The 70679-nt window shown below is 43.0% G+C and overlaps 5 protein-coding genes across 9 annotated transcripts in view; 3 read left to right on the top strand and 2 right to left on the bottom strand.

Moving 5' to 3' along the window:
• The first annotated feature begins 19578 nt into the window (after positions 1-19578).
• On the top strand, positions 19579-21870 carry LOC117808192 (transcription elongation factor A N-terminal and central domain-containing protein). The gene is made up of 2 exons (XM_034677766.1): positions 19579-19980; positions 20105-21870. The coding sequence occupies exon 2, from the start codon at positions 20110-20112 to the stop codon at positions 21049-21051; it is 942 nt and encodes a 313-aa protein (XP_034533657.1). The 5' UTR covers positions 19579-19980; positions 20105-20109; the 3' UTR covers positions 21052-21870.
• A 1174-nt stretch (positions 21871-23044) lies between these two features.
• LOC117808196 (ras-related protein Rab-9A-like) lies at positions 23045-27575 on the top strand. Of its 3 annotated transcripts, none has more exons than XM_034677773.1 (3): positions 23045-23221; positions 25350-25469; positions 25832-27575. In XM_034677773.1, exon 3 carries the CDS (start codon positions 25900-25902, stop codon positions 26503-26505), a length of 606 nt encoding a protein of 201 aa, XP_034533664.1. In that variant the 5' UTR covers positions 23045-23221; positions 25350-25469; positions 25832-25899; the 3' UTR covers positions 26506-27575. The 3 variants fall into 3 exon arrangements, with proteins under 3 accessions (XP_034533664.1, XP_034533663.1, XP_034533665.1); XM_034677772.1 differs by having other exon boundaries at positions 23046-23221; positions 25350-25384; XM_034677774.1 differs by lacking the exon at positions 23045-23221 and adding an exon at positions 23263-23350 and having other exon boundaries at positions 25350-25384.
• A 662-nt stretch (positions 27576-28237) lies between these two features.
• Positions 28238-62980, bottom strand: LOC117808193 (neuronal membrane glycoprotein M6-b-like). Of its 2 annotated transcripts, none has more exons than XM_034677767.1 (7): positions 50981-51176; positions 35202-35388; positions 34917-35076; positions 34268-34436; positions 32282-32355; positions 32133-32198; positions 28238-31094 (listed from the first exon to the last, which is right to left on the bottom strand). In XM_034677767.1, exons 1-7 carry the CDS (start codon positions 51048-51050, stop codon positions 30942-30944), a joined length of 879 nt encoding a protein of 292 aa, XP_034533658.1. In that variant the 5' UTR covers positions 51051-51176; the 3' UTR covers positions 28238-30941. The 2 variants fall into 2 exon arrangements, with proteins under 2 accessions (XP_034533658.1, XP_034533659.1); XM_034677768.1 differs by lacking the exon at positions 50981-51176 and adding an exon at positions 62894-62980 and having other exon boundaries at positions 28830-31094.
• A 760-nt stretch (positions 62981-63740) lies between these two features.
• gemin8 (gem (nuclear organelle) associated protein 8) lies at positions 63741-65959 on the bottom strand. 2 transcript variants are annotated; one of them, XM_034677775.1, is made up of 4 exons: positions 65852-65959; positions 65498-65563; positions 64678-65008; positions 63741-64564 (listed from the first exon to the last, which is right to left on the bottom strand). In XM_034677775.1, the coding sequence occupies exons 2-4, from the start codon at positions 65498-65500 to the stop codon at positions 64305-64307; spliced, it is 594 nt and encodes a 197-aa protein (XP_034533666.1). In that variant the 5' UTR covers positions 65501-65563; positions 65852-65959; the 3' UTR covers positions 63741-64304. The 2 variants fall into 2 exon arrangements, with proteins under 2 accessions (XP_034533666.1, XP_034533667.1); XM_034677776.1 differs by having other exon boundaries at positions 65802-65928.
• Positions 65960-69316: 3357 nt separating this feature from the next.
• LOC117808483 (OX-2 membrane glycoprotein-like) overlaps positions 69317-70679 on the top strand; it is a gene marked incomplete at its 5' end in the record, with an annotated part of 18442 nt that continues 17079 nt past the window's right edge. The window contains one exon of the mRNA XM_034678238.1: positions 69317-69383. Coding sequence (XP_034534129.1) covers positions 69317-69383 — 67 coding nt within the window. The remainder of the gene's footprint in view (positions 69384-70679) is intronic.

The raw sequence follows: 70679 nt of genomic DNA, 5'->3' as shown, positions 1-70679 counted from the left end.
TACTGTGCTTGCTGCTTGTGGTTGCAGAGTTTTAGAGTTTGTGTGGCATGACATTTGAAAGTGCAAGGAGAAGAGTTTCGCCTTCGTTTTTTAAAATGTCACAGGATTGTCATAGCTTTGAGAAAAGTGGGAAGAATCTTGTTTAAAAGAATGTCTTTGAAGCTGATGGGAGGAGGGAAGTTGAAGTGTCTTAATGGTGTTGCAAAAATCTCCATTGCTGCAATTAAAAAGAGTCAGTTAATGTGAATAACTCTTAAACTTGGTGTAGAATTTGGTTTATTATGCATGGTCCAGTTTGAACCTGCATTTGACGATGCAGTGACTTCCACTACAGAGTCATCTCCGTTTTAACCCAGTAACGAATTTCCCCTTGTCCCCTTTGTACAGAGCTTGCCATCTATCTTAAATATACAGCCTGCTGATTACATTGGCTTGCAATTATTACTTGGAAAGATTTAGTTGTCTGTCGGTGCAATGGTGCCATTTATTGGTGCTCAAACCCAGGCAAAAAAGGAAACTTCTCAGACAGTGACTCAGTGATAGTGTGTGAGCAATCAGGGTCAACACCCCGTCAATAAAGATAACAAGACCAGATTAAGCTCTGGTGTACATTGTAATCTCAATCATAAAAGTAAGTCTGAGACTGTTATCAAAGCTGGCTATCACTGGGGATTAGAAATGTTTGTGTGTACGTGAGGGACCAAATAAACCATGCTGTGGTTTATGTTTCTGAAGAGAACCAGAGCAGTTTCAGTTGCTAATTTTGGAGTTCTGTGCAGAGATGCCAGCACTCAAAAGCTCAAAACAAGACTCGCTGGACTGGTTCGCCTCCCGCTGCTGCACAAGGAAGTCAAGGAGCTGATTGCTCTTCCTGTTTTTTGGTGCAAGTGTGTTTCCTCTCTGCCAAGTTTCCTCCATCTGAGTACCAAAGGTGACTCTGTGTTGTTGCAAGGTCGGGATTAATGAATTATAGATGTTTCATAGAGGTAGATTGTTCCCAAGAAAACAACCCGAAGAGGTTACACAAGACAAAAGAGGAAGACGCAGTTATTCATGAGGATGCTAACACATGCTGATGTTTAATGCACTCATGCTAATGCTGCTTTTACTGTAACTCAGAAAATAGGACTTTCCGCCAGCTGCCGTGATTCCCCAAACCGCTCGCTCTGAGGTTTTGAGCCGTTGCTGGGTGAATAGAATCCCAGATGCCGGAGCGCCCCTCCGTCTTTGCAAAGAGAAACAGCCGGTCCCTGTGTCTTTTTGTCCGTTGAGGCCCCCCTCCTTACATAAAGGCTTTAGTCAGACGTGTGCCTACATTCTATCGCCCCCCCACCTCCAATCACCCAATCCAACTTCGACTGGACCCCTGCCCAGATGAGCACCAACTCGCCCGCTTTGTCTGCAGAACTGGCACATGACCTGCTGCTGGCAAACTGGCACGGTTAGGCCGAGCTCCAGTCGCCACCCACGCCCCCCCATTGTTCCCCATGCCCCTGTTTTGCCCCCTAAAAAAGTCCCCGCGCCCCAGCGTAGGCAGGGCGCCAAAATGGGCAAGACAACAATGATGGCGTCAGTGCTTATTTGTGGGGAGTTTGGAGTGACTGCTTCATTGGAGGAGCACTCTTTGGGACGTTGTGGAGAACTCAGCGTGGTGGAAGTAAGAGTGATTATCATGTTTTGACACAAGCAGCATTCAAATCATCATCAGGTCTTTATTTTTGTTTTATTTGGACCAGAACAGGGACCATGTGGTGCTTAGAGGCTTCATGTTTACATTGCCTACGTCAGCACTGAAAAGCTTGAGGAGTTAGTGCTACTAGGGAGTGATTGAGCTCTTTAAGTCTTGCATCTTTTAACAAGTTTGTTGTAATCTTTGCAAACGGGCAGATTTTGATTAGTTCCAACAGGCTCTCTTCACACTTAGTTGACTGAGCAGGACATACCCAAAACTACTTGATCCAAAGATAGATCCAAAAAAAATCCCTGACACAAGTCCCTTTTAATAACACCTGATGAACCCTCTTAATCCGCTTGTGCAACATTTTGCCACTTTCTGATGTAAGCAATCAACTGTTAGTGCGACAGATGAACTGAAGCGGTGTTCAATATAAAGGTATGAACCACATCTAAGAGGAGGTGAGAAACATTGATTCGTGCTTCATCTCATCAGCATGTAAATGTTTGTGTTGGCATGAGGTAAACTGAGGTTTCACCCCATCTGTTACACAAGAGATTAGCATTCCGATGTGGTTCAGACGTTGATGGTTGTAGGCGGGAATAACTGATGTGGGAGAGGAGGGAATGTCGGCCATCTTGCAGTAAACATATTTATGAATTTAAGAGGTCAGCACTGTATTTAAAGTCCTTTCAGACAGGCTGATTGAGAGACGTTTCTCCCATAGTTCAACTAAAATAAGCATGAAAAACACTGAAGGTAACTCAACACCTCCTTTTGTTTTGATGTGATCAAGAGGAGGTGTTATTCTCCACGCCGCAGCTTGTTATGAACATCAGCCGGCCCCTCCGTGCCCAGGAGAAATTTCAGACCAAACAGCCGAGGATTAACTTGACAAACAGAAAGAGAGAGAGAGAAACTCAAGTGGAAGAGAAGGCACAGAGGAAAAAGAAGCTGCCACAATCCCAGAGAATCCTCCTCCTCCTCCTCTTCTTCATCCTCCCTCCCTCGGCTTCTCAGAGGTCAGTGCAGGGTTACTTCCCAGAAACAGGCCCACCCTCGATCGCTCTCTTTCCATAACAAATCTTCCCCCGAACACAAGAGCACTCTCATCCCGAGGAGCTACGAAATACTGCGCCTGACAGAGCTGGATGAGTTTCATACAGCGTCAGACTGATATGTGTCGACTGTACTGCCTGTAGTGTGTCTTACCCTGTGTGTGGTCCCCTTGTCCTTCTGTTATGTTTACCAATACTCACAGGGAGATTTGCTTTCATAACTTGCTGTGGATTAAGAGACAGATAGTGAAGGAAGCAGTCCTGTTATTGCCTTATACTGAAAGACTGCCACTAAACTCCTGGAGCAGCGAGTTAATTCACACCACCACAGGAAATACAGCCAGGTGTGCATGAAGGTGCTTCATTTTCTGCAGACCAGCTAAATTAAGTATGAAACAACATTTAAAGTTGCTCTAGAGGACACTTGAGGAACTGCATTTTTTTAGCACTTCTACTTTGTTCTTTTTAAAAGGTTTAAAGGTCACACTAAACTGAACATTTGTACTGATGGTGAGGTCAAACAAAGTGAACAAGAGCACATAGATATCTTTCTTAGGGTCTACAGTCTTTGCATCTTTAACCTTTCCTGCCTTTGTCCTGCTGTGTGAGTCTCTTGTCTTGGTCTCTCCACTGTAAACAAACCAGCATCACGTTGACCTTGTTTCTCTCTGCACATTGATATGATACAAGTCTTTATAACAAGTCTGCTATCAAAGAATAACACACTACCTCTATGAATTCCTGCTGTGTCATTCCTTTCTTTGCGCTGTCGAGGAAACATAAACTTTGTCAACAAAGTGAAACCGGTTTAAATCTGTCTCATAAACTACATCCAGGACTACGTTGATCCAGGATCATGTTTTTGCTGTACATTGTGATGTAATACAGCAAGGTGCCGTGTTAGCTGGTTACTTTAATGTGTTGTGATAGTCTCACGGTTACAAACACCTGTGGAGTGTTTTGGTGTCTGCTAATCCCTCAAACTGGAGGATCTACTGTGCTACTCAAACAGGATTTCTTGTGGATTGTTTTTCATTGCCCCACCTGCACTTGAAACAACACGTACTTCTGGCGTTGTGTTAAACACAGTATTCAGCGGGCTGTTGCATTCAGGGACTAGAGTTTGTTCCACTGTTACTGTGCTGATGTGAGGGACTTAGACGTGTTCTTCAGATACTGGACGTGTACAGGCGCACATTCTTCAAATCTATCTTCATCTTGATCCGTCTGTGTAATCTGGTGTGGGAAGGCAAAGCAAAACAAGGATTGATTTCACTCTACTTGAAATAATTACCCTCCAAGTTCTCTTAAGTAGTTCATATTCAAACACTTAAACCAAACAAAGTGTCTGTATTAGTACAACCAAGCATGGAAACAATGACTAAGTGAATCCAGAGAGTGCACTGCCTTTGAAGCTGTGAGCTTTTGGCTTAGGAACAATGATAACCAGCTCGGTAAGTGTGTTGACATTGTCCCAGTAAATGGAGACGAATGCAAGATCAGTTTTAAACAGCCTTGAGCTAAAGAGAGTGAAGTGGGGAGGTAAAAACAGCTGGTTTGAATGGATACACAGGCATTTGAACATCACATTTACATTCCACCGAGCTAACTGGGTGATGAGATTAGCTAGCAGTCAAGTCTCCCTACAATGCAGCCTCTATCAGCCTCTTAGCATCAGATGTGGAAACAATAGGCTAATGTAAGGGTCTGGCAGCCTCTTACATTCCTTCATCCCAGCAGACGTATCGCCCTGAAGACGGTCTGAAGATGTTACAGGCCGATCAATTTGCACGGCGTTGCTAAATGGATTCTCTCCTTTGCACATGTATGTCATATCAGGGCTCGGCAGCAGAAGCCAAAGGGGTGAAATGCTTTAGTTGGATTGCAGGACCAATAAATAGGACAACTGGTGCTTCTAGCTAGAGTAAGGATGCATGTCGGGAAGCTTTTTGCTCTGAGACGGCTTACTCTTTTTCTCATTACTTTCAATAGAAGGGACATGATGATGCATGTCGCTGAGAGGGGAAAGCTTAGGAGGCTTTTATGGATAAGAAGATTTCAACTGTAAACTGGGGAGCAAAATGTTTCCATGAAAATGTCTCATTGGCAGCTTAACCTTGCCTTTGAGCTACCTTTGCATCGGTTTGCTATCCAGTGATACCTGGTGCAGGCGAGCTGCTAAATAAAGCAAATCATGCTTGTGTTGTAATTGGCAGTGACTTTCCCACAGAGCAGAGGCTGTCACAGAAAACACAAAAACCCACACACACACTAATCCGCCCCGACAAGATGCTGATCAGACAGAGCAGAGGGATGCCAGATTCTTCAGATAGACGTGCAGGTCCTGTCAGGCTCACGCAGCATCCATGTGTGTGTGTGTGTGTGAGTCCTCAGGCTGCATCTTATATAACACATGACTGACAGAGAGACAGACCGTCTCAGAGATGGAGTTTTCTGAACCCTGCGGTCGTACAATCCGACCTCTCTGCTTCCTGCTGTAGTTGACATAACTTACCTACTTTTCAAACATTTATGTGACACTGTCACTCAAGGAAATGACGGGTTAGCGAGGAGGCAGGTGTCTCAGCAAGGACGCAAAGGAGTGCTCGAGAGGAATGTCCAGTTTGAACAAGCTGCTGAGACGTGGCTGCTGGAGACCAAACATTAAAGGTGCAACCAGCTTACTAAACGTAGTGTTATCAAGACTTGAAGATTCAAAACAAACCAAAAAATGTTCCAGACTTTCAGTTCAGCTCCCTGCAAGTCTTCACAGTAGATCATAGGCGGTTTATTTTAGGAGTTACTGTATTTATTCCTCCTCTTCCTTGTTTTACAGTCTGTAATTAAGGACACATTAAAGTGCTGACACCCCGCTATTAGATCTCCTTATTACTGTTGCAACTTCACCCTGCAGTTCATCCCTGTTGCTCTGATACATCTGTGACGCAGCTCATTTTAATTCTCAGCACAATGTAAAACTAGCCACATATGTTCCAAGTCATGGTACTGTATGTGCTGCTTTGTGTTGGAGATTTAACACCTTGCAAATTCCTTCATTGGGACACTTGTGGAACATCATCATCCAGCTGGATTAAATCTGACTGAAGGGTTCAATTTGTAAATAAAGCAGCCATACAAGACGGGGAGTGAACGCAGGCCCTGAGGAACCGAAAACCTTGTGATTAAAACTGGAATGAAAAGGTCACAGGAAAGAGGATCTCCCTGCAGACAAAGAGAAAGCAACCTGTTTTCATGGGAACTGGAGTAGCAGTGGGGATGTTGTGTTTTGTTTGCTGTGCCTGCGGTGCATTGTCAAAACGAGTGTGTACACTTCCCCTAAATCTGAAATGATACTGTGTGAATCAGGACTAGAGGAGAAGTTGGAACCGAGATGATATTTGTGCTTTTTACTCCTTTAAAATTACAGAAAATCCTTTAATATAACGTCTAGAAATCCAAGGGTCGAGTGTTTTCATTCCACCTTAAGAAATATGTCTTTATATTCCTACAGCAGCGAGTTTCCTCTGTTATGAAAATGTTGATCCAGGATTACAGCTCATCTCAGTCAGGCAGTCTTTTTAATAAACATACAATGAAAGTGGCTGAGATTTAACTTCACCGCTTGAACAGATTGCAGACTTAAATAAGACTCTCCTCCATTTATCAACACTGAGTTGTCATGGAAATGTTCGGTGGGGCCAAAAAAGCGAGCAGATGGCCCCGAGAAATCGATGGCTGAGACTCAAACTAGCTGATCCGCTGATTTGCTTCAGACCCAGGGGGAGAGTGTTTGGACTCGCTCCCTGCTTGTGTTCCTCAGCCCAGTGCATGTGTGTGTGTGCGTGTGTGTGTGTGTGTGTGGAAGATAGGGGACAGCATGCATGCACAGGCCTGCCTCTATCACACAGTGCAAGAGTTGGTTATCTTAAGTCTTCTGGTCCTGACATGCAGAGTAATGTAAAGAATGTGTGTGACCTTCAGTTCAGGTGAGACTTAGAACGTGGAGCTAAACTTAAACACACATTTGTGTCTGGTAAGAAATCAAAGGAGAGACTTCAACAAAGTGCAAAGTGCTCACTAATTTGGAAAATGTCCTTGAATTACAACTTCATTAGTAATCCTGAAGACAGTTTACATATTGATCGGCCCAGGTGGAAGTAGAGGCTTGAAAAGTCAGACCCTGTGTCAGCAAAATCATGTCAGTCCTCTAAAATCATTTTCTAAAGTCTCTCTCTTGTGCTGATCTGAAGAAAACTGTCCCCAGCTGTCGATTACCGGTTAACATTTTTATTTTCTGCTTTCCTTTCCCTCCGTGGGATCCTTATTTTGGAATATGTTGCACACTCATGAGTAACGTCCTTGTTTTTTCCTCTCTGTTTTCCTCTCCCACTGAATTAATATCACTTTTAATATCAATAGAGTGCAGAGAGAAAACAGTCAGGCAGACAGATTGGCAGTCTGCCTTTGATGCAACTATCCAATATTACCCATAATCCACTGGGATGCGTGTGCAGAGCAGTCGAGTTGTCATGCTTTGAAGCAGCCAATCAGACCTCTTCTTATGTAATCCCTGCATCCATCTAGCAGCACATTGAAGGCAGACAAATTGTGGAGGAGCAGTTAGTGTGTGGGAGCACGCACACACACACAAACACAAGCACACACACACACACACACTCACACACATTGTATTTATACACTCAGTCATTTTATCTTTGAACAATCTGGATCCAGACTCTTTGCCATTGTCCCCCTGAGTCACATTTTTCTCCTCCTTTGTCAGACAGCCTTTGGGTGCTTTGACACACACTCTCAAACACACACTCGGTCCACCCAGACCAGCTATAATTGCGAACATTCCTCTTCTCAGAGCCAACGTCTCCTGTCGTGCATTCCTCGGACATTAGATTGAACCACAGCAGCAGCAGCGGATGGAAATTACTGTAACCGCTTCTGTTCCTCTTATGTCATCATCACACACATCCTACGTGAATTAAAGAGTGACGTACGAATCTGTGGATGTTTAGGATGTGCTGATGAGGACTGGTTTGTATCTGTTGGACATATGTGGGAAGTAACACTTCTATTTAATGCAGAGCAGTACAATTATCCTTGAATATGTTAACAAGACATTAGCATAAAGACGGCGGCTGATTTCCCTACCTGTGAAAGCCATTATCATCCAAGCTGTGCCACACTTGAGTGTCATTATGTCATTTATTTATCGTGGTACCACAGGTGTAGTGTTTGTTCAAGTACCAGAGTGCATCTATGATGTGTAGTCGCTCTTTTTGTAGGTTATGTCTTTCAAAAGAGGAAGTGTATGGTAGTTTTTCTTGCTGTGTGCCCAACCCCGAGTTGTGGCTACCCCTTGAAATTCTTTGGGACCTAGTTCAGCCAGAACTTCTAACTTAGATTGATTTTTTTTTGCAGTGTAGCGACTATAAGGCCTCGTAATTTAAAGAAAATTATACATGACATCAGCTAAATCAAGCTAGCTCTTTGAAACATCCTAATGGCACTACATCAGGAAGCAGTCTTTTATAACAGCAATGTGCTTCATGTTATCTAGAGATAGGGAATGTACTGTACTCCTGCTTTCCACTGATAATGTCCCCTAACTGTCTCTTAATGCATTTCTTATATTTTATCTTTTAACGGCGAAGTCGTGCTCTATACATTTTAATTAAGGGAAAGAAAGGTTTCCTCTTGCAGCAGCTGAAGTGGCCCACAAGTTTTCATCCTCCTTTCTGCCCGTTGGTCTCTTCTCTGTCCCTCCCTGTACAGTATTAACACACCGGTGGCGGGAAAAGCCAGGCGTGCCATTGTCTGATTGGGGGGCACCGTTAGCCGTGGACAACAGCCGCCCAATAAGAGGACCCCCTGCTGCGACAGCTGTCATGCTGTTCCACTGATCTGTGGGCATTCCTGCTCATTAGCAGGCTTTGTTGTGCGTTTCTTTGTGCGTGTGTGTGTGTATGCAGACAGAGCTGGGTGATGAATCGACGGTGGCAGGTAAAGTTAGAGGACGGAAATGAATATGTATGAGACCTCCCGGGCAGCATGAAAAGAACGTGAAGGCATGTTTGTGAGTGAAAAGCTGTGTGTGTGTGCAGCAGGTGCACGGAGCAAAGATGTGTCAATGCCTTTATACACTTTAAAGGAGTGTCACTGCTTTCAGACCTCACCTGGGGTCAGAGGTCCACTCTCTTGTTTGCTAACCGTGGGCGTCAGATATTGTGCCTTTTTCCTTTTGGGATGTCCATGTGGAGCACACAGGCACGCTCAAATCTGTCGCTCTTACCTCATTTTTTTTCCTGGTGCCAAGTGCCAGCATGCAGCCTTATTTGGACACAAATGTTCCCGATTTCTGTGTAGGAATTTCCCAAACATGGCCCCTTATCTCTGGTAATCGAAGCGGTGATAGCAGTGGCTCTTTTAAGGAAGAAATGAGTTACACATAAAGACATACTTTCCCTTCATGCAGCTCTCTGAAACTAGAAGGTTTGCCGAAAAGGAGGACATTTATGAAGATTTTGTGCATTCCTGTACTCAAAGCCGGGCTCTATTTATCTTTTACACTTTTTAAGTATGAATTTTATGTCAGATAAGGTCGTCATCTGTTGAAAGAACACATAACTCAGGAAAATACCTTTTAAAGTCAGAAATCTGTGTCAAATTTTTATTTTAGCACCATTTCAAGAGCAAAATGCTCTCAAAGCATGAGGTCACTCCAAAAGAATGTGGGCTGTCCCTTCCTCTGCTACTCTGAAACCAGTCAGATAACCTTCCAAATACAAGGACAATATGTTACCACATCAAGAGGATTTTTTTCTACTCCATCACACGTCCCTGAGCTGAAGAACTGCTGTTTTTGGTACAGAGAGCAGTCATTGTTTCAGGAATGTGGGAGGGTTGGTGTGGTTATTAAGGCGAGGACAGCTTGAAAACTCACCCAGCAGCGCCTAAATTTGGGTTTTTCAAAACTACAAGGCTCAAAAGAGACATTTCCTCTGCACATAAACGCTTCTTTTTCATAAATGCATGTTTCTACTTTCTAATGTAACATGAAAAATGAAGGAAAAACACTCCTACAAATGAGAGCCGTTTTCACAGCTATGTGTCACCTTGTTTGTTGTTGTTGTGTAGGCGCAGTAACAATCCAGACAGTCTCATGCTGCTGTGTTTTGCAGGGTAGCTCAAGGGACAAACACCAACACCAAACACAGTGCTGCTACTGTATAACTGAGGCTGGTGTAATATTATACTGCATGTTGCTCAAGGGGAAGAAGGCGAGGGTACTTACTTCAGATGCATTTTCAGAGTGAAGGTCAGGTTTCGCTCAAAAGAAACTGCTGTAAACCAAGAAACCTGCATTTTATCTGGTGTTCTCACACAGTGGAGGGTCAGATTTGTCTGACAAAGAGGGGAATGCAGCTGCTGCAAGTCGAGTAATGGAGAGAAGTGAGGGTGAATGGGTTTAAGAACTTATTTGACCTTTCTGTAACAACACTATTTATCAGTCAAATGTAGCTGCAGTTATCTTAGCCCTCTTCATGATGAGTTTCTTTGCAGAACGTACCCAGAATCCTTTGCTTTATTTGCAAGTGTTATGTTGTGGTGTCATAATTAATGCATTGCAATTCTCTGTGGTATTGCACCAGATAATAATAATAAAACAGACCTAGAAATGACACCACATAGTAAAAAAACTGAATATAAAACAGTGGAATGGCCCTTTAATCTGGAAAGCTGTTAACAATGAGGAAGACTGAGATGAAGACGCTCAGAAACAGAACTGAGAGTGACCTCTCGCCGATCCAAACAACCTCCACTTCTGCATTCGCTCTCCTCCCGAGGAGGAAGTGGTACCACGCTGACTTCCTGCTGCATGCAGAAGTGGGCGGGGCTTCTGTACGTCCAGCTTTTTTTTACCCAGAATTCTTTGCACAGTCAAAAAAGACAGGAAGTGTGACCCTGGCTTGATAACAGCGGGGGCGGCTATTTCTGAAAAACGGCGTGAGCAGAGCAGACAAGGAGGTGTCTGTTCGGTTTCCTGTTGGTTGTTTTGTCAGATGTGAGCGGCTGAATGTGTCTTTATGTGTCAAAATGAACTGTTTGTGCTCTGCGGCTCGGTGCCGGACAAAGAAACCTCCACATGTGCTCAGAGAGGACACTTGATGTGTTTGTTTTTTAAAGTTTTATCACCAAGGTGTGCTCAACACCTTTGTTTCTTCCCCTGCAGTGCGATAAAAACATCATTAATCTCTAAATCACTCAACCAGAGACTTCAAATGTTTCATTTACTTGGTAGAAAGACTTCAGGCCCCAGGATGGCCGACTTGATATCCTCCAGATATCGTTATTCAGCCCTTGTAGGAGGCGAAGTTTAAAGGCAGCTGCTGCTGACTCCACATCAGTCTTGGTTTGATAAAAACCTGATGTGGAATTTTGGCCGCCTCCTTCCTTCCTTCTTCTTTCCTGAGATGCCAAATAAGGCCGGTTTGCCACATCTGCTGAAACCTGAGGTCTGCATTCAGCGTTTCGGCATCTCGCTCTGGATAAGAGAATGAGAGAAAGAAAGAAAAGACGTTTGTGTTTACCCTGCTGGCTTGATCCCCCTCTCGTACTATGAAATGTATGACATCATCTGGTTTCCCCCCTCCTCCCTCTGTTTCTCTCTCTCTGTCTGTCTCTCTCTCTCTTCTATCTTTCCCCTTTTTTCAGCCATTTTTTTCCCTTCACATGTTCACCGTTATGTAACCACGTCGAGGCAGCCAAGGCGAGTTTGTGAACCTTTGCACCGTGTGGTGAAAACATTTCCCCTTTTTCCTCCACAGCTGCTCTATTTCTCGGACTGTCGGCATCAAAGTAAACACAATTAACCCAAAAGTCTGTGTTCTTATTTTGGTGTGTGAACACAAAGATGCCATGTGGCCTTGAATGGTTATTCACAAAGCTGATGTAATGTTGGCTTTGAAAGGTTAAACCATTAGTTTGTATTTGTTTGATGTTGGAGGGAAGTTTGAATTAAAGAATAAGTCATGCTCAGAACGAGATTACAGACTCTGAATACAATGTCTGTTACTTTTATCAGGTTATTGACATGTTCTCATTACCATCAATAAAATATGACAGCTTAACAAGAATCATTAAGCTTCACAATATGACTCTTGGCGCCACTCTGCTCTTTACAGCTCTCCCAAGTCCAATAGAGTAAAGTTAGCTTGGCGTTCAACCTCTGAACAACTTTTTGTGTGATAGCATAACCTCCTAGGAAAATTCGTGAAAGTACAAGCCATGTAAGTGACTGAAAGACGTTGAGCCAGCTGCTAGCTGTGCCACGAAACAGACATCACGAAGCGGTCGCCGTTCACACATGCAAAGTTAGGACTTAAGTGGCGAATATGATAAACCAGGGTATTCTCTGGTGCTGTATTTTTGTATGTCATGTGACTTATAAAGAAGTCAGCTTCAGCTCTTACTTTTTGTTTGACATCGTCTCCTGGTTGCATTTTTCTGACTTCAATGCCGAATCAAAACAGCCAGAGGTCAGCATCAGACATGTATGTTATTCACCGTCAGCATCAGTGTCGTATTTTGGCGTGGCGTGCGACCTAAGTTGAAAATGTATCAACTTAGGTTTTAAGGGGGCGCTGGTGGCCTAGTGGTCTAAGTGTCCCATGTATAGAGGCTATGGTCCGCGTCGCAGAGGTCGGCGGTTGTCCGACCATTCGCTGCATGTCATCCCCCACTCTCTACTCCCCACATTTCCTGTCTCTCTTCAGCTGCCCAATACAATACAGCATTTAAATAATGCTTAACATTTCAGTCCTGCTTGCAGCTCTTTCAGCTATCAAGCCTCAGCGTCAGACTTCATGACTGTTTACCTCTGTCCTGTTCTGTTACTTCCTCTAGGCTGTGAAGCAGCACATTGTGCTGTTTCTATGCAAAGTTCCTCTTTTTGAATGAGAAGTGCTACATGCCGACTGAAAGCGAGGAAGTGAGACGCAGCGCTGTGGTTTACCTCAGATCAACCGAGTAACAAAGGACTTCAGTTCAAAGCCAAGGGGAATGAAAAGAGCATGACCTGCTCTCAGTCTTCAGATGTCCCCACTGAGAGTGAGCACATGTGTTTCATCATGTTAGACTCGCTGTGGGAGCCGCCGTCGTCATCTGCATAGAGTCTGAGTTGCAGCAGCAGAGAGGACGGAGAACTCAAGAGGCCGACACCTCTGCGTTTGCGTACCACATCACAGATTCCACATGTTCGGCAGTTCAGAGGTTAACTATTTGCAGAAGTAACACAACTGGAGGAGAGACGCAGCCTGCGAAGAGGCAGTCTTCAAAAGTGTGTGATGCTCAGATATAAACAAGAAGTGATTTAAGGGTGTTTGAAGAGGTTTGCTGGACTCCTTCACTGCAGCCTTTAATCCTTTCCTTTTGTATAATTCAACTCGTCACACAGTCGCCCTTAAAAGCCTGCTTTGCTCTTTAACTCTTTGATACTAACGAATGTGCAAACGCAAAAATGCAAAGATGTTTGCATTTCTAATGAGACCAAACAACTGTGGGTGTCATTGCACTCTTTTTGACACCTTATCTATTCACAGCTTTGTTCGTCTCATGGTTCAAACTGAACATTGTTAGTGTGTGTTATTGATTACTTAAAGAGTGGTAGAGAGAGAGGTGGTGACTCTTGCTCTCAGTTGGCTGTTAATATATTTGCCACATGACCAAACAGGAATTTGTGGGAGCGTGTGTGAGTGTGCTAGGGAAACACATGCATACTCTAAACGCGTGTGTGTGTGTGTGTGCATTTCCACAGCTTACCATATCACAGTCTGCAAACACAGCTCATCCCACACTTTTTCTCACATTTTTCTACCTTTGGCTCCTCTCTCTATATATACAGCATTTCAGCTCTGCGGCTAATGTGTGTCCAGTAGACAGAGTCAGGCATCCAGAGGAGGAATGGAGGATGTTAGAGGGAAGGGGGGGATGTGTTTAAGAAAGGAGAAAAACAATAAGAAGAGTCTTGAAGAGGAGAAGAAGGAAGAGAGGGGGGTGAAGGAGGAAAGGAAGAAGGAAAGAAAGAATGAAAGGTGTAAGGGGTTAAGAAGTGTCCTGTTCACACACCGCAGGCTCATGAATCTTAACTGTGGGATATCTGGAATTCAGACTCAATCACCCAACGGAAATTACCAGAGAAGCAGGGGGGGAGAGAAGAGGGGAGATTGCAGCTAAAAATGTAAAAGGACAGTACATGCTGCTTCTGTCCTTTCCGGCTTTGAAAAAAACTTGCACAAGGGCCTCAGTGCTAATATTTAGTAATGCAATGAATCATTATCTCATGCTGGGGGAGCATTTTAGACGATTGATACCAAAGCTAATGAAGAAAACTTCATATTTTGCTGCTTTTATCTTATCTAGGCAAGATATGATTCTCTATGAGGAAGGTCATGTCAGTTTTCAGTCGTTTTTTACACACAGGGCGCTGCTGCCCAGACAAAAGCACATTCAGTTCTTATCTCCATGTTCTTGATCACACCTGTTTGAACCCTGCCATGTAGGTAGATATTTAACTGTGTGTGTGTGTGTGTGTGTGTGTTACTGCTTTTTATGAGATAGGAGGGGTGACTGTATATGGGATGTTCAAGAGAAAGCTGAACAAGTTCAATCTTGTAAATTGAAACTGTTTTTAATATATGTACAACCTTTTTCTACAACTTTTATTCTGAAAATCTCACGTTTTTCCTCCTTTAAATCAGGGGTATTCAAAGTGTGGGTCGGGACACAAATGGGGGGTTCGTGAGATGTCTTCCAGAATGTTTTTTTTTTTTTAATTATCTAAAAATAGTACATTTTACCCATTATTGTAAAGAACATCAACACAAATAGTAGCAAAAAATAGAAAATGTAATGATTTTTCTGCCTTTCTTTTTGCCAGATGACTCCTAAGTTTAGGGTTAGTGAACAGTGAATTATAAAAAGCATCAGTAGCAGTACAGGAAACACAGACACATGCTCATATAGGTAGGTTAATTTTCTGCAGACCAGCTAAATGAAGCCACATTTAATCACTTTGAGGGACAGTGGGGGTTGCGGGGTGAAAAGTTTGGGAACCCCTGCTATAAATGACCCTAATTCTCTGTTGCAGTAAATTATAATCCGTCCAAGTAAAGAAAATAGAAGTTCTCTTAAGATAGCTGAAATAAAATGATGTTAAAAGAAAACCTGAGGGCGCCTCTGCAAATGAAAGTAGCATCTAGTAGATATTGTAAAATCAAAGACTGGTTATTATAAAGATGGATCAAAGGGGAACTCCCCAACTTTACACACGTGAGACAAATATGTATTTAATGAGATTCATAAATCTGTGTAAAGCTGCACCGGCATGTGTGCTTTGGCTTGAATCCACATTCATGTTTGATATTCTCCTCCAGAGGTCACATGACCTCCGTCTGCTCCCTGTAGTAACAGGTGACTATGAGTAATTTGTGTGCTTCAATTTCCTTTTGTTAGATAAACTCTCCAAATACAGCTGCTGGCACCTGTGCACAGTGTACACTCACAGCTTCACGTTACAGTCGTTCCCTTATTACTGTAGATGCTGGACAACTGTGAGCGACATGGGAAGATGCGGTTGTTTGTTACCCCAGGGCCTGCTCGGATGTGGATTTTCCCATAAGGCTAAGCTTCTCCCCAGTTGGTGTGTATGTGGGGGAGGAGGTCCATGGGAAAACAAATGTGGGGAATCAATGTGGATAACTGCACAGCGGGGAGTTGTGTGTGTATTAAAATCAATGCTTGTGTTTTATTTTTGTGTTTCAGGTCACCGCCTGTGGTAAAATATGCTAACAGAGCTTGTTAGTTCAATTAAAATAATGCAAAGCTCACAGTTGTAGCATGCAGCTTCCCTTCAAGCTTTTAGAAAATAAATGTTGCATCACATCACTTCAGGCGTTGCAAAATTGTATTTCTTGCAGCGTCAGATTCCACAATCTATTCCAACCAATGACTGAGGTGAATGTGTCTTTTGTTTCTGTGACTCATTCCTCTGCCGTACTGTAGCACGTCTCTGAAACAAGCTATTACCAGTCGCACTTCCTTCTTCTTTCATCTTTTACAAGAGTTTTATTACAGAAGAACAATGTTTTGGACTAGAAGCACAGACATAACAGCAGCATGTTTTTGCGGTTGCATATCTGAGGGGTCATTTCCTGCCCTGCGGTGGTGCAAGACTGTTAATAAATACAAACTAAACACTGTGACACTTTGTGTTGTTTGAAACCCTTAAAATAGAAAGTACAGAGACCTTTCAGAGTGTCACTCAAAACAGAGAGAACCCTGCGGTAGACAAAGAGAGGAGAGAAAGACAAAGAAAAAAAAAGGAAAACGTCCAATCCAGTCATCTGTGATGAACCCCAAGGTCATGGAGGGTGGGTGTGATGGGTAAGGAGAAGCAAGGCAACCCCCCCGACACACACAAACTGTCTTAACACACACGCATGCCCTGTCAAGTGCATTAGGCACAGACGCAAAATATAGGCTGATTTTACTCTGAAACATGAACCTTTGACGGTCTTGCACTTGTGACTTCCTGCAGCTCCAATGTGTTAACAGAAACTCTCATTAGTATTAAAGCTAACTTAGTGATGGGAAATATAGATAACAAATATTTGAAATATTTTATATCTAGAGTTAGTTAAGAAGATTGAATAAAGTCCTCAAAAGCTCTTTGTGCAAACAGGATACAACAAAGTTGAGTGATGCATCTTGTTTCTACCTTTCTGAGCAAACACCACTCACAGTTTGGGATCATTTAGAAACTTTTATTTGATCATTTTGCAACAAAACGCTGATTTATTCTTCTAATGTGTCAATAAATAAAGGATAATATCTTGCACTGTTCCTTAAAAGCTTCAACAAAGCCACAGAAACTGAGCAAAAGCAAACAAATAACTAAATAACCTCTGACCTTTTCCTCACACACTCCCTCTGTCGTGATTCGTGTCCCAGAGTGAAAATGCACCGACAGATCAAGATTGAGAGACAAAGACCGTCACAATCTGAGTGTTTATCAGCCAAATCTCACGGTTTCATCATTTCTGTGAGCACCTTTTGTTCCTTTGTGTTGCTTGGTGCACACACACACACATCAAAACACACTGCTTGGTATGTTGGGGGGTGTTTTCAGGTGGTGGTGGTGGTGGTGGTGGTGGTGATGCAGGGGGGGCTCGTAGGGACTTACCATGTTGTCATAAATGTCTGCCCATGAAGAAACTGATCACTTTAACAAGATCTCCCTCCCTCCCTCCCTCCCCCAGGATTTCTCAAGCTCAGGGCGGGGTTGAGTGTGTGTGCATGTGTGTGTGTGTGTGCTCATGCGTACACGCCATCAAGTGTGGCGTGGTCCGCACAAAGAGGCGGAGACAACAAAAGCAGGATGTGATACAGCAGGACTCCACTTCCTCATTCAGCTCCAGAGGACTCAGCGCAGTGCAGGGAGCGCCACCTCTTGACCGATGGGCGTCACGACAACAACGTGCTGGTAAAATTCCATTCCCACAGATAAGGAGCGTTCAAGTGCAAACAGGCCGCAGAGAAATTATCCTACAAGATCTGAAGCCGCCTTATGGTGCTTGGTTTTTTGGGGGAATTGAAGTGTGGTTGGAGGAGTAGGGGTCAGGGAGCCGTGTGGTGTGTCGATTGAGAAAGAGGATTCATGTTTTTTGTGTGTGTTCACTGAAGGCCAAACTGGACCCCACCCATTTTTAGACACACATACACACACAGAAGTAACACACACACACAGAGGTAGGGGTCTGCAAAATCCACATTCAAAAAGAGCACACGAAAACTAGAACATCCAGCTCTGCACAAAGGAAACTCCTTCAGCCAGCACTCTTAGAAAGAAAGTTAAACATTAACGCTGCTAAAAGCCTCCTGGAACCTCCTGCTCTCATTCGGGGTTTTAAGAGCTGCCGGTTGAAGACTTAAAAGCCAAGAGGTTTTACGCGAAGAGACAGTGTATCAATTCTCCCTCAGGTCCTCCACTACAGCTGCAGGAACCTTGAAAGCAAATCTTTAATATGAGATTAAGAGGGTGATGTCATGCCTCAGGTTACGTAATGGCCCCATGCTTTTCTATTCAGACGGCACAGAGGTATCTGAGCGTGAATAATAAGGTATATCATTTGGAGGGGAGTGTACTTTAAATTATGGGGCTGCTATTTAATGTGCTCCACTGATTCAGAAGATGATGGGAAAAGTTAAATTCTAGTCAAGTTCATGTCTAATTTATGAGGAGCTGGCTTTGAATCAAAGTCAGGGGGGTCAGCCAAAAGAACGGGTGTGTCACAGGTAATAAACTGAACGCCTGATCACTTTCAGAGATAGCGGTGAATCTTTTAGAACTTTCATGGGCAGACATTTTTGAAACATATGCATCAGTAGCCAGCATGAACTTCCCAATGCTCAGTGTCCAGGCGTCACGTCGTTGTCACAAGTCCCTGTGATGGCAGTGACCCCTCTCTGTGCACTGAAATGCAATACTTGCTCTTGAATTTCACAATTCTGCTAATCTCCATCCAAACACCAAAGTTTTGTTTCCCTTTAGCATCCCCGCCTTCCCTGCACACACACACAAACCGAGCATGAAGGGGCGGGGCCGACACAGACAGGAATCTTTCCCATGCTCTTAGTAATATGAAGCAGAGCTGAGTGCTTCTAAAATGTACAGGAAAAGCAGGTCGGAACTTGTTGTTCAAAATGTTTTTGTTGAAATCAACAACAGGGAAAGTAGCCTGCTGTGGTTAAGGGTGTAGTCGGCTGTTTGTCCGACATGTCTGATAAAGGCACTATAAGGAGTTTTTAACTGATGTGGAATAGTAATTCTAAGCATTAGTAGAAATGCAGTCATCAGTTTGAGGAGTTATGCACTAATTCTACATTTTGAATGTGCATCTGTTGTGAGATTGTTGTTTGAATTAAAGGTAAGCATCTACCTCTCAATGCGATCGCTCTTTCTCCATCATTACTGGTGAATACCGTTATTTTTGAATGGATGACTCATTTAAATAAAGGTGCATAATCATCCCTGTTACTCCCCCCTCCCGCCACAATCATTCTCACACAGTCCCTAACTTGCACCCAGTCATAACTTTGGACTAAAACTTTTACTAAATGAAAACATTTGTAGCATTTCAACCACCCAGGCCTCAGCTTTATTTTCATTCACACACGTCACTCTCAAGTGTGTGATTACATCGACCTGTCTCACTGGCTCTGAGGACATAATTACAACCACAGTACCTGCTAACTGCTCGGTACACTGCCGTGGTTTGACGCACGGAAACTCTTCTTGTCTTCGCTCCACAACCCTGAATTATCCCAAACGCTCACTTATCGTCCCCCCTCACAACATATTATTACACAACAGCCCAAAAGGCCTGCCTCATCTTGTTGTGACATACATTCCACCCCTGAATTCTTCTTCTACTGAAGGGCCTGCATGTTCCTGCGCATGAAGTCCAAACATACACACCTCCTCATCTCTCATGCAAATCCTCTGTTAGCATCCCATTTTCTAAAAAAAAAGGGAGAGCACTGTTATAATCACGCAGATTAATCCATGATCATTTTTAAATCATCTATTTATCGGACACTTTAATCCCTTGGATTGTGGACTACGCCTTTGGATCTTCCTATGCTGTGACATGGATGTTAATCCGGCTTTGTTTGCACAGAAAAGAGCTGTGAAACCAGGTTCCTGCAGACGGGCTAGTCTGCAAAGAAGAAAGCACACACCTACAGTAAACCCTTTAATAAAGAGCTAATCCTCTGAACACACTGCAGAATTAAAGACCTATTGTGAGGCCCTGTTAATGTAGAACAATAACAGATTTACCACAGTGAAGTAGTGTAAGGACGATTACAGGATTCAGGATAACACTCCATTTAATCAGGCCCAAATTTAGTTAGCTGTAACTTCTTAAATGTTTTGTTGAGGTCAAAAACAAACTTAGACAGGAAAACTGAGAGATATTTTCTGTCAATGATTCAGTTCATTCAGTAGAAACTTGTAGCAACCTCAACACTGCTGTGGTCTGGGTGTATGAGACGCCATCACCATCCAGTGGCGAGATATGGCAACTACTTGTTTTTGAAGCAGATCCAAGATGGCGGCCCCCATGTAGACGAATTGAGGAGCTGCTTGGAGATTCAAAACATGACGTTTCACAGGTAAACCAATGAAAACAAGCTATGAATGACACTTAAATTGTACTTCCATGCACATTGCCAAGCTGTATATCAGGAAAACAATGAATGTCTTTGCTGTTTAATTGCCTGAGATTTCTCTTTGCAGCCACCATGGATACAAAAGAAATAGTCCACATTGCCCTACAGATGGAGAAATCCATCAAAGACAGAAGCCATGGGGACTCGCTGACCCTCCTTGCTGACCTCGATAAGGTTCACATCACAGCCCAGCAGCTGGAAACCACAGACCTTGTCAAAGTGCTCTACAGGCTCCTGAAATCCTGCTCTGACAGCAGCGTAAAGAAGGCTGTGAAGGGTTTGTTGGCGAAGTGGAAGAAACAGTATGGACAAGATAGAGAAAGTGTGAAATGTGCAGAGGAGGGAGAGGGGTCTGAACTGTCTTGCAGGGATTCCAGTGATGACGGTGTGTCAGAACAAGACAGAACATCTTTGGAGGGAAAAGACGGCTGCAAGACTCTTTCTTCTACATCAGAAAGCACCTCTTCATCCTGTCCTCCTTCGTCTGTGAGATCTAAATGTGTCCAGCTTCTTTTCGCCGCCCTTTCCAAAGAACAGCCTCAAGAAGAGGCTGCAAACTTAGCTGAAAACATTGAGAAACACATCCATAAACTCCACAAATCCAACACCACCAAATACAAAGCCTGCATAAGAAGCAAGGTGGCAAATCTGAGGAACCCTAAGAACAGTCATTTACTGCAGGGACTTGTGGACGGCTCGCTTTCACCTGAAGTCTTCTCCCGGATGTCCACAGAGGAGATGGCGAGCAAGGAGCTCCAGCAGCTCAGAGAAGAGTATTCATCCCGAGGTGTGAGCGAGAGGCAGCTTCCTCAGGGGATAGAAGGGACGAAAACACAGAAGATCAGGTGTAAAAGGTGTGGGATGTCAGACTGCAGTGTGACACAGGTGTCCAGGGGGGCCCTGTTTCTGCCCGCATGGGTGAGGAGGGGCGGCCCTGATGAGGATGCGATGACTTTTGTGACTTGTAGTGGATGCGGGGAGCAGTGGTACCACAGTGGATGGATCTGCCTCTAGATCCAGATTGACAGTGGTCTAAGAGACGTCGGGAAGAGGCTGAAAATGAAGAAATGAAGAAAACAGAGGTTATAGAATTGATTAGCTCGTAGGGTGCTGATGGAAGTGGAGACAGGAGCAGAACATTCTTACAGTATCTTTAAAATGAGGTGTCAGATTTGGACTTTCAAGACGTAAATCTTAAACTGAAAAGGCCCAAACTGTGGTTTCCTCCAGACTTAAAAGGCTGAGTCACTGTCCATTACTTTTGAAACCACAACTTTTCAAGAAGTAGCTCTCGTCATTCTCTTCCTGCTGATTCATTTCCTCTCTCGTCCACTTCATCGTCTCTTACAGAACCTCTTATATGACGAGTTCCTGCCCGGAGGAAGGATCGAAACCACTACAGCCTCGACCTTTGCTCTCATTCACCTTTAATGTTCTTGATATTGAAGAAGAGAGGGTTCTCCGGGCTCTCTTTGTAAGAAAACACCAGAGAAGAAGACATCACTCCCCCACGCAGCCTCCTCTGACAATATCCCATTCATGTGGGTCAAACTTTCTCAAGCAGATCAGACATGTGACTCTGAGAAAACGGTGAGCATGTGAGTCAGTAAGCTGCCCTCCTGAGCGGCCTCAAGCCCTGGATATCCCATGGTGCTTCAGTCAGCGGACGTGGCACTTACACGTCATTGTGACATCAGGTCGAGGGTGAAGACTTCACAGATCTGTGTAAAGTGCAGGATTAGTCTCTCTGCATTCATCGTTTTGTCTCCATTTTTCCTCCATTTGACCTTTAATGTACAATAAAGTCACTTTTTTAATGAAAACTTTATAAAAACACAAGTTTTCTGTGTCTTTTTGCAAATATAGCTGATTTAAGTGGAATAATTATCTTATCCTGTCATGTTTTAACATATTTCCTGCAAATTTGACAACTTTTCTTCCATCTTCTGCTGTAGGGTCAGTTGTTTTGAAAAGTGCTACCTGAGGATGTCCAAAGATAGAACCCCCTGTAACTGAAATCTCATGCTTGTCAGATATAGAGCTTGCAGTATCTTGTAAGTCAGACACATTAGGAGTGTGGTTGCACTTTGGTATCAGTGGTTCTTCTCTGTGTTGCGTCTCCTGTCAGATGCTCTCCTCTATCTCCTGAGTGTGGTGTTCCAACCTTTCAGTCACGGTGGCATGTCAGATCAATCAGAGCTCTGTGGACGTTTATCTATAGAGAACACTCTGCAGAGAGATAAGAAGTTAGAGTCCTAATTTACTTTGTGTTTGAGGCTTTAAAACCTGCAGAAATGATTCCTTAAGCAGATAATCTGGAGCTTTTTGTCTAATTGATAAATCTGTAAAATAACACAATGACTTCCTTTCATATCTTGTTTTCTGATTTGTTTCATAGTTAGAACCTGAAAATGAAATTTACAACAACAAAATAAGTTTGCAGACACTTGAGAGTAATGTTAAAGAAAGTATCCTTTTCATGTTTGGGTTTTTTATGAGAGAAGAGAAAAAAAGTGGAGTCCCAAAAAGTTAACATTTTATATTATGTGCACAAAATGGAATTATCTTGTCCACACAGGTTGATATCTTTTTCCCACAAGGATATTATCTTGTGCACATAAGTAAATAATGTCTTGTACACACAATAGAACTATCTTGTAGGAACAAGATACTGACTTGTGTGCACAAGGTTATAACTCGTATGCGAAATAACAAAGCTTGAAAAAGAGAACAATATATTTTTCTTTCTGGTTACTCAATTTTACTTTGTGACTCTCATTTTTATGAATTTACTTTTAAAAGGGCCTCAATCAGCATGATGACACAGCACGAGACAGCGCCTTTACGCACGGCTCTTATCTTGAAGTGTATTTACTCTGTTAGAGTATTAACATGTCTCCAAAAACTCTCCTTAGTCTTATTTATTTAAAAGGAACCAAAAAGGGACCAAATAAAACGTGGTTAAAAAAGGTGGAAAGTGAAATCATGGATGCATCCACAGAGCGCATGATGCGCGGGGGCGGGACACTCACTCCTGGGTCATGTGAGCGTCATCAGCCGCTCTGAGGGCCAGAGTGCATCGGGGAACCCGGAGCGCCATGTCACCGGCTGAGTGCTGCACCCTGCCGGGATGAAGGAGTGGAAACTAACCGCATGAGCTAGGCTGGGACCACCACGCGGACAGGTAAAGTCTGTGAGACGGTTAAACGGTGAATATCTGCTCCATGTGTCGGTTTTTATCGCTCCGGGAAGTCACGAGAGTGTGAACTGTAAGCGCGAGCTCGTTTTCTTAACAGCTACGTTGCAGTGAACGGTGAGGCTTCCATTGTCGGACAGGTAGTGTTAACAGTAAAGCGTGTGTTATTGCTCACCTTAAAATATCGACTGCAGCTAATAATAAGAAAGCATAACTCAATACTCAAGCGACGTGAAGAAAGTGTAAGCTAGTTTATATATAGAGAGACTTATAAAGCCTTAAAGAACTCCTTAATGTCCACCATTTCTGTAGTTGTCAGCCAAATTAAATCCACTAAATTATTCATTTAAGACTGTTTGGTGCCTTACATCTAATTTATTTATAGTATGCATGTCTTCCTTCTGTCTATAATTGGACAAATGAATATCACACAGCTGATTAAGGTCACTGGCTGTTGAATATGAAATTAAATGTTATATTAGTAAATTTAAATCATGTGTTTGGTTGTTTTGTGGAAAGTTATGACTTTATTGGACCTAACCTTAAAAGCAGGCTTCTTTTCAAGTAGTAGCTTTCTGCTGAATGAAGCACATGACTGCTGAGTGTGTGACTGTGTGACTGTGTGTGTGTGTGTGTGTGTGTGCGTGTGTGGTTATTCATTCCTGCTTCTTCTTATAAAAGTCAAGAAATGACAGCCTTGCAGTCAGTCAGTGTTTAAAGCTCTCTGTACAAAGACATCATCTAACCCTTTTTAAGTCCACTATTCTGCCAGTTCACATGATACAGGCCCCTAAGATGAACTTGTCCCTTCATTAATGTAGCCTCACTCAGCAAAGTAACCCAAATTACCCTTCAAAAGCAGATTTTGTTGTAATCTGCATCAGAATGTGTGTACAGTAACAGTAGTGGTAGATGTTGTGCTTTAAGTGTGGAATTAAGTCACACAGTAGGATTAGATTGTTAAATTACATCTTACCCTCATTCTTGTGCATCTTGGATTCCCACAGGTAAGACTTTGCTGTGTTCACACAACTTAAATACTCAATTAAAAACAACTTGTTTGATCAAAACAAGAACTATAGTACTTTATTGCTCAGAACTACTGTGGGGAATGGTGAAAACTCCACATGAATCTGTAATTACCCCTCAAAAATGTTGTCCCACTTTCAGGAAACTTTCTCTTGAATTTTCCTAACCAGGCACTCACAAGAATGTGTGGCGTACTGAAGAATGCAACTTTTCTCTTTCCATATAATCAAAAGGATATCATGCTTCTGTATTTCACAGAAGATATCTAACTGAATACTTTTACTTTTCAAACATTTGGTCGGTTGAATCAAGACATTTAATGACATTTTAATGCGCAGAGAAAAACTCATGGACATTTTATTCATATATTCAATCAATTAATCATGAATAGAAGCTGTAAATAAATGAATAGTTGCCCCACTTACAACTTGTTGTTACATTTGACATTTCTTAATAATTGTTTGCTGTGTACTCCACGTTTTAGAGGCCCAAAAGCACACTTTATTTAATTATTGGGACTTGATGACCCTTTAACTACTGCTATAATGCTAAAATGCTCGACTACCTGGATGTAAATAAGCACAGATGGTGGATAGCATCTATTTCAGTGACGTGGTTTGGTGCTGTGTTTTTATCTATGGACGTAAAGTTGGATGTCGGCTGCATCATTAAAAACTACTTAACATACATTTATCTGTTGAAGGGAATCAGGTTGAGAGTTTTTGGAAATGAAAATACAATTCCTAGGTATCGTTTTGTCCACAGGGGGCGCCAACACAATCCAAAAGTTCCTCACAGGAGCTTTAAAGTTTTATTCCAACCCTTTATTTGGTTCATCTAACACAGCTCCTCTCTCTGTGAGGTTCCTTCGCTCTCACCTCAGGGATTAGCTCTGGTATGTGGGTGGGATGATTCGCCAGTTAGCCTTAACTGGTATGCTAAGTATGCGAGTGTGTGGTATGAGATTAAATTAGCACTTAAACCCTCGCTTGTCGTTGTAGCTGAGTCTGTGAGTGGGTGAACCCTTTGGCTGCTTGGTGAAAGTGTGAAATCAACACTCTCTCTCTTCTTCTTCTCTCTCCTACAGATCGGTGACAAAATGCTGCGTGTGCTGATATAACGGTGAGGAATCCTGGTCGTTGCATCACTCGCTGGTCCTGTGATCGTCGTCCATGTGATGTGCTGCACGGATCGTTTCATGCACAGTGTAGGAAGTTCATTAGTTACAACGGATAATGAGCAGGCGCTTTTTTTAATAGGATTAGCAAGTCCACTGACTTTAATCAGCCTTCCTCACTGTCTGACTGGAAACATGGAAACATGGCCGATCGTAGGAAGAGAAAGTTAGAGAAGCAGTCTGAGTCTTATCAGTGAGGTCAAAGGTGCAAAGACAATAAAGTCTGTACATGTGTGATCCAGGATGAGCTGTTTGCTGTTGTGGAGGGCAGCAGGATTTACAAGAAGGGTTAAAACTCCAATTTTTACCCCTGAGAACATAACTGTGTTTTCAGACATGTTGATGCTTTAACCGTGTCTTAACTGGTTGTAAATGAATTGTTGTTTCCTCAGGTGAATCTCCTGCTTCTATACTTGCTGTCTCCAAACATCCTTGTAGTCGAACTGTCCACACAGCAGCCATGACCACCAAATCCGCCCTCCTGAAAGTGATCCTCCTTGGAGACGGCGGCGTGGGTAAGTCATCTCTCATGAACCGCTACGTCACCAACAAGTTCGACTCGCACCTCTTCCACACCATCGGCGTGGAGTTCCTCAACAAGGAGCTGGAGGTGGACGGTCATCACGTCACCCTGCAGATCTGGGACACAGCGGGTCAGGAGCGTTTCCGCAGCCTGCGCACGCCCTTCTACCGCGGCTCCGACTGCTGCCTGCTCACCTTCAGCGTGGACGACGGGCAGAGCTTCCATAACCTGGCCAACTGGAAGAAGGAGTTTACGTACTACGCTGACGTGAAGGACCCGGACAACTTCCCCTTTGTGGTGCTCGGGAACAAACTGGACGTACCCGAGCGGCAGGTGTCAGGAGAGGATGCGCGGAAGTGGTGCCGCGAGAACGGAGGACACCCGTACTTTGAGACGAGCGCCAAGGACGCTACAAACGTGGCATCTGCCTTCGAGGAGGCGGTGCGTCGCATCCTGGCGCTGGACGACAGAGCTGATCACCTGATCCACACCGACACTGTGGACCTGCAGAGGAAGACCCCGCCTGACCCCACCTGCTGCTGAGCTCACAGATGAGTGTGACTCCCGGCGGGTGCTCATGTGATGTTAACAGACTGTGTGTGTCTGAGGTGCCGCAGAAAGAGGAAGTGGTGGTTTATCAGATGATGGTGTGTGATCCCCTTAGAGGAACTTTCCACTAGGATCAGACTGTAGATGAAGGAAACACGTTCTTATAGTTTGGACCCAAACTAAGAGTGCTTGTGTTGAAATGTCGCCTCACAGGGACCAAAACTTTCCACTCCTCAGTTCTGATCCAAACTGCATTTCTGAGGTGTATTTTTAATTTATACAAAGAATGAATGCACATTTAGGATCACAAAGATCTGCCTGATTTACTGATCCCACTGTGGTCACCGACAAACCTTAAGTGTATTAGAAACAGAGCGACAGCACTCTAAACACGGTGTATTAAACCTGCCAAAGATTTGACGTCACACATGCAGCCGTGGCTTTTAGTGTCAGCCCACACAAAGAGAAGTCCTGTGATTATTTTCTGCCTCTGTAAGCAGATTCAGCTCTCAGTATGAAGCACGAGAGTGAAGCTTCTTCATCAAACAACACAGTAAAGACAGTATGAACTAAACAGCTAGACTGACTCCAGGTGTTCTAATACACATACTACCTTAGAGAAACCACTACATCTGAGCTAGTTCAGAGAAACACTTGCAGCTATAATTGGTTTAGACAAATTGTAGAGAAGACTGGAAGTAAATGAAAAAGATGCATTAGTTTGGTGCAGTCTTAATCACATGATTTGAAGGATTTAAACATTTTAAAGTAGATTTTTAGAACAAAAGAAGCTATTTTCTGCTCTTTTGAAGTTATTTCTAAATTTGTTAAACAAATGAATTGAAGATTGGTTAAAACAGAGATGCCATGATTATATTTTGTAATGTGGACAGCTGTTGAAGTTGTTGGTTATTAGCTGCAGGTATTTAAGTATTTATTAATCAAACCCCGAACACTGCTGAGACTCTAACGTTAAAATAACTCTGAGGCTTTTATGATCTTTGTAAGCCTTGCCTTGACTCCTATCATTCTCACACTGGAAATAAAACATCTCCCAACAATGACCTGAGTCAAACCTGCCTTTTGTTTGCTGCCCATTAACTGTAATGTCATGTTTGTCCACAAGAGGGCGCCATCATGTCAACAGTTCCTTTCCTTCCACTGTGAATCCTGCAGCTCACAGATCCTGAAACACCCTGATCCAGTCAGAGATCCACTAAGGTGTGTGAAAGAGGTGAAAGAGGGGCCAGCTCTCCTGTGAATAATGTGGCTTAATGTTTTGTTAACACAAGCAGCAGTGACAGGAGAGTGAGAGATTTGTCAATCAAACAGCCTGCCCACACGGTTCAGAGCTGGCAGAGTGGAATCACCAGTGGGCGCTCTACATGGGAGGAAATCTAGTCTACAACTGTGAGTATTTTAAGAACAGAGCCTGGTTTTTCATGTAGAAATATTAGAGAATATGGAAATGTATGTTGCTGACTTCTATGAAAGTGATTTTACTTTTTGTTTGATTGAAGCTTGATGCACAGGAGGCGAGGACTCTTTCAGCCAGCAGCATGTTGTCACTTCTGAACTACAGGTAAGAAAACTTCATTTTATGGTGCATTTATTTACAAGGGTTGAAATTGAGCTTTAAGAATTTAAGGAAGTCATGTAAGGCTCTGGGAAAGAATAAGAGAAATGTCAAGAGACCTGCACACAAGAACGAGACAGGAGACAAGGGTGTCACGATAATAAAAAATATCGGTTTTACTAGAGAAGGTTACAAAAATCATCACTATATAGGAGTCATAGAACTATTTCCAACTTAAAAAATAAAACCATAATGAAACACCTACAGGGACTACAATGCCATCAAAGTACAATGGAGTTTCTTTAGAAAAGAGTGGGTGGAAAGGGGGGGAAGGGGTGTGGAGGAGGGGGTCAAACACCGCCTACCATAGTTGTCAGTACAATTGACTACACATCACCTGAAAAACTGCAAAGACACAGTCATGTCTCCTTCATGCAAATAACGAGGAAACAACAACACCCTGACACGCATCGTCTTATAGGAAATTGAAGTTTGCCTTTACATCAACCTGGCGGCAAAGCACGTATATTTATCAAACATAACACACATGGCAATATAGTCCTTTTTTATACAGAATAGACAGCTGCACACATGGACGATACTGACATGCTTCATCTCATTAAAGTTCAAAAGATTTGTCTTCTTCAGTGTCATTTTTTTCTGGGAAAACTAACCAGTGATGATCCCTATAGAATATAGTTCATGATCATTAAACCATATCTAATTATAAAATTAACGTATGAAAATTCCTGACTGGTTTTTATTCAGAGTGTAAACATCCAAAACAGTCTCTGTGGCTCATATGAGAGGCATGACGTTCAAAGAAAACAACAAATAGAAAAAGAAAGGATAAAAGTGACTTTTTAAATCAACTCACGTGTTGATGAGTCACTTATTTGGCCGGCCATCAAAAAAAAAAAAAGCACAAACAAGTCAATAAAATCATAATTACTGAATCACAAGAAGAACCCAGCTGCCTAAAACTGATAAAACATTAAAAATTAATTTCCATATTTTTTTTTTGTTCACATTTTGAAATGTATACGTCACAAGCACCTCAACCCATCATATCATATCATGACTGCACTGCATCCCTCTCACGACATATCATTGAAGATGTTACATTACAATTATTATATCAAATGCAGAACTAGTATTTGAGTGCTAAACACATATCTCAAAGGGTACATTTACATATATCTGTGGAAAAAAATTATAGAAGAGCATGGCAAAAACACTGATTGTGTTCTCCTCGTTTGGGAGAGGTGTAAATTGAGATTCTTTTTAAGGGTGATTTATTTACAGGTGAAGTTTATTCATAAAAGGAGAAGTTTTAGAAAATGATTGTTGGTTCATCGATCAGGGTAAGGTATCGATCCTGTAAGGGTTAGTGGTTTGATGGTGAAGCTGTAGGAAAGAACACAACTGGCTAAAATCAGATTTGGTTTGATTCCTGAGGTGTGTGTGTCGTTTTTGTTTAAAAAACCCAGACAGAGCTAACTTCTATTTCTGCGGCCGCTGGTGGTGAGTGTAGCAAAAACTAAAAATCTGAAAGGAAAATAGTTTGAAATGTTGGGAAATGCCCCTTTTTTTATTTCCTTGCAAAGAGTCAGAGAAGAAGATTAATACCACTTTTGTTTGAAGTCATCAGGCTAATGGAAACAAAACATATTTGGCAGTAGCCTCGCTGTAAATTTGTAAAAGGTCGCTTTTACACTTTGTTTTTGTTTGAAATACCCAAACTAACTTTATGCTTTATTTATTATTGAGCTTTAAAAGCTCCTGTGAGGCAGTTTTGTCAACTCTAACAAGAGCCAGACTAGCTGTTGGCTGCTATCATAATCCTTTCCTCGCTGTAGTATTTGAAAGTGGCATCAATTTTAACATTTCTCCCTTTGCAAGAGTATTTCTAAGTGAATTTATCAAAACTATTCCCTTTATAAAAGTTTGCTACACCTCTGGTCGTAAAGTAATGTTAATAACTTGGAGTATAAATAAACTCTGCGTATGTAAATGAAAAAGAAAAATCCTTGAGATACATGATTGGAGTATTATTTCTATGAAAGCGAGGGGCATGGATGCTTTGTTTCTTTTTTTCAGAATTGTATTCTCCCTTGTTATTTTTTGTTTTCATCATAGTGCAACAACTTATCGAGCATTAGCAATAAAAAATTTAAAGATGGAGAAGAAAGAAAAGGAGAAAAAACCCATGAGCGCAAAAACAAAAAGAAGTAGAAGAAGAAAGATCAAAATAGTACCAGGCATACTTCTCCGAGAGCATTAAAAAAAACAACAACATTCGTACACATTCGCACAATATATTCATATTCATATATATATGCATATAAAACACCAAAAAACAGAGGAAGGTGGTCGCTGCCTGGCTTCCCTGTGGCTGGAGCAGACAGTGATCAATGTTTTTTTAGGCTGTTAGGAGCTGTGTGTCGAGAGGCTGTGCTGGCTCAGGGCGCGAGGCCATCACAGCCGGGCCTCGTTCACGAGCCGCCGCCCAAAAGCACGGGGGAGGAGACGCTTCTAAACTGATGTACCGTACCTGAGCTCCACCCGGGCGGCCGGGCGAGCTCCCCCGTTCCGAAGCATCTGCCTCCATCTGGGCCTGCCGCTTCTCCCGATCCTCTATTCTCTCCCCCTCTTTCTGTGAGCTCGCTGCTCTTAATAAACATCGTGGAGGGGGGGAGAGGATGGAGGGTCAGGCGGTTTGGGGGACTATCAAACATGACCGAGGTGGTTTTGTTTTAACTGAGGGAGGGACGGGCGCTGGGTGTTGCAGGGGTGGGGGGATTTTTGAGGTGTGGAGAGGAGATGGGTGGTGGCAGTAGAGGATCCCTGGTCCTTATGAGTAGGAGGAGGAGTTCTGGCCCTCCTTGGAGCGCGCCTCAGCCTCCAGATCTTGGTCATCCTTGGTCTTGATGTCTTGGTACTCGTGCGTGGAGACGGCGCTCTTCAGGTAGGCCCAGTTTGCCCCCAAAATCATCAGGTAGTGGATCTGAAGAGAAGGAAGATGTTTTTATTAACTTCCTAAAAGTAGGAACACATTAAAATTCAAGAAATATGTTCAAGCTCCTGTGAGGAGGTTTTTGTTGGTTATGTAACAGACTGAAATTGATACTGATGCCACTTTGAAAGCAAACAAGACCATTAGCAACAACATTGATAACTTATTTATACTGAGGTTTAGTGCTCTTAACCACTGCAGGGGATGTAGATGTCAAAATCAATGCTAAACAAACGTTACTCATGGGAGCTTTAAAACCTTTAGCACTTTGTAAATCCAATACAGATGTGATGGACCCCTTTCAAACTAAAGACTAAATCTAAACAGGTTTTTATCTTTGTTTGATTGAAAAGTATTCTCCCATAATGCAATGCACCAAGGACATAAAGGCACAGCTGCTTATGCCAGAAAAACAGCCTTGATATTTAACTCTATAAGAATGATTTGTGTCTCTTGTGTAGTTTAATAGCTTGATATTCCAAACTGTTACTGAGCTGCACATGTTTATATTAAATCCCTGTTAGTGAAACTGTAATAATTGGCGTGTTCACTACACAGTCAGATTGAATCCAGGAATAAGGTTACAGCCTGCAACTTGGGCTGTTGCGTAACATTGCACACTCTTTTAAAGAAACTGAAAAAACGAGTGTAGTTTTGGACACTCTTGGCACTCGTTTGCTGAAGTAGTATTCTGTATCTCCTCCTAAATAAGTGAGCTGCAAAACATCAGAGTGCAGAGGGCTGTCAGACCCCACACACCATCAGGAGAGGTGCTCGTTTCTTTTTTAGCACCTTCATTTTCCTGGAATATGAAACAAAACCCTCCGCCTCCACAGCAGAGTAAAACACTGACCCCGTCTACACACGCTCACGCAGCAGAGGCAGGCTGCAGGGTTGGATCTCAACCCATCGCATGACATACTGGCGAACGTGAGAGGCGGAGTTGCTATGGCAACAGATAAGCACGCCATGGCAACGTGCATATTTTCAGAAAAAGCACAGTATCAGTGGGATCATGAGCCGGCTTACCAACGCGATGACGGTGGCACCGGCGCCAGCGAACGCGACAATGTAGAGGTGGTAGGAGAGGTAGAACTGTGGACGGAGAGAGAGAGAGAGAATTAAGGACAGAAAGATGAAATATGAAAGGAGAGAAGGGCAGGTCAGGGTCCGCTCACCTCACTGGTGTTGCAGATGTCTCCCAGTGTGGCTCCACAAGCTTTTCCTGGAGTGGCGTTCCAGGGAATAATACCTACAGGATCAGAGAGATGAAACATCAGAGGGCTGCTGCTTCCTCATCGGAGACAAGAAGCTTTTTCCTCCCCCGAGACTGTGATTGAAGGCATTATGAATTAGGCTCGGATAAAGATTAAAGGGACCCGGGCTGCGGCTGTGTGGGCCTCTGAGCCCCTCCTACAGGAAAAATATGGGTCATTATTTAGATTTAAATCTTTACTTAAAAAGATTCTGAAAACTTTAGAGCATAAGCATCTTTAGAAATATCAAAACATTAAAAATATCACAAAAAAAACGAAGTCACGAAACCTCTCAGTCATCATCCTGATCTGCTGACAATAATCTGACTGCCAGTAATTGGGGTTAATATTTCATACAGTGTAGTACAGTATGACTGCCAATGAAGCATATGTGATCCTCATCCTACTTTGTGAGCGGGCCAGCTGTCCTTCAAATGTGGGTCAAATACTTTACATTAGGGCCATCAAACAGATAACCGGATACGCAATCATAGGAGAGGGTTACTCTGCAGGATGGAGGATTTTCATAAAGATCCAATCAGGATTCCAATAATCTAAATGTATGTTTGACCTCTTCTGTAGACACTGACATTAAAAGCAAATCAGAGTAAGGATGTTCACTCACACTGTCAATATAACAGTTATAGTTTGTTGTGGCGAATAAAGCAAACTGTGAAGAAATATAGGAAGTCTCTTATGGGAGCTCATAAAAGCTAGCTTACACTGGAAGAGATGCCTCTCCAAAAACAAGGAAAAAAAGATTATCTTAAATCAAGTGGGATAAGATATTCTGACTAAAAATGAGACTTGTTCAGTTGGTAAGATTTAGAGTTTTTGCAGTGTAAAAGAGATAGAGAAAATAGCCTATCATTACTACAAGTCAGATTAAGAGAGATGCAGCTTCTGAAAGATAACGTAATAAGGTTTTTGCTTCTCTGTATATTCTGCTGCCCAGCAGGTAACTCCTTCCCACTCTGTCAGAACACTGTGCACAGTGCTGAGAAGTTCTTTTCATGTGCAAAGTTTAAAGTGTTTATTGTCGGGGCGAGCCTTCATGTTGGAGCACACCTGCCTTGATCAGAGGAAGTTCTTTTTAACTTTGAAGACGTGGAGCGCAGTGTGCAGGCTGATCCCTTTCACTTCAGTTTTAAAAAGAAAAATACCTCTGGGACATGCAGCAGGTTGCTCTTTTTTTAGCAGGTGGTTTTTAGAAACAGTGGAGGCATTGCTGTGTGTGTGTGTGTGTGTGTGTGTGTGTGTGTGTTGCTTCTTCATGCAAAAGTCTGAACCAGTAGTTACACACATGAGGTGTCATATCTAAGCAAGCTCAAAAGGTACAGGACTGCAGCTCTGAACCAATTAGTGAAGGTTAATAATATTTTGAAGCTGTTTTGTGAAGGCAAAGTTGAAGTCGGTGACTCATAAGTTGTATAAGACAACCAGTTAACACCCAGTAAGCTGACATGAGGATGATGCTCTGTAATTAGGATGTGTTTTAACTGTCAAAACACCCAGTTTTCAAAGCCCACCTGTCCTACAAGTTCAGCTCCTGCACACCTGATCCAATTAAGCTTTAATAAAAATGTGTCACCCTTAATTAGATCAGGTGTGCAGGAACAGAGCAGGAGCAAATATCATAAAGGACAAGCTGGCCTTGATGACGTGAGGATGAGCTGCAAAAATCTGTTAGGAGGAGGAGGCTGTCATTCCTCGATGTGTCAGATAATTAACGTCAGCGAGGGAGGACCATACAGCACTGACGCAGAAACAACCAAGCAGCTGCTAACCAGAGGAATAAAAGATAAATGAGGACAGTTGAAGAAACAGGCGCACAGAAAGAGCAACGATTTAGTAACAAAAGTGTCACAAACTTGCTGATTTCTCAGGTGTGTTGTTTAGTTAACTTACCATACTGCCTAACATCCACACAGATGGAGTCGGGCGCGGTGATGTTAGAGTCAGGAGACCTCATGGCAGCGCAGGTATTCCACATGTTAAAGAAGAGGAAGACGGGTATCGCTGTGAAGCCGAAGATGGCAAGGAAGGCCAGGAAGAGGATGTAGGTCAGGAACATGAACTGCGGTGAGGAGATGGAGAGGTGGGATATATTTAGAAATTTGTCAGTGTGAGCTGTCACAACAGAAGTTAGAAAAAAATAAGGTTAATAATATTCCTTTGAGACCTTAGCACAACACAGATAAACAACGAGGGGGAGCTAATGTTACTGGACATCTGCAGCAATTAGCGTAATCAGGCTGGAAAGGACAAACTGTGCCAGAGTTGCCCCCAAGGCTTCTGAGTGTTTGTGTATCTGTGTGTGTGTGTGAGCATAACTGCGTGGTGGAGGTGTGAGATTATGCCTCTGCAACACTTCACCGCTGACCTTTCACCTAGCTTGTATCCCACTGTGCTGTGTTCATTTTTTCCAAGCCTTTCACACAATAACGGCACAAACAGCTCGTCACAGTAATTCAATCTCACGCGGATGCTTTAATCTTGAGTGTAACCGGCTCAGTGGGTGTGTTAGTTTGCAGGAGTTGCTTGAGTTTTGACGTACGAAGGCGGTGATGCAGCGTCCGCAAACGGTGGTCTTGAAGTCGCTCTGCAGCTCCTTCTTGATGGCGCTGGTGGTGTAGAAGCCCTCGGCGAGCAGGATGATGGCGTAGACGAAGAAGAAGGAGGCAATGCCGTAGATGATGTACTGAAAGATCTGGATCCTGCATACACATGATGAGAAAAGAGGATGAACCACTGATTTGACAACAGTAGTGGTAGTGGTAGTTAATTCTTTAGCACTTAAAGCTCATGAATGATTCATCTTTTAACCACACTGAGGACTTACACCATGGCGAGGGTGGCGTGGTCCGTGGTAATCCGGGAAAAGTGGTTCTCCAGCATGGTCAGAGTGCCGGTCAGCGCCACGTGGCCACAGCCGCAGAACAGAGCCACGCCTGAGAAGCAGAGGATGGTGGCCACCAGGGAGGCGTAGGGCACCCCGCCCAGACACTTGATGCAGCACTCAAAGCATCCTGCAGGGGGAGACAACAAGAGCATCGTTACAGCAATGATAGGCAATCTTATTGTTTGAACTTCCCTACTGAAGCATGACTTAAATGGAAAACGGCGCCTGTGTGCAAACTATCCAGGTCACATGTGAATCACTGAGTGTTCTTAAAGTGAGCTGGAGTCAGCAGAGCAAACCGCTGCAACATGCTTGCTTGTAAAGCATCATAGATCAGCTTTGGTGATGACACTCGCTGCAACACTGGGCGGCCTTTACTCCACTGTTGTTTGATTCTTCCTCAACACAGAACCTGCGTTGATGATCTTACTGCCAGGGATAAATCAGGCGTGTGTGTGTGTGTGTGTTCCCGACTCTACAAGAGAGAGAACTGCACTTCTCCCTGTCAGGCATGTCGAGCGGCTAATCATAGCATCTTTCACAGTTAGTGTGCGTTCACTTTGAGCTCAGCTGGGAGTGCTGAATATTACATGTAAGCTGCGCTACATGCTCTCATCCTGTGCTGGTTAAAAAAACAACTATCTCCCTTTTGTGTTAAAAACATTTCAAGCTTTCCTTTTTTAAGTATGAATAACTCATGACGTGATGCTGTTATTTTCTAGGGCATGCAGCTATGACATTTAAGTTGCACTTGTTTGGAGTCATCCCCTTAAAATACTGCTTTGAGTTCCTGCAGATGAGCCTGAGTTGACCTGCACATTATACATACATTCTCATATTTCTCATTTTTCATATCACTGAATTAATAACGACTGTCCTTAAATTTTACCGTGTGCTCGAGCAGAATCAACCGAATTACGATGTTGAATTAGTAAGTTGGATTTCCATTAGCTGCAGAAGCATGCAAAGCTTCACCCAACTGCACTGTGAGCTGCATGGGACAGCACGGGCGAGCGCTGCGTTCTGCTCCCGTCACAGTCAGAAGCACAAAGAGGAGCAGAGAGGAGGGGAAAATAACACATTGTATTGAGCACACAAGAGTTGCATCTTATGTAACGCCATAAAAATAGCTCCTCCAGCAAAAGCAGGAAGTAACTCTGAAATAAAAGGAAAAAAAAAACTAACTGTCTTCTGCCACTTTGCTGTTTCCATGACAACCTGCTCCAATTGGCGACCGTGGAGCTGGAGCATCATTATTTCATGTTCAGAAGAAGTTTGAAGTTGAATCTACATGGTTTCTATTTGTGAAGCCTCGTCTGCGTGATTGAAGGTAGAACATGTAGCTGACTTATTTCCACACTCTTAACACATGTTAGTGTAACACGCTCGTGGACGGGTGTTATTGATGAGTTTAAAAGAGTAGATTGATTTTCACCTCATGGTGTAGTGGATGAATTATCGATATCCCCCTCCCCTGCTGGTACAAGTCTTTAGAGCACCTCTGTGGTCCAAAGTAGAAATTCACTATAAACATATAAAACATTAAAGCTCCTGTGAGAGCAGTGACGCCTACCCCCCGTCACCAAAAATAACTACAAAGAAATGATCAATCATGCTGCTAATGATGCGTTCATGGGTCACAGTTGAAAAACCCTTACTGGAGTTTTAAATAAAGTTTTCTTGAAACTTTATTTAAAGTTTTTGTTGACACAAAAATGTTACCAAGCTGAAAAATACAAAATGTTTCAACAAACAGTTTGAACTTTTTTATAATTTGATTCCACAAAACTTGACTTTTAAAAAAAAGCCTGAAAGTTTGAAACTTTATTTAAAAACAGACGACAGATTTTATGATTGAGCTTTACCTCCAAACAGCTGTAATTCACATAATTCAAATCTTAAAGCTAATCTCTTCTCTGTGAAGTTTTGATTTCTTCCTAACGAAAGCCTTTCTCTGATAAGACCTGCTGTGTTGTGTCTCTTCCATTGCCCCACTTTTTCGAGTCCAGTTCCTGACCTCTGTGCGGGGTCACGTACGAACACACTGAGCGAATAAAAGCCCAAACTATTTATCTAAGATTGCAACTCCCCTGCTCTGAAGTGTGCCGCTGCTCCTGCTGAAGACTCTGCGTTGCGTAACCGCGCGGAGGCTCGTTGCATAATGGATCCAAATCCTATTAATGTTAATGAAGGAAGCGGGGCTGATGGAGAGGTGCGGCTGATAAGGCTGGATGGCTCTAAAATCCTGAGCTGAGAAACAGGCCAGGCCTCCAGGGAGGGGGGTTTGCAATGGACTCATTGGTCGATACAATGACGACCGGGAGGCTGTTAGAAAGCTGACTGCACTGACACTCCATCTGCTATAAAAGGTCAATCTACACAGGTAATTCAGTCTGTTAGCCCGCCTGTCTTTTCTTATTTAGAGAGGAGAACAAAACCTCCCAAGTGACGTGATAATCCTGCTTTTTGAAATGAGAGGCACAAATCTTCAGGTGGCGCTATCATGAACTTTCACTCTTTTAAAGGATAAAGAACCAGATTTATCTCTCTTTTCTCAAGAAAGACTTTAAGATTAATCCAGGAGTGAAAGGGCTTTAAATAACTCTGCTGTAAACTCTACTTTCCCTCGTCCCTCATCGTGCAGCCTCACGGATGAGTTCCCAGGTCTGTTTTAAACACTGAACGGGCCCATTATCCAGTCCGCCTGTGGCTACAACCGTTTGTCAGCTTCAGTATTCTAAAGACCGCTAATGGGAACCAGACAGGCCGGAGTGGTCAGCTCCAGCCGGCCCTAATGGAAATCAATGGACTATTCATTAGAGTAGAATTTAGGTGACACAGGGAAGGCCAAGCCGGTCGCTCTCGTTTTATACCTCGTTGCATCTCGCCACCTCTTGTCTCTTCTTCGCTCCCTGCTCTCTAAAATACGGCCGCATGCCCACACTGTACTTACAGTGAGCCAGCTGGAGTTAATCGCTTAGACAATATGTTCAGCTCACGTTACAATGCTGTATCATATATCATCTCAGCAACCTCAGGCCGAGGACGATGCATCAGGTTGTGGGAGCGTTTCACAGTCTGCCCGGCCAATGAGAAAGCACGGGGGAAGTCTGCTAATTTTATCAAGTGACAGAAAGAGGAATAATTTGACTGACAAGAGCTGCAATTAGGATTAAACCCCCTGCTGCTGGAGCTTGTTCTCCTTCCAAAAGTGCTTCCAACAACCAGAAAATGTCCCACTGCTTAAATTAGAATTTCAATTTGCAGCTGAGGGTGACAGTCAAGTGAAAAAAAAAGATAATAGAGGCCTGCTCTTTCTGTGTTTCCTCCACAAAGACAAAAGAGAGAGGGAATTTCAGAAGCCGAGGGGAAGGATGGCATGAGCGAGGAATCGGAGAGAGGTGAAGCCGAGCGAGAGATTGAGGAAAAACAAAGGGAAGAAGAGAAAAGAAGGTGAAGAAAGAACAGAGAGAGAGAGATAGAGAAGGAGAGAAAGTGTAAGCGAAAAAAAAAAAGCAGTTCTTCGCCCCAGGGCCGGCGAACAGCAGTTGCTATAGCAACGTGTTACCCACGACCCAGTTCAGCAGTAGCGTAGAGCTTCGCACAAACACACACACACACGTACACACACACACGTACACTGATGTAGAGTGATGTAACCTCAATCCAAACCTGGAGATCGGTGCTAAACGGTGAAAACGCTCGGCAGGTCCAACCGAGAATAACCAAACTGCTAACGAGAGAGAGAGAGAGAGAGGAAGAGAGAGAGAGAGAGAGGTAGATAACATGGAGGAGAGAAGGCGTGAGGAGCTCCATACATTATGTGTTTGACCTACTTCTTTAAATTTGCCCAGAAAATATGATTAGTTTGACATAAGAGAGAGAGGCGAGAAAGAGAAAAGAAGAGTGGCTTATTTCTGTCTCTGTACAGACTTCAAGAATCCAATGTTTTCACCTTCATACGTCAAACTGGGACACAAATCAAGATCCTGGTAAACCCATGTCTGATTCACCTGTCAGTTAAAGGAAGCTAATGAACCGAGTGACAAATAACGTATCTCAAATTTAGAGGAAACAAAGTAAAAATAGCAACATTAACGGTGATATAGAGTTCTATTTAAGAGCATCTGTTTGATGCGAACTCTTCTTTTGCTCCGTTTTTGGTCTCCACCATCTGCAGCGTGAAATACCTCCCTTTGTAACGCCAAATCTTCCCCTTCGTTCCTCAATTAGCTTACAAAATAGACTGAAATTAATATTGATGGCACTTTATGACCTACGAAATGAAACGATGCCTATTGTTATTTGTAAAGTCTAAAGCAGATAACGTTTGTACAGGGCAAAATAAGCAAAGAGATCAGAGGTACTGCTTTGTCCACTAGGGGGCCAGAATCAACATGATCTAAAAGTTCCTAATGGGAGCTTTAAGAGGTCTAAGTAGATAGATTTTCTGTCCAAACTTGAACTTCCTAGCTGCCACGTCTCTTTAAGTATTTCTGTGAGTATGGGTGAGAGATAGTGAGGCATACTCTCTCCTGATAGTTAATAATTCTCCATCATTAGAATAAAGCAGTGACAGAGCCCGATTAAAGCCAACTGCTCCTACGAGCGGTGCATCTGCCAGGAATAACGGCGTTAATAAAGCTTTGTGAATATTTCAGCGGCCGGTCTGGTCTCCGCCTGCGGCCGTACACCAATGTAGAAGCGCTGTATTCATTATGGGGCAATTTCCTCACAGTGCACTACGGGTAGATTCCCACAAGAGTGGAGAAGAACCTGAGAGGAAGAGGTCGGACAGGGCTGAGAGATGGAGAAGAAGAAGCCACATCTGTTTGATGGAGGGAGCCGCAACAACGCTCACACACAGAAAACTTCAGCTAGGGAGATTTCCGTCTTTCCACTTGAGTTGCAGGATAAAACGCTGCTCTGAGCTTTTATGAGAACATCAAAACAGCATTGTCATGAAGTCAAGAACAAAGCTGTGTTTCCTTAAGGGATAATACCTTTTTTTACTGCTTTGGTCTGGTTTTATAGTTTTTCTCTTTGTTTCTTTTATTGTCACATTAAGAGTAATTGTCTAAATCTGAGTGTCTGACTGGAAACGTAACACTAGCTGTAAATCTAAAAGAAAGATGACTTAAGTCAAATGTTTGCAGTACGCTCTTATTCAGCAGTGGGTGGTCTGACAAACACCTTGTCCACAGGGGATGCAGTAAAAGCATCCCATTAGTAGAGGAGCAGCAGCAGTCCAACAATAAGCCACACACACATGGTACATTTAGGCACAGAGCTGGTACAGCTTGAGCGAATTTAGAAGAGTGCAAAGCCAAACATGACATCAGTGCATTTACATCCATAACTCAACAGTAAATATTGTATCATTATTAATATTCAGCTTGCAGGTACGTGACTTAAGTGAGACTGCAAAAAATCAGGAAGGAAGTTTGGTCTGTTTGGGGAGCTCCATGCAAAAACCAGAAGTAATCACTGAATCATATTTTGTGGTGTACATCAGTAGATGTATGACGTGTCACATGCACATCACTTTTCTTGCCTGTGACCACAAACGTGTCACCACTTCCGTGCCGCCACTTTATGTATCGCTCAGTGCTTCCATATCACCAATTTCGTGCTGCTTTTGTGTCACCAGTTTTGTGTCAACACTTACATTCCCCTGCATTGCCATACATGTATCCCTATTGGCATATTGCCTTTCATGTATCTGCACATTGACTTGTTGTCATACTCATGCAACCACTCTTTAGATTTAACCTAAACCACAACCCTGGAAACACCCAGTTAGTCAGCCTTTGTTTAATCTTTTGTAATGCATTTCCAGTTCTTAACATCCATTGGGAAGGAAGGAATCAAAACAAGACTGGTGTTATAATTATCTGGATTATCTTTCTAAATATTGCAATTTTTTTTGCAGAAGCAAAGATGTAGATTTGCTTTTTGTTTCAGTTCCTGTTCAGAAAAAAAATCACCTCTTTCCTCATAAGCTTATCTGATAAGCAACACATTATCAAGGCAAATGTTTTCAGTAATCGGCTTGTTTGTGCCGTTGATCAAGAGGACACAATAAACTCTGAGCCAGGTAAGAGGATGACGCTAGCCTCCATCACAAGTCCCAAACACAAACCTTTTTTCTCCCCCACTGTACATCACTGACCCTAATCTGTAGTTTGAAAGAAAGCCTTGGATGGTTTTTCAGCATTATGAATGCCACAAGGTCAGCATCTGGCCAGGCGTAATTGAGCATGATGGACTGTAGTACTCTCAAATCCTGTTTTGGCCCACTACTACATGATCAATACTTTTATCCTGCTGATCTGCTGGCTGGTTCTCCCCCTCCATCTCTCTCTTTCTGGGGCCAATCTGGGCTAAACTCTGACAGCTGGGTTGGGGACTCAACTCCCAAGACACACACCAAACACACTCACCCATGATGAATTCACAAAAAAACAGAGGATAAAAATACAGCAACACACACACACACACAGATGGGGCACACATGACAGTGGGTGCTCACAGATGTAGAGAAACACACACACTGTTCATCTGGTGCAAATTAGAGTCAGCTTGTTTGCATGCTTGCATGTGATCCACCATGTTTTGAGCTAACAGTTCCAACCTGTGCATGCCAAACAAAGATTACAGGCCAGTCATTTTGGAGAAAACCACAATAATTAGTTTCAAAAGCTTAGCACAAAGAGAAGTAACCGCTTATACAGCTGTAAGATAAACTAGCTCATTGTTGTCTATATTTTTTATGCTGTCTTGTTGAAGCTACAGCGTGGAGTATCTTAAGACCCTCGTTCTGCCTGGGAGGAAGAGAACTACACACATACTGACTTTATGCTTCCACATGCACAAGGTTTAGAGCAGAGCAAGTTTTTACAGAGCAGAGTGGAAATAAAGACTGATACTGAGACTCTCGGGACTAAAAACAGACCAGTTGCTAAACGTTCAGTGTTGTGATTGATGTTAGCTGATGTCAGATAATGCAGCAACTGTTGGAAAAAACTTCTAATATGATTAGCAATGCTTGCTTAAGGTAGCAGAATATGGCTCTTTTTGTTTGCTGATATTTTTAGGTTTCAAGAGGTTACATAATCAAGATACTGAATGTAGCAATGTAGAAATGTAGACTCCAAATAGGAACCTTTCAGCAGTTTTATTTTTCATTATCTGAACAAAGGTGCTTTCATTTTTAAAAGCATCTTTGCACACTATGATGCAAGAAGACTGCATTTGTGTCACTAATGGGATTTTGTCATGATAAGTACATCAGCAGAGTATTGAAATAGGATTTGTGCACAGTTGTAAGGTGCAGTCACGAGGCTGAGATTACAAGTGGCTCACTGACCGCCTTCACAGTGTGAAAACGCTCGTAACAGGTCCCTCCTGTCTTTTATCCTCACCTTGTCAGAGGCAGCATCACCTGTCCTCAGCTGCCGTCTGCTGGCTCAGCGGAGCGAAGTGAAAGTCATTAGCTTGAGTTCTGTTCCACCAAAATATAAAATGGCCCTTCTGGCCAGAAGTGCCGTGCCATCTAGCTAAATGGCTCAGCTGTTGCGCAACCGACTTGGCTAACGTCACTTTCCCTGAGATGTCAAAGAAGTCGGTGGCCCTCCCCTGGCCCCTTCGCCTCCACTCATCCCCCCCCCCCCCCCCCCCCCCCCCCCCAATGTGATTATGGAGATTCACTTTCCTTCAGCCTCAGGGGCTCGGTGAACGCTGTGTGGATGAGTGTGTGTGTGTGTGTGTTTGTGTAGTTGGCACAAGAGCCCAACTGAGCGTGTACTTGCAATATGAGTAACTGCAGAGAGTCTTGTTTACTGTAGTACAGATACACTCTCTGTGAACGCTAACAGATTGTATAAATCAAATATTAAAGAAGTCTATGATAAGACGTACAAATGCCAGAATGTAATAATGCATGGTAAAATATGTTGCAGAAAGAGGGCTATTGGCGCCAAAATGCATGAATTGCAATTGAACGTGTCTCAAATAAAACTTGTATCAGAATAATTCATCTTTACAACAGTTTCAAATCAGGCTCATAAATGGAGCCCAGCAGCTGAGAAACAGAGTGACCCACACATGATAAGGGCCGAGTCATTTATCGATGTCAGCCCCGGCTAACGATGACGAGCGCTAATCGGCATCAGGCTCTTTATGGGCCGTGGATGAGAGGAGCAGATTGGGCATCAGTGGGTGATGGAGGAAGGCCAGAGGAGGTTGGCATCACTCAGGAACAAGGCATGCTGCGCCAACCTGCCACTTGCTGCTATTCATATACCCACTGCAGACTGGGGTTCATAGACGTCTTGTTGCAGGGGGATGCTTTTAGATCACTGTTTTTGTGGCCTGTGTATTTGTTAAAAAAAAATCACACTACGAGGTGTTGATGCACCCTTAGCTCATGTCTGCAAACTTAGAACAAACAAGTAGTTGAGAATTGTGGTTAATATTTGCAAACTTGAGAGGTTTTGGTAAAGTTCCCCACTTAAGTGGCTGATAAATGCATGCTTGTGTTCGCATATATTAACATTTATAAAACTGGATATGTTGGCTGTTTAAATGTTCAGTTCTCAACTTGTGGGTTGAGGACCAAAAGTGGTTCGTGGAGCTATGGAGTGGGTCATGAAGGTGTGCCTTAAAGAAGGTCATGATTTGCCTTTATTTTGAAGGACATGTGCTTCCTTTATCACAGCAGCATTGTCATTAATGCACACTCCAACACAGTAGGTGGTGGTAATGCACCTTAAAGCTGATTGTCACCCGATATTGGATGACAATTTAAGATATATGGGTCACAGCTGTCTTTAATTAGGAATGGTGCTGGGTGCTAAGAGTAGACCAGAACATTTACTGTAAAACAAACATCTAAGCTAATTTAGGACTATTTTTTCAGTTTGAACTCATCCGTGATGGTGCTGTTTATTCACAGTGTCAGTGCAATTATCATTTTCCATTAATTGTGGTATATGGACAGAAGTAGCCAGAAAATATGTTCTTAAAATGGCTAATTGATTAAAAAATAGTGTCAGGTTAGCGTTCTGTTGTCTGTGTTGTTTGATATTAACATTAAAACGCTTTAAATACTTATTTTTCTCTTTACAAAGACACTGTTAGAAGTTACAAACGCCTCTCTCTTAAAGAGACATACACTCTTTAAAGCAGGAGACACTTTATAACGTGCTTAGTGGCGGTCACAGAAACAAAAAAGCATTTTCAGTGGATTTCTCTCAACCAGAGAAATCATAAAAAATGTCTGCAAGACCCGTCCACACTCAAACCTGCTGTCTCAGTGAACATGAAAGCAAAGGGAGCGCATTTAAACACGAATGTGGTCACGGTGTGGGGACTCGGAGGCCTGAATAGGAACACAACGGTGAACCACATTCTCACCCACACGTGTTCAGAAATAGAGCTTCTCCTACAGTGCAAGCAAAAAGCACTGTCACAGACATTCCCCTCAACCACTCCTGGTCATTGACACGTAAACAAATACAAGCGCGCACACACCGACCCTAACACACACACACACACATGCATATCCAGATGGAGGCTGACAGCATGCTTTGGGCGAATGGCTTCAAATGAGGAACACATGAGCCTCTCCCTGTGTGACGGCTTTCACATGCTCCCACAACCTCACACACCTCCAGGGCGAGAGGAGAATAGGGGGAGGGCGTGTGTGTGTGAGAGGATGTGTGTGTGAAATAGAGATAAGCAGGGACTCAGGACAAGACAAAAAGAGGAGGACTTCAAAGCAGGGAGACATAAAGAGACACTGATCCAGCTGATGAGCAACAAAATAATCGGAAATCTTTGATCTGCAGGGGCGGATTTTGCAAGTGCAGAACAACATTTTGAGGACAAAGTCATGAGGATGATGAATTTTTAAAGACAAACTTTCAAATGTAGAGCAAGAGAAAAGACTTCTGTTTAGTTGTGGAATCCCTGCATGCATTATTAAACTGAGAGGGCAGCGAAATCCATCAAAAGTGACCCAGAGCTGAAGTCATAAACCGAGGCATGCTCCAGTTCTGTTGAAACTTTATGAAGACATTTTCAAACCTTGTAGCTACACTTGAGGAATCTGAATTATTGGAGCACCGATGTAGTGTGTAGGATGCCATAAGGACATAAAACTGGGGAGTTTCAGCCTCGGAGAGAAGTGGTTATGTGTCACAAAGTCAAGTAGGAGACGCACGCATGCAGGTCTGCACATTTTGAGTGTGTGTGGGGGTGTGTGGGAGAGTAAAGCGGTAGAACAACGGTGGCTTTAACAATGCTGAAATATCCAAATCAGCAGTCAGTTTTTACACCACATGCATAAATATTGTTCCTTTTTTAGCATGTCATGTCAGTAATGACCAATATGGACTTGTGATGGCGCTGCTTTGGCTTGGCTGTTAACTGCACACCAGATATTCAAAGCCAGCACCAAGGGTTTGACTCCAACCCTTGGCTGCACGTCATTCTCTACTCTCTCTCTCTCTCTGCAGTTTCCTGCTCTTTCCTATTTTTTTTATCTCTCTATAAAGGACTTAGAAGCCCAGAAATAAACAGTTTAAAGCTTGTATGATGAAGTTTTGATTTGCGTCTATTTTGGCGACCCCTGTGGACAAAAGCAGGATCTCTTTCTTTGCTTATTAGCATTCAAATTCCTCAAATAGAACTATTCTGTGTTGTTTTTTATACTCTTGTTTGCTTTTGTGGGTCATAGAGAAGCATGAGTATTAATTTCATTCCATCTACATCTACAGTTCTGCTTTTATCAGGACTAGTATGATATTTTGTGCCTTTTAGAACCAACAAAACCAAATAGTTCTTCATATTTTGTTCTTAAATTCAGTATTGAGAGGAAACTTGTGCATGTTGTGCATTTTGCCGTTAGCAAAGCTCCATTAGATGAATATGTATAGACTAACTGATTAATTCTGCACATTTTCCGCCTTTAAGCTAATACGCATACAATAGCTGAATATAATGAGTATTTTCCTGCTTAAGGAGGGTGGAGAAGAAGCTTCTAAGGATTTGTGTGTGGCATTAGCGATGGCCTGCAAAGTGGATTACAAGGCATAACAACACCGAACACGGGCAACAAGTTCATTCAGAAGAAAAAGGGCCCAGAAGTCACCTCTGGTCACCTCCTGATATTTACTGTCTGCTTTCACAACAGCAACAATGATCCATGAAGGATTGAGATGTTGTGTTGAACATAAAGTTAGTCATGCTTGATCTACTGGAAGGTCAGGGCAGGAGGTAGAGGAACGTGTCCAGTATTTATTATGAGGAACACGGATTAAATGTCAGCACCAGCAGGAGAGGAGTCCGGCTCCTCTGCTGTCACCTGGTCATCAAACAGGTTTTGGCCTTTAGATTCAAAACCTGGACCTGAGCTCAGCTGGACTGTATCGCTGAGGCTTTTTTTTCCTCATGAGACCTCTATTGCACAATAAGTTACTCAAAGAAGACATGCTCCTCTTGTAAAATCTTCAGTCTATTTTGCATTGAAACTTGAAGCATCCAATACTTGGTTAAACTATAAGTCTGTGGGTACTTCAGGTCCATTATGAGCATGCAGGGCTCCACAAATAAGTTGGCAATGACATACAACATCCTGCTACACTTCCAAAATAAGACTACATAATATCCTGCCAGAATTTAAAGCACCTGTAAGGAGTTTTAGCTAGTTATGTAACCCTCTGAAATCAACACTGACGCCTCTGCATAACCTACAAACGCCAAAAAGCAACAAGACTGATAATTTCTCTATAGGCTACAAGGGGAAGCAGCTACTACTGCTTTAAACCCCATCATTCCCAGTTTATAGCTGGTGTGTGTTTTGTACCTTTTTGACTATTTGTTAGGACCAGTTACTTCTTTGAGTTGCTGATGGTTGCCTAGCAACTGCTCCCAATTGTCTCCCGCTATTCCTGTCAGGAGAGCGAGTAAGTATGTTTCACAAACATTCGTCACCTTTACTTGATTCTCAGCTTCACCTCCTTTTTTAAAATCCGTCATCTTCTATAAACTCCTGAGCACAGGATCTTAACATCCCCCTCTGCTCCTCAGGTCAAACATCACAGATTCTCCCATGGTGAAAACTTAAAAGCCTGATTAAGAGCCACTTCCTTTGTGCTCCAGACGCTGCAGCGAGCTCTGCCCTTCCATGCAGAAAATTTGACAAAAACCTGCGCCCCTCCAGACGATGATGTAATCTCTTACGGTTCTGATCTGAGCATTATTACCAAAGGCGGGCGAGTTAGTGCTGCGTTATGTAAGAGTGGGCCCGTACACACACACACACACGCAGGGAAAGATGGAAGGTGTGTATGAACAGGCCAATCATTTACAACAAAGAGGAGGACAGACAGGCGCAGTGTGAGTGACTCAAATTTCACTCAGGGCCACTTTAAAACCCTCAGAGCCGCTTTAGGGATCCATATTAAAGGTAAAATAAAAACGTCACGTGGGAGGTGCTCCTCTCTTTAATCAAACCGTCTCATACTAATGAAATCAGATGAAAATGCACCTCAGAGAGCATTGTTGATGTCTCATTATCCCGAGCACAGAGCACCTCTACTCTACAGACATGCAGATTACAGATTATAGGACGCAATCAAGCAAAAAGATCAATCCATACTCACAAATACCACCACCGGGATTATAAACCCTGCCTCTGATCTGTGTTCATTTTCCGGTTTGTAATTACTCTCAGCTCAATGTCATGTAGAGACGCTGCAAAGAGTCACAACACTGGTGCAATCAAGAACACAAGCTGTTTAGCATAATTAAGGTAGCTAATGTAGTCACTGCTCATCAGCATTGTCTTTGCATCTAGGTTGCGAACGTAACATCTGATGCTAATGCAGGATGCAAAGACAAAATTGCTTCCTACTTCCAAGCTAACTTAGTGGCTCTAGCAAAATCATGTAGCTAAATGGTACTCTGTCTCATTTTTTGTTTGATGTTGTATTTTTAAGTCAGTTTTTTTCAAATGATGGGGTTAATTGCATTTAAGATATTGCATGCTAAGCACCCTTTATGCTAAGCTAAGCTATCTGCTCCTACCTCAATGTTGAACAAACAGGTCTTGTAAGGTATCTATCTTCTTGTCTGACTCTCAGAAAGAAAACTAATGAGACAAAATTTCCCAAAATGTCAACCTAGTCATGTAAAGTAGAATAAATCCAGTTTTGTGTGATTGGTACGGGCATATTAGGGCTGGTTCGATATTGAAAATTGAAAGCTTTATAGAGAATCCAAGGCCATTCTTGTCTTTTTGCGTTCTGAAAGGATGTCTAAAACTTTATTCAACATTAGTGACTAAGATACATACTAAGCTGGATAGTTAACTGTTGCAGGATGAAAATTTGTATGGTCTTTTTTGGACAATGTGGGTAATAAGGACATTTTGATTAGCCCCAGTAGAAGCAGATACACCTGGCTTGGCTTTGTTTTTGAATTCTGAAAACTTTCTGGTGGAAAAGTTAGTTATTTTCTTTTAGTTGGTCATCACAACCTGCGTCTTGGAATTCTGATTTTCTTTGTTCATTTAAGAACTTCCCACATCTTCTGCTTGCACCGGAAACATGATGTAGCAAAGCAGAAGAGGGCAGCGCTGGCACACACCAACACAAGCTCCTTACATGACAGCTCTTGCCGTCTTGCCCCCACTGTAAATCTTCAGCTTCTTAACGGATGCTATAAGCTGATGGTCACATTCCAGATGTCAAAGGCACACACAAATGATTACACCGACAAATAGGCCATCCTCCAATCTCAAGGCTATTTCGGTCCTCTGGTGTGGGCGGGTTCAATTGCGTAACATCACACCTGGAGCACTGCTAGAGTTTCACCACTTTAACGTAAAAACGATGAGTAAGAACTTTGGAGGGTTAAGTGTAAATATGGCCGCCCTCTTGTTCAACTTCCCTCAGGGTCTTTTAACTCACTCGCCCGCTCTGTAAATTGAAGATACACAATGAGGGCTCTCATTGGACAGCCTGTGTGTAGTGGCACGCCTCAGGAGAGAGTGATGTAATGTCTTTTTGAAACATCACGGCTGAGGGACACCCAACTCTATGGCTTGCTCCTTACGTCACACACGCTTTGACCCAGCATTATATTTGTAGTGGGGAGGTAGAATGTGCAATGAAACTTAAATTATGTTGACATTTTGAGGAAGAAGTGTTAGTTCTAAAAAGGAGATTTTTTGTGTAATTGAAACAGAACATCTGAATAACCTGCCAAAACTGGAGCGATAACTCTGACAATTTTAGCAAAAAGAGTCAATATTTCACCAGCTGCAGCTCAAAACCACCTAAAAAAGTAGGAAATGCTTCTCTCTAACTGTTTTGCACGCCTCAGACTGCAGAAGAAGTCTAAAAAAGCGGGTGAAACACCAGATGATTGAGTGAGGTGACTGTGCAGAGCCCTTTAGGCCTGTGTACACTGACTCGGTGTCAACTACCACAACAGTCTCAACAGGCAACTGAGCAGAAAGGCATCATGCCAGATCAGCTGCTGCTGCTTGCACTGCACTGATTTTTCTGACACAAATCTCATTCTTTGCACTCTTATTCTTCATCAAATCCATCCACGTAACACGACAGCCTGTTGTTCGAGCACAAGCCCTGCTGTCCCCAAAGTGATGTGATTTTACTACAGAGCCACAGTCATAAGCCACATCTTTGCATGGGCAGTGAGTCCTCAAATGCACACTGACACACCTGCACTGCTCCTTCACTCAGATCCAGCAACAGTTTGGTTGGATAAAATCGACTAATTTGTGTCTGGGCTTTGGTGTGCACATGAAACATCACATTCCTGCAGCATGCATGTTACAAAAGCAGAAAATTGTACGTGCATTCAGTGCCTTTCAAAATGACGACATTATTCTATGACTAATATGACACAGTGCATCTTCTATAGAGCATGAATTGAACGTGGGCAACCTACAGAGGCTCCACTAACATGTCTGAGCGAAGGGGTTGTAACTGATGGACGCGAGCATCATTTTGCGCCAAGTGCACTAGCTGATCGCCCCTTTTGCAGCCTCACATACACGCACACACAACACAGGCTTCATATGTTGCAGCAGCGTCGACTAATGATGCTCCTGTCAGATCAGACACTGAGCCTCTGTGTGTGTGTGTGGTGTTGGGGTGTGTGTGGGGAGGGAGAGAAGGGAGAGGGAGGGGGGGTCGCAGATAACAATCGAAGCAGGGCTGCGGCTGCTGCACACCTGAAACAATGCACCGTGCACAGAGCGCCGCGCCTCTTAATCAGCCGCTCATTAAGGCAGAAATAGGCTCATGATGGTGCAGCGGTGCAAACGCTAATTGGCATTAATGTATGCACCGTAAAACAAGACCAATTCATCCACCCACCCACCCTCTTATTCGCCCCCATCAGGCTTCAGATCCCCTTTGAAAGCACTCTGTCTATCACACACAAAACGTCAAATAACGCCCGGGTTCGTGGGAATAATCTCCACCATCAGAGACTGTTTTCTTTTTCTCGAATAGGTAGAGAGGCATAACGGAGAGAGCGTGAAAAAAAAAAAATCACCAGCTATTGTGTCGCGCACAAGCGAGAAGCCATTGCAAGTAGGTTAAACCGCTCAGCCTGGCGCAGAACGTCTCCAAAGAAAACACAGGAAAAACGCGCAGATGTCAGCGGCTGACCGGGCGTACCTTTGCTCTCCTGCCCCTCGTCCTGAGTCTCCTCCGCGTTGGACTCCATGGCCGGCTTTGTCCCATCCATTATTTTAGCGGAATATAGTCTCCTTGTGGCACTTGTATACCTCACAGTCTGTGGATGGTGGAGCCTGCTGTGGTGGTGCCTTGATGCTCTCTCTCTTTCTCTCGCTCGCTCGCTCGCTCTCTCTCTCGCGCGCTCCTCGTACACACCCTCCCTCCCCCTCTCTCTCTCTCTCTCCCTCCCTTTCCCCCTGTTAAAGCGTAGCACTGTCTCTTTATGTGAAATTACAATCCAGTTTCAAGATGCAAAGGCGCTGTCAGATTTATTGCGCACATGTGGATTAACCCCCAAATGATGCCTGATTTACCTCCTAACCCCTTTATGATTGAGAGAGAACAAATAAAGTCGTTCCTGTGACGTCTGATTGACTCAAGTTCTCGAGATGCCAAGGTGCCATCATACTGAATTTATTCTGCACATGTGGATTTGACCCTAAACTAATGACAGATATTGCATTTTGCCCTTTCATAACTCTCTTTATTGTGCTTGTAATTATCATAGTTTTTGAATATCACTTCTTATAACATTTTATGTTATAACATTTATATTTTAGTGTGTGGTTTAGCCCTCAAATCTTGCCTCATAGCGGATTATGACCACTCAAACCTCTCTGGACATTGTTGAAAATGATGGTCATTGTTACAAAAACCTTGCAATAACACTTGATTGTCTTATAATATCTCAAAATTCATAGTGCTGTTCAACTGTGTTTCATTTGAGCATGTGGATGAGCCCCCAAATTATGCAAGATATTTCATTTTGCACCCTTCAATTCCCTATTAAACCTCCTTAATCTTGCAGCTATTGTCCTCTAGTTTCTCAAGATTCATTGGTTCTGTCCAATTTCTACATATGAGTCAGCCATTGACCCCTACGCCCTAATAAACTGCAGAAAAGTATGCTTATGGTTTAAAATACTTAAAATATGTCTCCTGGGTGTGTATGATTATGTTGGAAGGTCTGAAGATGCAGAGGCGCCATAAGATTGAGTTTATTTTATCCCCCGCATATTGAGTCCTTCTAACACCTCTGAATTGTTGAGAAAATGTTGCACATAGTGTAAAATACTTCATATATATATCTCTCCTGGTGATACATGGCTGTCCTACAAGGTTCAACTCACTTTTAATCATCCTGTTAAGTCTTTAATGTCTTCTTTTGTTCTTTGATTTTTCAAATAAAACCAACATTCTGCTTATTTCTGCGCCTCAGTGGAGCAGAGGAGGATATAAGGACAAAATGTGCAGGAGATGTAAATATGCAAACTCATGGGTAACCATGCATGCATGAACACACACACACACGCACACACACCAAACCACACACTCACCGCCCCCTCTCCATCTGGTGAGTTGAGAGTGAGGGAGGGATGGATGGAGGGAGAGCAAGAGACAGAAAAAGAAGAAAGAGTGGACACGAAAAAGTGAGAAGCGAGAATCGGGGAACATTTTTGGAAATTTTAGTTTCGTTTCACTCATCAAAATGGCCTGCATGTGCAAAATTAAACACCCATCATTGCTAATTTAACAGTTTAAGATATTTTAAGCGCCCAATCAGCATCCGGCAGACAAATGGTGGCTGTGTGGGATGATGTTTAAGCCGGTGGGCGTGTTGAAGCAAGACTCAATTCTAATGCTGTCAAGCTAATTCCCCTTTGAATAAAAACGACAAACACACAGGATGCATGTTGCTTTCTATGGCATTAGAGTTGTATAATGTTTCCATTTATAGTTAATTAAACTCCCATCTACTCCCACTCAAATTGATGTGTTCTTTGATTGGTCCTGTTAAACCAATCAGAGCACTCAAACTGCTAAACAGCCATGTGCTTGGCTTTATTTAAGAGGGGAGCCTTTGTTTGCATCAAAGGATGCTGATTGGCTGTGTCCAAAATCCCACAATCCAATGGGAAATCAAGCAAGGTGAGTCCCCTGCTCCCTGAAATATAGTGAAAAGTGGGTGTGGTGTGTTTACCCCGAAAAAGAGGTGGAGGGAGGTGTTACTGTTTTCATCATTCACCCCGTTTTCTAATAATAAACACATCCTGAAACAAAGGGACGCCATCTGTCCAGAATCCTCTTAAATAAGATTTCAATTCAAGCCCACGTGGCCCTATTTCAGACAAAGCAAACAGTCCAGGACCCCCAGCAGCCCCCCCTCCTCCACTGTCTCCTCACAGACAGAGGTGAGCCCACCAAGCCCTGATGCTTCCCCCCCAAACAAAGCATCAGACACCAGAACAGCTAACGTGACATTAGCGACATTTAGCAGATCCATTTCCCCCCAGGGCTGAAATTAACACCCAGTCTGCACCATATGCTGCTGAATCAAAGGGGGTCACGCATCACTCTGGCATTTTGACATTTGAATGGCTCTCTGATATTGAGCCATGAGGTAACCTGATCCACTGCATTGGAGACTGTCTTTGTGAAGCATCACTGAAAGCTCTTAACTTAGATCTCAAGAGTCAGGTACGAACCCCAATACAGACCGACACACATGATAATTATAATTTAAGAACAATCGGAACAATCACAAAGAAACCTGGTTACATAATTCCTGTATGAAACTAACTTCACATTTCATATCAGCATCCAGCGACAAATAAAAACAGGAACAGAAACTAAAATTGACACACAAACAGTCTTAACTGACTGTTATTAGGCTTTAAGGGTGAGTTTCAAACCCCCCTTTTCCCCCTCAGAACCCCCATAATCCCTTGCTGGGTCACACAGATTAAGGACTTGTCCAGAAGATGAGATACAGTGCTTGCTGGCACTCGTCACTGTCAACACTCACACACACACACACATAATGTTCAGTGGACTCCGGCCCAAACCTTTAACTTAAGTTGTGTTCCAGAGACGTCAGAAAGTTGGAAATCTCATAGCTCCTTCGGCTCTTCCAAGTGGTCCAATTGGAATTCCGAGTAGGATTTCTCAACCCTACTTACCTCACTTCACAAATCAAACCAACACTTTCTCCGTAAGGAAACACGTTACAGAGTTTGACTATCAAATGACACCAACAGGGTTACGCCATTAAATTGATGTTCATTAATGTGCCCTGTCTATGTCTCTAGTGTCCCCAAAGATGGACAGCTGTATCCTCTGGGGATCATGAATATGTAGGCCTCATTTCTAAGACTTATTCCTTATGAGACATTTCATTTAAACCCTCCGATGTGAAAACCATAGTGGCACCAATAGGGACAGTAAAGTAATTTGGGATCAGGGGGGTCATGAGGGGACCATGAAGGTCCGCACAACATGTGGTGGAAATCTGTCCAGTTGTTGATGGGACATTTCACTCAAAACCTCCAATGTGAACACCACAGTGGTGCTAAAAGAAGAAACAAGAGGTCTTAAAGTTGGTAGGGATCCTCATCAGGGGACCGTGAATGTCCCAATGTAGTGGAAATATTTTCAACTGGGTTTAAGCCTTGGAATAAGGCACGTTACAAACCCCTGGACGCACAAAATCTGTAGTTTCATATTTGATGTATGCACTGAGAGATTTGTTGAAGGGTGAATGATTTGGTTTTATTAAACTCCTTAAAATCAAAGGCATGTGTGTTTATGTGTTAGGCTTTATTTTATTGTTAGGGGAGTTAGGATTCCCATATAATCCCCTTCAGCAATATGAAAGATAATAGAGATTTAAAGTTGAATTGATAAATCCGCACACACAGCTTGTAGTTTCAACCTTAAACATGGAGTTTGTTTGTTTAAGCAAGTGTAACATCTCAAAAGCTACCTTATGTCCGGAGTTGACCCTCTGACTTGGCTCAATTATGCTTCATCTTGAGCAATCTTTGGCCAATTTCTGTGCTTTCCTATCTGCCTCAACGAATCTTGGCGGCCATTAAAGGGAAAGCCACGAGTCCCCGTTGAATGCCTGTCTTCCCTCATTACGGTGAAACAGAGAAGAGACAGTGGAGCCCAAATGGGGCCGTCCAAAAGTAATGAGGACATTGCAGCTCTTCTCTGTCTTCAGATGTTGAGTTAACAGGAGAGGACGCATCAGACTTCAGACACCTCTGCACACAAAGTCGTACCTTGCTTTAAAACTATATAATAGTCTTCCACATCAACCATCTCTGCTGCTCAGATCTGTCAGCGATGCGATCAGTTCCTCGAAAACTTCTGATGCTGCCTCGTAACAGCCTGAGCCAGAAACCAAATTTATCATAGAGCCATGAGGAGGGACTGACTGAGAGGAATCGTGTCAGTGCAGAATCAGAAAGAATGATTTCTACTCCTACGAGCGGCTCAGCTGAAGGCGAGAGCTGTTGACATGCAGCCAGTGTGTTTAAAGCTTTCTGTGCTGCTGCTGCCTGAAAGCATCAGAGAGAGAGTTATCCTGTGGACACTTAGAGTGGAGTGTAAATAAGTAAGTTGTCCCATGTGTGTCGAAGCAATCAGCAACAAGATGCAGCATGTCCGGTGTGCTCTGTAAAAATGAACTTGTTGATGAAGCTGCATGTCATAAATGAGCTCAGTCAGGCTTGCATGATTGTATTAGTTTCTTTTTCCTCTCACTTTGGTCTTAAGTATCAGATGGATTCAATGAAACCATCTGTAGACATGCATTGCCCCCAGAGGATGAACCCTAATGACTCTCCCATTAGCACCATATGGTTCTGGTTTTGGGTGAAATGTTCTCCTGAACTATTTGAAACACCTATCACTGACATTAGGTCCAAATGAAGGTAGGAACCTTGGAAGGACCCAGCCTTCGTAGCGTTAACGGTCAACGCTCTTACACTTGCATGAAATGACCGCAAATGTAAATGCTGTTTCAATTAACTACAGATAAAAGATGCATCAAGGATCAAGAATCTGCTTTAGATACCATTTATTGTCGCCTTAGTCTTTCCCCTCGGCGTCTGTGACACTCAGCCTCACTGCAGGCATCACATTGACCTTTTAACTGTCTTCCTGTCACGCTGCTCGAGACCATTAAACGTCCCTCTTGTCGAGGCTCTGACACCCACTATTCCGGCTCTGAGCTCTGATCCCACAGGTTGACCTCACTGTAACCCCCTCTTTCTGTTGTCCCAAGCCTTAGTGAATCTCTGCTGACTGCTGAGAGCTACTTGTGTCTGTGTCCATCTGAATCCCAGGTCATGAATAAGTGACACTGCAGAGGGGTAGGAGTCATTCTCGCTTAGTTCTCCTCGCTGGTTTGATGCTCTTGCTAAGAGAAGGAATTTGCATTTAAAAGCAGCGACGGCTCGAAATGTGCATGACATTTAGACTTTGATGAGGGACAGAGGAAGCAGATTTTTTAAAAGCTCCTATGAGGGGTCTGTATGTGGTTTTGAAACAGACTGAAATCATTCAGATCAAAGATTTTCTGCTTTGTCCACAGGGGGCGCCAAAATCAACACATCCTGAACGTCGCTCACAGGAGCTTTAAGTTTGTCACGACTCATTTCCAGAGCACATTTTAAGGAAGTGAAAGCTGACTGCTCTTTTAATGTGTGGCTCAGTTTCTACAGGATGAAAATATCTGCTTATACTCACTTTTTTTAGGCAATGCAACCAAAAAAAGAAACGTGTTGTGCTTGTAAATGTATCTAATTGGAGTCAAACTTTCCCCTGCGTAACAAATTTAAGCTTCTGTCTGATCCCGTCTCTCCCCGACATGCCTCTCTCGGCATGTCCGTCTTTATCTGTTTGCCTATTGATTCATCCGCCTGCTTTAGTCAAATACAAGTGTTTTATCGGCGATGCTGGAAACAGGCCATCAGATGAGCAAACATACAGAAACAAAGACGCCGCTGCACACACACACACACACACTCACACACAACACTCACACACACATGGTGTCTCAGCGTCGGCTTTATGAGCCTCCCGCTGTCGCTTTAGTCTAATCCTTGCCATTTTAATGGGCTTCTGGCTTCCTCTAAAAGAGAAACCTTTGGCAGAGCACAAGGTCTAAACACCCAGCATTGTCTCTCACCTGGGAAGGTCCTCTGCTTTTGTCCCCCTGCAGAGACTATGTGCTGGTCAGTGTGTGTGTGTGTGTGTGTGTGCTTTCATGCATCAAAGTGTGTTTTCTTTCTGTGCATGTGTGTGTCCAGATCCGGGGCCCTTAATCTGTGGTAGTGATGATGACCCAGTTTCGCCCCCATCCGCCCCCCTCACCCCATCCCCCCCAACCCCGCCCTCTGCCGACGGTCGCCAAGGAGACGCTTCCCTCTCATCCCTATGGTCGGATGCTGGCAAAGGTTAGTCCATCACACACACACTTACACACACACACACACACTGGTTATAATGACATCAGCTTGAATAAAAACACTTTCATTGTCAATTCAGGTCAATCCCATTGTGGTTTGGAGTTTTAAAGGAATGTTCCAAATAAACACAGAGCAGGATTTATGTTGTAGCGCAGCAGTTTCCTCTTTCTTTCTCTCAGTTTGTCCCTCTCTCCGTCCTTCAGATGAAACAGGAAGCGGCCAACTTTAATGCAAATTCATGCAAACTAATCCCATCATGCTTCGTCATCACCGCGCCGCCCTGAAACACCTGGGCCTTCTGTCTGAGCTGCATTTGCATTCGATTGTTGCAGTTTCACTTTAATGTGTCATGATTTAAGATAGCACAACAGGGCCTCGGTTTTGGCCTCTCTTACACACTCACACACACACACACACACACACACATAATCCAAACACCCACCTTCCACTGGAGCCAAAATAAAAAAACAAGAGGAAGCATCTCTGAGATATCCCCTTTATTTATAAAATCCGACTTCTGTCAGAACAAATGGCTTAACCTACACACACCTACACACTCGCACACACACACACACACACACACATACACACACACTCCTACGAACCCATCCCCCCACCACCATCACCCCCCCTCCCTCTGTCCAATAATTTATCCTCCGAGCCGCTAATCCCGCTGGCCCAGATTTGGCCCACAGTCTGCTCCACATGATGTTTGTTGTCATCCAAACAACTGCACACACACTCTCCACATGCCAATCTCAAGTACATACACACACACACACACATATAGATACTGTATTCATATAGCGACCCAACCCCCCACTACAGGCGTCCTCGCCGCCTTCCTGCATCATGTGACCTCCTCTGAAGTCATGTGACTCAGAACTCTTGTAGCACCTGTGACCTACTGTACCGAGCTGCAGCACCCGCCAGCAGCAATGTGGGCTAAGAGAGCTGCTTCCATCAACTGTATTCATGCAAGGTGTGAGTCACCGTGTGGAGGGAATGCAAAGCAGGGTGGGCTCATCATCATCATCATCACCATCATCATCATCATGAGCATCACTCAGGCAATTCAATCTCCTTCTATCTCCGTGTCATGTGTGTATTGTTATTTAAAATCGGTCTATTTTTTTTCACGTGAGCTCGTATGATCTTCTGCTTGTGCCACAGATTTGGTACAACGCCCGCCTCGGAGCCCTTGCGCATCGCAGCATCGCCATGGCAACAGGTCCTCTCGACGAGGACCGATTCTGACACATCAAGAGTAGCCGACGGGGGCCTGAGCTGAAAAAACGCTCATGTGCAGGACGAGGGAGAAAAAAAGAGGAGCAGACTGGAACCAGGAAAGAAAGCCTACATGAGGGTTTTGGGAGGTGGGTGGAATCGAAGACTCGGATGTAGGATGAAATATTTAGAAAGAACTGGTTTGGTTTCTTCTCAAGGCTTCAGTCAGGGCCGCGGAGCTGGATGGAAATCACAGGAAACATAGTGGAGGCGACGACTGAAGAGCAGCTTCATACATAAAGAACGCCACATTATTAAACAGATAAAGGCAACATTATGTCACAAATAGTGACGCCTCTTGAAACTAAATATTCACCTCAGTTGGACTCTAGAATGGTTAAGTTTTGTATTTGATCCCCTGTGACGGAGAAGTGATCAATAAAACCACAAAGTCTAAATGAAGCACAGACTGTGGTGAAGGGAAAGCTGACAGAAGACGCCGTGACTCAGCCAAGACGACACGATGATTCACTCCTCAGTTAACGACTATAAAAGCAAGATGACATTTTCTTAATAACACTCGGGCTGATTATGTCTGAAATATTCTTAAACTGTGAAAACTGAGGATGAAGGACTCTAAACCTGGCCCCGAACAATTAACGAATGAATCACAGAAGTGTCATTATCTGTGATGGAGACAGCACACGTCTGTATCTTTAATGAAGGCAGATGTGAAGCTTAAGTTTGGGTGGCTTTGGAGTCACTGACCAGTAGGCCTCCAGTGTTAAAAATGAGGGTCAATGCAGAAATGCTTTAGACCCCAGATCCCTGAGTGCAGGTTTGGCCAAATGGATAAACCGCAAGCCTGTTTAGCAACGGGCTGGGTTCAATTCCAGCCCCTTTCCCTGCATGTCACTCCCCTGCTTTCTCCCAATTTCCTCCTCTGTCTACTGCCACATCCTCTCAAATTAAAAAGTGTAAGAGCCCCCCAAAAATTGAGGAATAAAAGGCTGCAGTTCCCAGAGTTTCCACTAGAGGCTGACTCCAAAAAACAAGCAATCCCCATTGACACCCTTGTTAAAATGCTCGCCTTTACAGCTGGATTAAACCTGCATACAGTGTGGTGAAGAAGCAGTTTTGGTCTTGATAGTCTATTTCTCAGTTTATGCACACTGTATAGGAGGAGAATGTTTTTGTAGCTCATTTGTTTTGGAGTTATTTAAGCTACAAGTGTTGCATAGTTGATATGATAGCTGGGATGAGCTCCAGTCCCCTGAGATCCCACCTCTCTGACTCTTTATGTCTGGTCTGGTCGATGGAAACCTCAGGTTGATTCAGCATTTCCAATATGGCAACCGCCACGATTGAGCTTCAAAATTCTGCTTCTTGGTTTTATCTGAAGCTCAATATTAAACCTTTTTCACCCACACACACTCCAGGCTGCTGATTCCAAATTTTCCAGTTTTGATAATCAGTGATGCCTGTGCTGAAATAAATCCACACAGCTCTGTTACTTTAACACGTGTAGATAGATTTGAGAAGCTGCCCCTGAGTCACATCAACACTTGTCAACCACTGATAATTAACACTGAAAGATCAGGGATGAAATGAGCTGTGCAGTTTGCTCAGGGGATGATCTGACATTACTTTGTGAAAATATGAGATTGAAAAAGGTATTAGATTGAAGGAACAGGCAGACTCAGTGTATGTTAACTCAGATTTGGAGAGAGGCAGTGTTTGTGGTTTGTGTTTGGCTTCCCCAAGACGACCATTCTGACACTTTCTCTGCAGTTTAAGCATTGGTTTGCTGTTTTTCTAATCAGGTCAGTGGATCGTCCCACTTTCTTCCCCACCCGAGTGATCATTTATTCCTTCAGAATAAAACAATCCTTTAAAATCTGAGACCCTTTGAAGTCTGGCTGCTTGACGGCTGCTACATTTCGATATCCGTTCTGCAGATCAGCGCACGGAAAAATCCACAGGAGAGGAGGACAGGAGAGAGAGAGGATACGAGTTTCCACACGGAGCAGCACAGAGAGACGAAGTGCAGCAGAAAAAGGAGAGCACAAAGAGCGAATTCACGAAGGAGGATGCAAAAGCGTGGGGGAGGAGGAAGGAGGAAATGGAAAGAATAATGATGAAGACAATGAGAGGAGCAGATGCAGATGAAAGACGGGATGATGATGATGCTGATGATGATGAGACGAAAGGACCAGTTAGAGCGGAAAAAAGAGGAGATGAAAGAAGAGAAGTTTACGACTTCCTCCAGCAGAAACATTGCACTAGTTCCCCATCGTGGTAAATCATGTCACTTGGCTACATCCTGTCGGTTCTCAACTTCTCACTGGCCTGAAGGCGATAAACAGGCCAGCCGCCTTATTGGAAACAGATGTTGTGAAGGAGTGAGAGACGGAAACAAAGAAAGAGAGAGAAACTCTGAAAGAGTTTGTCTTTGGGACCTTTAATGAGATCCATCTGAGTGCTACTGGTTTCAGGTCCGCTTGTCGTGAAACTGAAGTTCTGCCAGCACACTCTGGTCTGATTACTTCCTACAAAACAAATTTGGAAACCAGCAGCGGTCACATCCAGAGTCTGTGTCTGTGATCTCAAACATGCTGAAGTTTGACTGGTTATTAGTTTTACATATCAATTACAAACCCTGTAGTAAACAAGCCACACAGACTCCTTCCCCTTTACTCAGACCACAGAAAAATGAGCCTGAACTGAGGTTTGACCTTATTTCAAGTTCGTTCTGCTTGGCTTTTCATGCACGATGAACTGCTGTTATTATAGTCAACATTTATGTGTGCACTCATGTATTAATTACAAATAAGTTTAAGTTCAACCGTGGGTGTTTATGTCTCTTTCTGTACTGGTGTGAATGATGTCTTGGTGTTAGGTGGTGTAAGCAGGGTTCAAATGACACAGCTTTAAAAGGTGTAATCACTGTGGTTCAATCATTTACAGGGACTTTTGGGATTTAAACTTTGGTATCAGAACACAACATTTCAATACTTTGATTTATGACAAATTAGGAAATTTGAACAATGCAACTATTTTTTCACAAAGACGCCGTAGACACGTGACATATTATGCAATCTCATGCCGCTCGCTGCACCTTCAAACAACTGGATTTTAATGCTGTGCACTAAAATAGTAAATTCCTCTCTTCATTTCTTATCTTCATACATGCAACTTAAAACAGTCTGCAGGTAAATGATGTTGAATTAGTTTGCAGAGTGTGGCTAACACTAGAAGAACTAGCACCACCACCCTTCTGCAAAGATATGCAAACTAATACTAATGTGTAGAAGTAACCTGTATCTCAGGTCTGAGAGTTTCATTGCATTTGGAAGCTTCAGACTTTAAATTTTGTCCCTTTAGATAACTTTGATAAGCCTCCTCCCGCTGTCCTCTGTGTTTCCCCGAAAAGAACTATTGATTTCAGTCCGCTCGTCAAAAAAACAGAAGAGAAAATCCCCTTCTCCTCCTGCAGCACGGCTCATTTTCAACACAACAGCAATTGTCTTCCGTGTCTCAACCTTGTCTATCTTGTTTAATCTGCAGTGAGCCAGCGGATCACTCCCTTTTAATCCAATCAACATCAACTCTCACATGAGGAGTTGACGTGAGGATAAGGCAAGTGTTTGCACCGAAACACAATCAGGCAGGATCACATTTTTTAACCTCACAGTAGGAAACGTCTCTCTAAAAATAATCCAAATGAGTGAACACTGGACGGCACTGTAGGACTGCTTTTTGTTACCCAGTAGGCCTTTAAACTCGGGGATTAAACATAGTGTGTTTGATGGTTAATGACTAAAGTGTTATTTAACAGTAGTTCACCCTTCCCTGTCTGCTGACCCACAAACACAGACCTCACCTCACTGTGCACCAGACTCCCTTCATGTTTTGTCTGATTTTCAGAAATAGTCTAGTTCCATAAGCAGGCTGTAAAAGAAACCTCCAGCACAAACAGATGCTAACACACATAATGACGGCTGCAGATAATCGTGCAGAAGAGAGCGCGCGCAGGCTCAATTTCAGTGACGCAAACCTCTCCATGTCCGAAAAGCACAATAAATATGTGGCTGTTACCAAACAAACTGGTGCACCGGTGAAAGTAAACAGAACCTAAGTGGGTTACAATCTTGGTTTGAGCCTTTAAACTGATTAGAGGACAGACGAAGACAACACTGCATCGCACGTAGCGCGCACAGCACAGCAGAAAAAGTCGCTCCAGCAGCAGCAGGAAACTGCATCCAAATACCAAGAAACAGATAATAAATCGGCTGGAACAGATGCTGCCTGTCGTTAATGCTGAACCCAAAGAGTGCAAAACAGAAACATGCAAAAGAAGTGCACATACCCATGTTTTACGCGCTCGTGCAAACTGGCCCTGAGACAAAAAAAAGTGACCAAAAAACTTCCAGATGATGTCCACAGGTTGTTTGGAGGGGGCAGCATGCAAACAACTGGACGTCCCGTTTGGGAATCAGGGGGAGGTGGGGTAGAGGGGGTGACGTCATGGCCAGGCTAGAAATGGATCAGACTTCATTAATCCCCAAAACACTCCAAGTGCTCTTATTGGTTCTTGTCAACTTTATTTAAAAGTCAACTTATTAAGCCTGCAGTCATTTTCAGTAACAGGAGGAGTCATTCGTATTCATTTAATGTTTCTTTTCCCAGAAATGTATGATACTCATTACAAAGCTACGGAAGCCCTAAGTGGCCATACATCCATACCTGATCAGTAATGTCTTCAGGTTGTGTTTCTTAATATAACACTCTGCTTCAGCAACCAGTGGGTGGCCTAACTTTGACTATGTTTTAAAACAGTTTTACTTATGTGGCGAGCAAAAACAGCAGAGAGAAGAGGTATTTGATTTGTCCACAGGGGGGCGCCAATATCACACCAGCTATTACTTCCTCACAGGAGCTTTACGACTAAATCAGACGGTTCAAACTTATATGACGAAAGGTTAGAGGCTAAACTAGTCGAGGTGAGATTACTCAAACTTTTCTGTCGTATAAATCTGGTTTGAATTCTTCCTTGATATAATGTGCAAAAATTAAATGTCAGACTGGAGCTTTCAAACCTAGAAGCCAACATGTTTAATTAAAACATTTCTGATCTGCTAATGCACGGCCCTCCAGCTTCAGAGTAGTTACATAATTACAGAGAGGAACTGAGAAATGACGACTGACAACGCTGGTTTTATCCCAAACATAAAACACTTTATTATAAACAGAATTTACATTAAAATACATTTCCATCTGTTTAAAAAAAGAAAAGAGAGGGTGCCATGCCGTGTGCTGCGAGCACAAGATGAAAGAGAATAATCACCGTCCCTCCGGAGAGACAACAAAAACAGCTTTTAACACGATGTCAGAATCAGAGAGGCGCAGTTTAGCAGCAACAACAACAATCAGTCTTTGTGTTTGTGGTTCAGGGGGAATATCAGAGGCAGCCATGCGGGAACACTTCTCTAAATTTGAGCACGGGAAGAGGGTCGGAAATGTTTTTGTGGTTAAACTGAGTTGACAGGCATAAGAGGAGCTACTGCAGCATGTAACATCACGAGCTGGAGGGTAAACAGAAAGAGATTAGGAGGAACCACGCAGGCACATGTTTGAATATATTTACATCACCTGCAGCGCTGCTTCCTACTGTACGTCTGACCCTCACATGACTTCAGTTCACCGTGTTTTAAAATGAAAGACAGGTAGAATAGACGACTGTGCATGAGGTGAAAGTGCTGCTGATTGTCTCACAGCCATCACAGCTTCAGCGGGATGACAGGCCAGTACTTCGGCTGTTTGCGGTCACAGTTCCTGTCAAAAGTGAGCTGCATCGCTGCCTCCATGGCCATGATCTTAGCCGAGTCCTCGCCATACAGCTTCTGCATCTCCGCCCCTCGTCTCTTGCCGGGTCGCTCAAAGGGAGGAGCGGCACTGCTTCGCCAGGAGACCCTGTGCAGGTCCTGGTCGGCCGGCACGTAGCTGCCGTGCTCCTCTTCTTCCAACTGCTGCTGCTTCTCTGCAAGGACACAGAATCCGGTTCTTAAGACACACACCTCCAGATTTGACTTTTCTTTACATCATGCAAAATGATTCTTCACTTTCACCACATCTAACCCTGTGTTGTCTTACTCAGCTCTTCTCTGTGCTTCTCTGTCTGCGCGAAGTACTGCCGAAGCTCCTCGCTGATCTCCATGTTGCTGACGTCACACTCGATCTCACTATCAGAGCTGCCCTCCTCCTCCTCCTCCTCACTCTCCTCTTCCTCCCTGTGCCAGTCCGCGTAGCGCTGGTGGCCGCTTGGAGGCTGCTCCTGGCAGAATCCGGGGCCGTAGGCGGCCTCCAAGGCTTTTCTGTAGGCACGCCTGTGTCTCTGGTGCCAGGCCATGGCCTGCTGGTAGTGCTGCCAGTAGCGGCTGTACACAGGGCTGGAGAACCAGGACATCACGGTACTTATGTTCTCCTGCCAATGAGAGGGATCAGGACAGTTTATGCTGTGTCATATATTATTCAGTTTTACATCACTTGATTTTAGAGAGGGGTGGATGATACCAAAACTCTGAAGCTTGTAATACTTTAGTGCAATGCTTCACAACAGAGCGTTGAAGTGTGTGTCAGAGATGAAAAGTCACATGACTGAAAGAAAGCCTGAGAGCTTCGTGCGGCTTCATACACCCATTACTATTTGTTTTATAATATTAGATGGTTTCAGATTACATTTAATACATAATGGGACACTTCTCCACAAATTAGAACAAATTGACGTCTGAAAAAATGAAGATATATCATAAGAAAGATCCAATCTGTGAGTTCTTTTTGAGAAATCTGTAAAAAACAAACACATCATAATATCATGTGACATCTGGTCCCAACAGGTGTGTGTTTTCTCTTCCTCTTCCTCGTTGCATGTTATAATGTAATGTGTGATTATAAATGAATTGCATTGACTTACCATGATGCTAAAGATGCTGCGTTCAGGGACCTTTTTCTGCTGCCTTTGCTAAAATCCACAAACCACCTAAACCAGAGAGAAACAGGATGTTTACATGAAAAGCTGACAAACGCAGAGTGTTTTATCAACAACATTAAGCTGGAAGTCGCTCTCAAACATCACACAGACTGTCTGCATGTGGTCTGCAGGAAGCAGAGCAGCGTGTTGACATGTTTACAACAAAAAAGGATGCAGAGCGAAATTTAAAAACACAGCCCAACAATTATTATCATAATGCAACATAAAGGGTAATAATTAATGTTACCACTGAGTCGCATTAACACGCTGAGTGCCTCCTTTTTTAGTAATGTTTACCTCTGTGATTTCAGGTTACTTCCTCAAAGAAAATTACCCAGCAGCCTTAGAGGCGGAAGTACAAGCTGACTACCTGGTGCCATCTAGTGGACACAGTGAGAGCACGCAAACTATCTATCTATCTATCTATCTATCTGTCTGTCGGTCTGTCGGTCTGTCTGTCTGTCTGTCTATCTATCTATCTATCTATCTATCTATCTATCTATCTATCTATCTATCTATTTTTCTATCTATCTATCTATCTATCTATCTATCTATCTATCTGTCTGTCTGTCTGTCTGTCTGTCTGTCTGTCTGTCTGTCTATCTATCTATCTATCTATCTATCTATCTATCTATCTATCTATCTATCTATCTATCTATCTATCTATCTATCTATCTATCTATCTATCTATCTATCTATCTATCTATCCGTCCGTCCGTCCGTCCGTCCATCTATCTATCTGTCTATCTGTCTGTCTGTCTGTCTGTCTGTCTATCTATCTATCTATCTATCTATCTATCTATCTATCTATCTATCTGTCTATCTATCTATCTATCTATCTATCTATCTATCTAACAAAATTACAAACAATTACAGAATAATAAGCTTCAATGTTAAACTAACAGAGCTGAATAGAAGTATAGAAGAAAGAAAATATATGAATAATAAAGAAAATAATGATAATAAAAATAACAGTAATAATAATATTAATATAATATCTGTCTATCTATCTATCTATCTCAAAAAGGGAGTTATTTTGGTGTATGCATTTGATATTTAAAAATATTTACAATTTTATGATTATAAAATAAGCTCATCATATTTTATTTTTTAATTGGAGTGCAAAATATATGATATATATATATATTCTCTTGTTCTGCCTGCCTATCTACAGTAGAATGAGATACTCAAGCCTTCCCTCCTCCCTCCACTAGGTTGCAGTAATGCGCCTCAAACTCTAGTCACCGCCCACTGATAAGCAAGAAGAAGAATTCAAAATTCAAGGAGCCCTTTTGTTTGAATGGGAGCTGTGGCCTCTCCTGGTGTTTATCAATCAGTGGTTACACTTCTGCAAATAAGGGTCAGATATTGATAACTAATGTCTGGCTATGTTTTACTCACAAAGTGTCTTAATGAGTTTAAATATAAAACACCAAACTGTCTGGATAGTGTTTTAGTTTTTCTTTTAAGACAAATCATACACACATGGTCGAAGTTAGGTTCCAAATACCTGCTTCAGGTAAATGTGATAGCTGGCTACCCTGGTCATTAAAACATGGTCTTGAAAAACTGGAGATGAAAGGTCAAACAGCCTAACACCATTTTGACCTTTTTCATGTAATAGGTTGTTTGTGAGTATTCTGGGTTTAACAGCTATCTTACTGAAAAGCCAGACTCTTATAGGTTCTGCTGTCAGTAAAAACCTTCCTCCATGAACTGAAATAACGGTCTCTTTTTATTCTGTCTGGTTTACATGAAGGAACTAAAAGAAATGATGCTGCTCCAATTAAAGAATGCGGCCCTTGAGGTGGAACTTTACGTCTACAGGGAAAGAGCCTTATTGTCTTACAAAGGTAAGTGTCACTCTCTTGTAATGTGCTTCAGTCTAAACATTGTTATAACCATCAAATTGAAGTCATGCTATTGTGTTTTCTACATCTATTTGCGAGCAGGGCCAATAACTGGAGTCAGTTCATCGTCTGTAAACAGTTTTAATGTGAGGTTTGGGTTTGTCAGGTTTGGGGTGGACAATGTGGTTGGAAATGCTGTGAGGGCAAAAGCAAAATTACACTGAATTATTGCCTTGCAAGTGTGAACCAACAGGGTTTCAATGTTAAAGTTAATTGAAAATAGGGAGAGTAATTACGTCAGAACATCTAAGACCATTCCTATGTATTCCTAATGTCATTGTTAGTGCAACGGTGAGGTTTCTATTTTATTTTACCTTCACTAGAATGAATTTTATTTGATCACAGTGCGGTCAAACCTCAGCATTTCTAATCCACCATCATGCCAGGGAGGACGGCACTGTGATATTTTCAGCAGGTGGTGCACAACAGAGTAGTTTTGAGTGTTTGAGTGCTGAGAGACATATTTGACTGTATATCTGGGTCATGCTTTGGCTCCGGGCTTCAAAGCTTTCAGAGAAAATACAAAAAGACAGATGTGCCTTTTCTGAACACGTTCCCTCCTTTTGTTGGATGTGTTAACAAAAAAAGGATCTAAAAATAGAACAAGTATATCCTCTCTTTCAGAACATGGATTTCTGAAATGTAGCATAAACCACTGCTTTGAATATTACCACATATTGCTGCATCAGTACAGTGTTTGACATGCATGCAGTACTCAGTAATTGTAGGAAAGTGCATTGTGGATAATTAAGGGTGCAATTTCAAAGTCTTGACTTATAATTTCTATTCATTTTCTGCAATTATAAGCCATATCTATATCTGTTTACACCTTACATTAAAGCAGAATTATCAGTAGACTGATTTTTTATTCTCAGGGGAACAACCTAAATGCTGTTAAATGTAGGTCACACAGAGCAGTGATGTACAAACAGCTCCCTCTGCTGGTGAGCTTTGAACATAACACTCTTATTCTGTTATCTCTGAGCCTTTCAAGCATTAGTGTTCATCTTTACAGTGTAGCAATCAGCAATCAAACACCCCCAGGTTATACAAGGAATAAAATCTTCTAAAGGTGTCTTAATTTAGGATAGCAGACAAGTACAACCAACATGAAAAGCAGTCGTGTTATGCAAATAATTTTCATGCTCGTCTCGTGACTGAATCTTGACCCACTTTCCTCCTGCAGTCACTTTTTTTTGCAGCGTCTTCACCACAGACACTGAGGTTTCGCTGCTGAGAAACAAAGCCTGTGTCTGTGCAAAGCAAATTCAAGTTGTCCTTCCAAAACAAGACTCAGCAAAAGCTCTTAAAAAACCTTGAATATAAAGTTTTCAGTGTTGAATAAAGGTTGAAATGTTAACCTCATGCGTCAGTGTGCTGCTTGAAGGGAAACTCCTTGATTAAACCATCAATGCAGCAGGAGAGGGGGGAATACTCGTCTAATCTTCTACCTTTTTATGTCCTGTAGCAAAGTCTGTCTGACCTGTATTTACCCGTCCCACTCTGCAGACCTCTCATGTTTGTGTTTCTGCTTTAACTACAGCGAGATGAGGCCTGCAGCGACTGTGCAGCTGGGACCAAGGTGGTGGACATCACTGACTTCCTGTGAAGAGGTAAGACGACATCATACAACGTTCATGCATCAGTCTAAGGCCTCGTTGTTCAAATGTTTGATCTGGGATGTGATTCTGGTGATTGGCTTACAAGTCTTGTGCATGACTGCCCTGTTTTAAAGAATGAATCTGATGAGTGCATCAAAAGAAAAATGGCTGACATGAAGTTCACATCTTGTTTCTGTTAAACAGGCGTCTTCTCGGGACTTCTCCTCGGCTTGTCCTCGCCACCGAGATGAAACCCTGCATTCAGGATCAGGCGCAGCTCTGGGAGGCGATGGCCGGGTGTGACAGGACGAAGCAAAGGTCAGACTCATCACAAACACGAATATTTATAGACTGGAATACAGAGAGCTGAAATAATGCCATCTTTGTCTTATCTTTCAATCCTTTCTAAGCATACTAAATAAATGTATATGCCTATATTGTGTCCAAACAATGGGAGAGATCTGCTGTGTGACCTAAAAAGATAAACGCATGAATTAACCAGTCTTTATTTATTTATCATTCAATTTAACTTCAGACCTTTTGTGGCTTCTTGACGTAGCCTCAAAGCCTTGCACTTTTTAAAAATAGATCTTCCTCTGCAGGGATACTTTCTGTTTACAACATCTCCTAGTTATCTTAAAAGCAAGGTTTGGAATTTATTTGCCAAAAAATTGAGGTTCTGCAGCCTCTTAGTTTCTAGCCTCTTAATGCAGAGGTGGAAAAACACCAAAATAGACATGGTGAGCGCTCCAGAAGAATCTGCGCCTGTACCCTACTCCTCTGATCCAGAATATGTTTTCACTATCTGGGGCCTCTAATATGAAACCTTCCAAGTGATTATGTTCTGTCAAAATTTAAATGCCTTACAGAAAATCCTTACAACTCCTCTGGTGATCTTTGAGCTACGGTCTGAACGGCGTAGGAAGGCCTGACTATGTGTCAGCCCTCAGATATATTCATCTTTTTGTTGTGGGTTCCTCAAACCTGTACATACTTACAGTATGTACTGTATCTTTGCTGTTGACTTGGGTTCACTCCTTTTTTTGGTGGTGATGGTAGCTTTGATATCCTTGAACCATATGAGTTTCAGATTAAAAATCTGAGATTGTTGATATCAAAGCTCCTGTCTTGCTTACAGGGAGGTTGCAGCAAGCAAAAACATAAAAGCAGAAGCAGACATATCTTCAACTTCCTTTTAAGGAGCATTTACTTCAGTCCGTTCCTCTGTGATGGTTTGAGGTTTGCGTAGTCTGAAGGTGCAAAGGGGTGGTTCTGTCCTCCTACCTACGAGATACTTCACTGTATACCCAGAGCAGCTCTTCAGCTGTTGTTTAGAAGGTTGATCAGAATGGACGGATGGAAAAGGTTGGCTCTGCTGCTGCTGATGTTGACTCGGTGCATCGGCAACAAAGGTACAGTATCAGTTTTTGTACTTCAACGTATCTAAACATTGTCCGTTACTCTTTGTCTCTGTGATTTTTTATCATTTATGATTCCCGTGGGTTAAAAATGTGGAACTAATATAAATGCATTTATTCTAGTGTTCGTGTTTATTGCAGTGACTGTTGTACATCTTGAGAAAACCCCTGGTCCAGAGCCACAAGTCACGCCACT

The sequence above is a fragment of the Notolabrus celidotus genome, chromosome 24 (assembly GCF_009762535.1).
Source record: "Notolabrus celidotus isolate fNotCel1 chromosome 24, fNotCel1.pri, whole genome shotgun sequence".
In the NCBI taxonomy this organism is placed as follows: Eukaryota; Metazoa; Chordata; class Actinopteri; order Labriformes; family Labridae; genus Notolabrus; species Notolabrus celidotus.
The sequence above is the reverse complement of the archived record's forward strand: the minus strand, read 5'-3'. Positions and strand labels throughout refer to the sequence as shown.

What these genes read in the sequence shown, in the direction of transcription:
- LOC117808192 (XM_034677766.1), top strand. Translation starts at nt 20,110, where the DNA reads ATGGATACAAAAGAAATAGTCCACATTGCCCTACAGATGGAGAAATCC.
- LOC117808193 (XM_034677767.1), bottom strand. Translation starts at nt 51,050, where the DNA reads ATGGATGGGACAAAGCCGGCCATGGAGTCCAACGCGGAGGAGACTCAG. An exon ending in CACGCCACCCTCGCCATGGT is followed by an intron (nt 35,077 to 35,201) that starts GTAAGTCCTCAG and finishes ATGTGTATGCAG; the next exon opens with GATCCAGATCTTTCAGTACA. An exon ending in GACGCTGCATCACCGCCTTC is followed by an intron (nt 34,437 to 34,916) that starts GTACGTCAAAAC and finishes TCCTCACCGCAG; the next exon opens with TTCATGTTCCTGACCTACAT.
- gemin8 (XM_034677775.1), bottom strand. An exon ending in GAAGCACAGAGAAGAGCTGA is followed by an intron (nt 64,565 to 64,677) that starts GTAAGACAACAC and finishes GTGTCCTTGCAG; the next exon opens with AGAAGCAGCAGCAGTTGGAA.
- LOC117808196 (XM_034677773.1), top strand. Translation starts at nt 25,900, where the DNA reads ATGACCACCAAATCCGCCCTCCTGAAAGTGATCCTCCTTGGAGACGGC.